The 72,089-nt window shown below is 38.5% G+C and overlaps 2 protein-coding genes across 3 annotated transcripts; one reads left to right on the plus strand and one right to left on the minus strand.

The window, feature by feature from the left end:
- Window positions 1–985: 985 nt before the first annotated feature.
- On the minus strand, window positions 986–2,110 carry LOC133876128 (uncharacterized). Its single transcript, XM_062314414.1, has 3 exons — window positions 1,866–2,110; window positions 1,124–1,817; window positions 986–1,033 (listed from the first exon to the last, which is right to left on the minus strand). The coding sequence occupies exons 1-3, from the start codon at window positions 2,108–2,110 to the stop codon at window positions 986–988; spliced, it is 987 nt and encodes a 328-aa protein (XP_062170398.1).
- A 7,373-nt stretch (window positions 2,111–9,483) lies between these two features.
- On the plus strand, window positions 9,484–49,416 carry LOC133874841 (uncharacterized). Of its 2 annotated transcripts, none has more exons than XM_062312723.1 (17): window positions 9,484–9,837; window positions 14,086–14,284; window positions 19,081–19,389; window positions 19,498–19,587; window positions 20,421–20,903; window positions 21,076–21,183; window positions 29,393–29,523; window positions 29,635–29,767; window positions 39,797–40,160; window positions 40,248–40,768; window positions 40,886–41,068; window positions 41,166–41,324; window positions 41,776–41,850; window positions 44,009–44,192; window positions 47,350–47,501; window positions 48,271–48,486; window positions 48,692–49,416. In XM_062312723.1, the coding sequence occupies exons 1-17, from the start codon at window positions 9,611–9,613 to the stop codon at window positions 49,337–49,339; spliced, it is 4,182 nt and encodes a 1,393-aa protein (XP_062168707.1). In that variant the 5' UTR covers window positions 9,484–9,610; the 3' UTR covers window positions 49,340–49,416. The 2 variants fall into 2 exon arrangements, with proteins under 2 accessions (XP_062168707.1, XP_062168708.1); XM_062312724.1 differs by having other exon boundaries at window positions 20,421–20,870.
- The last annotated feature ends 22,673 nt before the right edge of the window (window positions 49,417–72,089 follow it).

The raw sequence follows: 72,089 nt of genomic DNA on the forward strand, positions 1-72,089 counted from the left end.
GAACAATACTAAATTCGGTAATTGAAGAACTTAACTATATTAAACTTACATTTGAAGAAGTTTCAGCAATCTTCCTCTTCTTTGGGTTCCATCTCTTTCGGTTAGGGTTTAGGGGTAGATGGCAACCCTTGTAGTTGTGACCCTTACTCCCACAGTTGCCGCATGTGACCATATACCCACTACAGCTTATCTTGTATGGGTTAGTGGGCTCATCGGGTGCTCTTCTCCTAGCTTTTCTTGGACATCCAGGCTTAACTCTATCAACTTGAGGCAAAATTTCATCATAGGCACCAACATCTGGCCACTCTTCAGGCCCTGGCATAGCATGTACCTGTGGTTCATATGCCTGCATGTACTTATCCATCATGTAATAGCCATCTAAAAATTGCTCAGGCTTTTGTTTGTGCATGTAAATGGCAGCACAAGCATGTGCACAAGGGATACCATTGAGTTGCCATCTCCCACATGAGCATGTACCTTGAGCCAAATTCACTATTTGACGTGCGTCGAACATGTGGTCAACCTTGAACTCCAACTCATTCTGCCATCTACATATACAGTTCTTTGCTTCGTCCTTGGATCTTTCTAACTTCTTCTGTATTTTGGGACATATTTTGTGAGAAGCGGCTCGAACTCCATCTTTTTTTTGCTGGAATCTTGTCATCAATTGTCTCTAGATCATTTCCAGCATCGTCAAGAGCGGCTTGTCCCTAGACTCTTTGATCCATGAATTGAATGTCTCTGCAAGGTTGTTTAGAAGCATATCACTCTTCGAATGTGTAGAAAAGGCATGTCTAGACCATGATGCAGGGTCGACATCATTAAGATACTTATAGGTACCAGCATCCATACTTGCTATCACCTTCATGTGATGCTGAAATAGCAATGCATTTGATGCTCTTGCAGCTCCCCACAATTGATCCTTGAATGCTTTCCCTTTGTATCCCTTTGACTTGAAGTTTACATGTAGATGACGCATACAAAATCAATGCTCAGCATGTGGCAACAAATGGTCTACTGTGGGACCAAGCCCCTGCACATTTGCAACAAATTATATCAATAAAGATCAGAAAAAAGACAATAATAATAATAAAAAAAAGCGTAAACATGACTTCCACATTACCTTCTGTCGATCAGACATAACAGTCCACCCGCGACCTTCCCCACTTCCCACATAAACATCATCAATAAGAAGTCCTAAAAACCACTCCCAAGATGCCCTTGTCTCACCCTCTGCAACTACATATGCAATGGGGAACATATCATCATTCCCATCCTTCCCAATGGTACACAACAACTGGTCCCCTACTTCCCCTTTAAGGTGGCAAGCATCCAAGCATACAATTGGCCTACAACCATACTTGAAACCTTTATTGCATGCATCTAAGCATATATACAACCTCTGGAAGCAGGATCTCTCTATTTTCACATATGCACTACTGTTGGGATTTGACCTCAGTATGGCTTCACAATACTTCCTTGCATGGCGGTATTGCTCCGAATGACTACCATAGATTGCCTTAAGTGCAACCTTTTTTTCTCTCCAGCATCTGCCTACAGGAACATCAATATTGTGATCCCTTTTCACCCTTTGTTGCAATGCATATAGGGTCCATGTGGGATCATCCTTGAAATCAGGCATATACTTGGTGGCAAGAAACTGCACGTCAACCATCGTATTCTCATACTGATTCCCACATTGATGGTCTAGTCTGAATGTTTTTATCTGTATTGATTCTTTCTTTGCATCCAAAGATGCGTGAATCCTCAATTCACAACCTTCACCTTGCTCTTTACAAACTGCACTCACCCTCACCCTATCATTGTGTTTATATTTGAAATCAAACCCATTTTACACAACATACCATTTTAGTGCCTTTTTAAATACACATGTATCAGCAAACAGTAGCCCCTTCTCCAACACAATTGGCACCCTCATGTCATGGTTCTCATTAAACTCTCGATACCTCCTCCTTCTTCGTTCTGTCAACTCATCATCGGACCCATCCAAACTCATCAACTCTTCACTATCGTAGTACTCTTCACCATCTTCATGTCCAGTGCTTGCATGTGGTTCCTCACCCACAAACTTTCCCCACCAATTTTCCATGTATTCCTTGTTAACTGGAACATCACTTGTGAATAGATCGTTGTCATCATCAGTTATTTCAAAGTCACTCAACTACAATTCTTCTTCATCAACTAAGTCTGGCACATTAGGAACACTACATTCAACCCCATTTTTCCTTCTAGCAGACACTCGGGCACCCTTTCTACCAGTGGCACCACCCATTTTTTTCCTCCCACCCTTTGGTTTTTTTCCCTTTTTCTGTGAAACCCGTTCTTTCTTTTTTGAAGGCTTTGTTGTAGCATCACCATCGACATTCCCCTCAATATTTTCTGCATCAACCACATGTCCAGCATTCCCCAAACCAGCATCCCCCTCGGCATTCCCCAAACCAGCATCCCCCTCGACATTCCCTAAGCCAGCATCCCCCTCACCATTCCCCAAGCCAACATTCCCCTCATCATTGATGAGTGCCAAAAAATGTATATTTGGACCCCTTAATTTACATTAGTTAAACCTTTAGCTTTGTTATTTTCTGATGCTTTGGTTAGTTTTAGTGTTTTTATGTTTTGTAGGACAATAAGAGAGAAATGATATAATTCAAGCAAAATACAAGGAAATTCGGATGCAATAGACTATTAGATTTAGACCTATCATGACTTGACCAAACGATATCTGTTTTGAGAGTTTCTTAGGTCTAAATTGAAGTTCGAGATGTCAGCTTTCAAACCCAACAAGTTTCAGCCTGTTTGGAGATACATACAAAAAGATATTGCTGTTTTAATTTTAGTCATTGGATCATCCGAAAATCCGGAAGTTTGTCCATCTCTTTTTTTTTTTGGTCCCATTCCTTGTCTCCTCAAAGCTGGGCAGCAGCTCTTCCCAAAAACCTGCACAGTAGCTCTTCCCAAAAACCTGCACAGCAGCATTTCTCTTCTCCCCAAGCAGCAGCACATGTCATTTTCAAGGGCTGGACAGCAGCACCTTCACTTTCTCTATGTGCTGGACAGCAGCAACTCAAGGACCAAGACAGCATGGGCAGCAAGGTGCCTCACGTCCACACCAGCAGCAGCTCTTAAGCAGCGCAGCACCTACAGGATAGCTCCTCCAAGCAGCACTCCACGCCAGATAGCTCCTGCAAGGACAGCAGCAACTCCCAAGACAATGCAGCAATTTTCGCACCCAAAGCTGGACAGAACAGCAGACACATGGACAGCAGTTCATGCACATCCAGCAACTCCCAAAGACCAGCACCGAATTGTCCAAGGCAAGGACAGCACACCCAGTAGACACACACACGGACCAAAAGATTTTTCCTCTTCTTGGTTTCTTGTTAGACCGAACATATACAAGCTTTGAAAGATGTTTGTGCTGGATGAACTAAAGTGTGGAGAATCACGTGAAAGGGTAGCAGAAAAAGAGACAACCTGCAGGGCAGAAGCGTCATTTTCCTAGCAACACCAAAATAAAAGGGGTAGTTCTTTTTTTGTAAGGGGAGAACGAGGAGGAAGAGGGTGGAGTGGGGCACAGCCCTCACGCACTAAGTCTCTCTTCTAGAGGATTTTGTTCTTCCATTTTTTTTCCTTTTGTAAGTGTTTATTTTTATGCTTTTAATTCAAGGTTTTAGATTTTATTTTTATTATTATGTGTAGCTAAAATTTCATCTAAGGTTGAGGATGAAACCTTACCATTGAAGAGAAATTATGTTTTCATGCTTGTTTATGCTATTTGATTTTATGGGCTTTGGATTTCTAATTGTTTTACTTCTATTCGATTTTTGAGATGATTTTTGGTATCTTTTGTGATTTCCGGATACAAGTGATGATTTGAAGTTATCTCATTTAATTGATGGCTTGGGTTTTCATTTATCAAAACATTGGATATTCATTGTGTTTCGTTCTACGAATACATTTGATGATTTGGTTTAAACTAGATATCTTTTGTGATTTGTGCAAAGAACAGATTCATTGAATGATTTAATTAATTTTTGAAGCAAAGTAGAGCAAACCTAAGATTTGTCTGTGAGAAATTCAAATATGTGTGATGAGCATGAGAATAAGTTGCTATGATTTGGTGAGTGTAGATTCCAAAACCCTAGACCCCTTTATTTTCATTATTTTTGTTTATGCTTTCTTTTGTTAAAAATCACTAAATTTGGAACTAGGTTAAAATAGGATTAGTTTGAATAGAAATTAATTTTCACAACACAATTCCTCGTGGGATCGATCTCGCACTTGCATAACGCTATATTGCAAACGATTCGTGCACTTGCGAGAGTACTTTAAAATTTGCACAACAACCATCACCCTCTGGCGGTGGCAAAAACAATACTTTCCCAACAATATCTAGTTCATCAACCCTATATTCGACATATATGTGAACACTCATCAATCCATATACTTCTACAATGTTGAGAAAATCCACTACTTGTTCATCATTTGTCAATGGCTTCCCCAATTCCTTCACATCATTGTCATCCATCTTGAACCAGTATCTTAGGTCATTCACATACCTAAGATCCCTAACAACATCCTCAATTTCCCATGCCGAAAGGAAATCAATATCGTAGTTTTTGATTTCATCCTTCAGCCCCCCAACATATTGAAGGCCAGGATTGTGTTGCACTACTCTACCATGGTGAATGGTGATATCCAGTAACATATCTGCAGATGGAGTTGTGAATGAATGAGAGTTAAAGAATTTTTTGTTGTTGGAATTCTAATTGCTGAATATAAAATATGATGTTGAAAAAATATGCATGGTTTAGATGAAAAGTTTGCATGAAAGGTTTGGAGTACGTTGCCAATGTTTCAGAATAAAGTTTGTCCAACTGTTACTAACATGCATCAACAATAAAGTGAACAAACTATGTAAGAAAAGCTTTTAAGTTGACAAACCCAGGGACCACAAGGGACCACATGTTAACTGTACGTCTAATGGTAAGAATTTAAAGAAATGGTTTGAAAACAAGAAACTCAGGGACCACAATGTCAAACACATTACACATAGTCACTGCTTACTTTATTCTGAAACACATACTCGGGACGACGAAAATGACCCCACTGCCCCACATGTGAACTGCTTAATTTATTCACAACTACCCTTACTGACAAACACATAGCACTAATTTATGTTTCCCACCACCCGTTTTACAAGCCATCACAACATCAACATCTGACCCACATGTTGAAAAGTTTGCAACATCCAGACAAATATCTACATTGAAGTTGACAACTCAACAATAACAAATTCCAAACTAAAAGTTATATAAAATTATATCCACAACGGTGATAACAACATCATTTCTTAAAATCTGGACAAAATTACCCAAAACCCTAAATTGGGAAAACCCTAAAATCTAAAATTACGTAAAAGTCGAGATGTTACCTTCAACACAAGGATGCCGGAGACAATGACAATGACCACGAACGTAATGGATACGAAGAGATTTTCCACAGCAACGTCAGGGACCACGGACGGAGACGACGAGCACGGACTTTGTTTTTGGATGAGTAGAAGTGACAAGTCCTTACGTTTTCCACTGTCTTCACTCTTTCCTCTCTCGGTATTCATGAAAATTTTCAAAATGCCGTCCATACTCTTGCCGTATGTGTTGGGGATGACGTTTAAGGTCGAAAATCAAAACAGCATCGTTTTTACTATGACTTGTAAGCGCCTACGTGGACAAGTGCTGACTCACCCAGACGGAAGTTAGAAAAATGGATGGAAAAATGACGGAATGATCATTTTCAAATTCGCGAAAAAGTTAAGCACCAAATACTTACTTTCAAAAAGTGAGGGATCAAATTCAAATGGCGCTCTGACTCAGGGATTTATTAGACATTTACCCTAAGAATAATTAGAAAATTGTCCAGCAGTAGGACAATCTCTAACATGGTGATAAGGACTATAACAATATGAACATGGTCCATGGGGTGTTGGAATGCCTCCCCACATGAAATAAATTGACAAAAATAAAATAAAATAACAAAAGAAAAATAAATATAAAAAAATAAAAGTAAAGAAACCAAAATTAGAAATAAAATAAAAACAGAAACAAATTAAGTTAAATTCAATATTTAAAACTTAATAACATAACTGTTTGCAGTCCTCGGCAACGACGTAAAAAATTGATGTGGTCGTTTTGTGTACAAAAATATCAATAATAAAATTACCACTTGTAATTGTATGAAGCCTTGTGGATATGGCTATATTGAAAGTGTCGAACCTCAAGGACCGCGTAGGAATTGCTATCAAATTTTTCAAGATTAAATATAACTTAATTTAAAAGATGTTTGATTTTTGTTTTCTAAATATAAATACATAAAAGTAAAAGAAGTGATGAGAGAAAGAATATGAGGCTGATTTCACAATTCACCACATAACAATAGTCAATCATAAATTAACAAGGAAAATTAATACTATGCATGATATAGGGCTCGTTTCACTCGAGTAGTCAAGAAATTACATCTAAAGAATAAGTATAATCCATCTTTGTTTGGCACGGACCGTCCACCTAACTACTAAGATGCGGTACGACTCGTCTTCCCTATGTATGAATTTGCTACGTCTTTAATAGGATACATACAATAATGGAAAAGTATAATTCATCTTCGGTTGGTACAAACTGTCTATCTAAATTACACTAAATTAGGGTGTAGTACAATTCGTCTTTCCTAGGCATGACCTATCTAACCCTCTTGATCATATATCAATTAAAACTGTTGTATAACAATCATTCACATAATCACAGAAAATATGAAAGATTGAGTTCAATTAATATAAAAGACTTTCTAAGATAAGATAAGAAATTCATAATGATTGAATATAAACATTAAGATCAATTCTCACAGTTACACAACTATCATGCATATAGAAAATACCAAATTAAAATACAATTAAATCATTGTTACTTGGAAAGGGCTACATCAACACCTTAGTACGAATTTTACTGCTCATCGTGGTGCTGGGATGGCCTCCTGCCATGTTCTTCTCTTTTTCAACTTGTTAAGCCTCCAAGAAGAATTTTCTAAAGCTAAGCACACCTTCTCTTGTAGCTTAGGGATCTATTTATAGTTGCTAGGAGAGGCCTAGAAGCCCTAAAAATCCAAGAAAAATCAGAACTTAGTCTCTTAATTCAAGTAGAAGATTGAAAATTCAATCCAAGTAGAAAAATGATTCCAAATTCATCCAGATTTAAAGTTTTTTATTTCGGGACGATTTTGACATAGTAAACGTCCGAATTAGGAAAAAGCTATTTCTGACATACTTGTTCCATTTTTTATTAGCTTTCCAACGCCACTAATTCATTGCAATCAGATATCTAAACCAAAAGTTATAATCAAAACACTAAAACTTGTGCAGAATCCAAATTTGAATCGAATCCGATTTTGACTTTTATTAGAGAAATTCTGATTTAATCTTTCCCTTGATTTGATTAAACTTAACCACATCATATAAGTATTCTATTATGATTAATTTAGCTTACCAATATCTTCTAGGTTTTCTCAAAGTGTGCTTTAAGTTCAAAATCAATTGAATTAATTGCATATTTATTTAAAACCTGGAAACAATAAAACAATACAAAATCAAACAAATAACAATGCTAAGGAATTAATATATGCAAGTTAAGGAGCTTTAATGTGCAACACAAAATCAAACAAATAACAATGCTAAGGAATTAATATATGCAAGTTAATGGGCTTTAATGTGCAACACAAAATCAAACAAATAACAATGCTAAGGAATTAATATATGCAAGTTAATGGGCTTGAATGTGCAACATTTGACGCTTATCGGCTTCCATCCGGACGCCGCCTAGAAAAATCTGAATCAGTGGCGACTTAGGTCTTCTAAACCTATAAATAAAGGCCTTTAGACATATATTATTTACAAAATTTGGTATTGAATTCTCTATTGCTTAGAGATGGTGCTTATGAAGATATTGTGAAGATCTACTAGCTCTCTAGCTGTTAATAGTGTGTGGTTACTTTGTTCGTGTAAAGTCAATCTTAGGGACAAGCCCTAAGTTAAAGGAATCCATTGAAGATCCCTTCAAGTAGGAGACTTGGTTGTGAGGCGTTCACATTAGGTTACGTGTCAGAGTGCAAGATATGATCGCTACATAAGGGTATGTGATTGTTACTGTCTTATTACTAGCTTTGTATTCTAAATAGTGGAATTCCTAAGTTTGGCTGCCCTTGAGTGGTTTTTCTCTTTATTGAGTTTCTATTTCGTTAACAAAATATCTGTCTCATTTAAATTTTGCACTTTTGATATTGCACAGAGCATAAATTAGAAGTCTCTTTATTTGTTAGGGCTAATACTTTTTTCTAGCTCTAGGGGGTGGCCGTGAGCTACCTCAAATTAAATCTAATAATTTTTTTAAAAAAATGAGTTCATATTTTTATTACGAGAAAAGATAAAATAAAAAAAGTAAAATAAAATTATAATCAAATGAGATTATTCTCATTTTAAAAAATAAAATTTATTCTTTTAATTTTTTTAATTTTTTAATTGAAAAATGACACGTGGCAGGGGTATATTATATGCATATTTCTAAGGGCATTTTCGGGAGTTTGTGTCCTATTAAGTCACGTACACGGCACGTGGTGTGTTTTCCATCTAAAATGACTAATGGAGTGGCCATTTTCAAAAATATTGTTAGTTTGGGGTCAGAGTCTAAGCCTTAGTACTTCGAGGTCATCTATAGAATCAAGGGTAATTTAGGAGGTTAAATTTTAATTTGAGATAATTGCACCGTTAGTCCCTGTGGTATGCCATAATTATTTTTCACTCCATATGGTTTAAAAAGTTCATGGGAGGTCCCTGTGGTATGCAATAATTACGTTTTACTCACTAGGTTGATTTTCCGTCCATCATTTTGACGGAATCTGTTAACCCTACACGTCAGCGCTACGTGTTGCTAATAAGATGGCGACACGTGTCCATTTTAATAAAAAACTATAAATTTATTAAAAAAAAAACTTATTTTTTTAAAAACAAAAAAACAAAAAAAAAGGAAAAAGGCAAGCTAAGGGGTGTCTGGGCCACCCCTAGCCAATGAGGGTGGCCAGTAGATCTAGGGGTGGCCTGGGCACTCCTTGGCCTGCCCTTTTTTTTTTTTTTTTTTTTTTTTTTTTTTTTAAAAAATAAGTTTATTTATGTTTTAATAAATTTATATTTTTTTATTAAGATGGACATATGTCGCTATTTTATTGGCGACATTTGGCGCTGACGTGTAAGGCTAATAGATTCCGTCAAAATGGTGGATAGAAAATCGACCCAAGAAGTAAAACGTAATTATTGCATACCACAGAGATCTCCCATGAACTTTTTAAACCATAGGGAATAAAAAAAAATTATAACATACCACAAGGACCGACGGTAGAATTATCCTCTCTAATTTTTTCCTCGAATTTTTGTCGATAAACCCTAACATGAGTCCGTTTAATCGCCCGGGATCAGACCCCTCCCACTTCTTCTTCAATCTTCGCGGTCTCCCCTCTCAATCGCTCCTGTGTCTCTGATTGGAGCCTTCGAATGGACGAAACCGATAGGATTACTGGCGTCTTCATTGATGAAGAAGAAGAAGTTCAAGCACAAGAAGGAGAAGAGGGGAGCAGAAGCCGGGTGTTTGCACAGCTAAAACCCTACTGCGTAGAGCTTTTGGAGCTGGTTGAAAACCCTAAGAAGCACACCCCTGTGATCCCCGCTATGCTTCAGTTTCTTGGCAGCTCTCCGTCCTCAGCTCTCCAGCACTTCTTCGAGTATGCCATTTCTCACATACATATTTATGAATTAATATGAATTGGTTCATGCTAGTCATTGATTTAGGCTCTTTTCTACCTTGAAAATTTTGAATTTTTTTGGATGAATAAATCATAATTCTTGAGCTGTACTGTCCTTTTCTATTTTTTATTGTTTGTTTCTTGGAATACATATTTGTGAATTAATATGAATTGGTGCGTACTAGTCATTGATTTAGGCTCTTTTACACCTTGACAATTTTTTTTTTTTGGGTGAATAAATTGTAATTCTTGAGCTGTACTATCATTTTCTATTTTTTTGTTGTTTGTTTCTTGGAATGAAACTTTTTGGTCTATGAATAAAATTTTTGGAGACCCATTTTGGATAACAACAATTCTGTTTTGGTTTACTTCTTAGCTTTACTTTTGATTGGTTGAGGGATAAATTTTTTGGTACGAGTGTAGCAACATATTGGTGTGAGGTAACTGGTGGAAGAGCATGGGTGTTCTCAGGAACTAGAACCCATGAACACAAATTTAAGGAAGAGAGATCTTGTTTTGATACATATAGTACACACACACACACACACACACACACACACATATTTTTGGGTCATCTTCTTCTAGCTGGGAAGTCACCGAAATTTCCAAATAGATGCTGTTCTGAAATGGAAGTAGCAAGAATACTTGTTAAAAGGATCCATGTCCGTGTTGAAAACTGTGTTGGACATGAAACTACCCTAACATTTCTTCACTTGTGCTGGGTATGTCTGAGCCCAAAGGGTCTTGTATCTTACGACCTCACCTTCCATCCTTCCAAAATTATGAAATGAATTCTTCTAACATTACTTATGTGGATGAAATATAGCCACATGGGACACATGGTTATAAAACCTTTTTCTTTTTACTTACAAAGAGATTAAAGAAGACAATGATAATAATATTAGGGAACAAAAGGGTTGAATTTGAGTTGCTTGTTGGTGGATTGGTGGTAGAACTAGGAGTACTGCCTTTTTTTTTTTTTTTTTTTTTTTTTATTTTTTTTTATAAGTAAGGTTGCAATTTATTAGAAAAGCGTAAGGCGCCCATACGTACATAGACAGTATACAATAGAGTTCTTACAAACCCATAACCCCAAAAACAGCAAAAGAACCCGTCAAGCCCTTCCAGCCAGAACCCTCCTGTGTTTTGAGGCTATTTTGGGTTTGAAGGTCAACCTTTGGAAGTCAAAATTAGTTGTGGTGGGCCAAGTATCGAATCAGAAAGAGTTGGTTGACATTCTGAATTGTAGTATTTCTTCTCTGCGGTTAAAATATTTGGGTCTCTCCCTGGGTGCTCCTTTCAAGTGCAAAGGTATTTGGGATGGGGTAGTTGAGAAAATGAACAGAAGATTGGGTAGTTGGAAGAAGATCTATTTGTCTCGAGGTGGTCGTCTAACCCTTATCAAGAGCATGCTTTCCAGCTTACCTACGTACTTGTCCTTTTTCCACTTACTAGCCAGTATAGCCACAATATTGGAGCGTATTTAAAGGGACTTTCTTTGGGATGGTTTTGATGGCGAGCATAAGCTCCATCTAGTGAACTGGAAGACTGTTTGCTCCCCTGTTCCTAGAGAAGGGTTGGGTGTGAGAAACCTCATGCTATTTAATAAATTTTTATTGGGTAAATGGCGTTGGGGATTTGCTCAAGAATAGAATTCCTTATGGAGACAGGTAATTGTTAAGAAGTATGAGATCTAGAGAGGGGTCTGGTGTTGTGAGGAAACTCAAGTTCCATATGGGGTGAGTCTTTGGAGGAATATTAGAAATTGCATGGATGCTTTTCGAACTTGGTCTCCTACAGGGTAGGGGATGGGTCTTGCCTTCGTTTCTAGCAGGATGTTTGGTGTGGGAAGTGACTCTCCAAGACCATATACATCATGACAAAGAGGCTTTAGTGTCGGATTATATGGACTCTTCCGAGACTTATGTCCATTGGAACTTGAGTTTTCTTTGGGCGGTCCAAGATCGAGAGCTTGAGCCCCTTCTTGCATTCCTCGATGTTTTATACTCATTGAAAATCCATCCGAGAGAGACAAATAAAATGTTGTGGTCCCCAGCACGTAATCATAGGTTTGAAGTGAAGGGCTATTACGATACATTATAGTTTGGAGAGTCTTCCCTTTTTCCTTGGAAGACTGTTTGGAGGGTGACAACATTGGGTAAAATCCTCACGATTGATAAGTCTTACCCTTGTCAATTGGTGTTGTCTTTGCAAGAAGAGTTGGGAGACCCTAAACCACCTCCTCATCCATTGCGAGTTTACTAGCAGGATTTGACACTTGGTTTTCACTTTATTTGGAATCTTGTGGGTCATGCCTAGCAATATGCCCATGAGAGAGAGGCTTGGTGGAAATCTGTTGTGGATGCAAAATACGGTTCTACTTGAGCTGGTTGATGTTCTTTAGACCCCCCTGGGTCTCACAGAGTGGGGCTGTGGAAGAACATTAAGAAGGGGTGGAGTTTGCTTCGTAGCCATACCAGACTTATTTTGGGAAACGGGTCCAGGATCTGTTTTTGGGATGATGTGTGGTGTGGTGAGATGCCCCTCAAGGAAGCTTTCCCAGTTTTGTATGACATAGCTTGTGACAAGGATGCACATCTTGCAGACCACTTGGTTGTGGTGAGCGGGTCTTATCAGTGGGATGTTTAGCTTCTTTCGAGCGGCCCACGACTGGGAGGTGATTGTTTTGGCTTCCTTTTTCTCTTTGCTGTACTCCTCCAGAGTGGATCGTGAAGGGGAAGACCAGCTTTGGTGGTCTCCTTCTCACAAAGGGAAATTTGATGTTAGATCTTTCTATAAGGCTCTTGCTTGCAAAGAGGCTATTCATTTTCCATGGAAAAGTATTTGGCGGACCAAGGCTCCTTTGAAAGTGGCTTTCTTCGCTTGGACGGCAGCGCAAGGGAAGATCCTCACCTTGGACAATCTCAGAAAGAAGTGTGTCATTTTGATTGATAGATGTTGCATGTGCAAAATTAATGGGGAGTCTGTGGATCACCTTCTTCTCCATTGCGAGGTTGAACGCGCTCTATGGAATGCATTCTTTAGTCGCTTCAGTCTGTTTTGGGTTATGCCTCTTCGGGTGGTAGATTTATTTGCTTGCTGGTGATCGGGTGGTCGCTCTCGGAGTGCGGTCTTGTGGAAGATGGTTCCTTGTTGCCTTTTGTGGTGCTTGTGGAGGGAACGCAATGATAGACACTTCGAGGACAAAGAAAGAACCATTGAGGAACTCATTTCCTTTTTCTTTCATTCTTTATTCTCTTGGACGACTGCGTTCCTCGCACCTTTAGTGATTAGTTTTAATGATTTCCTTGTTTTGTTTTCTTCTTCTTCTTAGATGCCTTTCTTGTATACTTCCTGTGTACTTGATTGCGCTTTGCGTTTTTTAATGATATTTCTCTTAATTATCAAAAAAAAAAAAAAAATCCTAGAGCTACTTTTCGTATTATATGTTTTACTTATCAAAAAAAATATCCTAGAGCTATTTCAGTGTTGGAAGGCACAAGGGTAGAGACAATCCAAAGAGGCCACTTGGAAAGTCATCCCTACTTTACTAATATGGAGCATTTGGAGAGAAAGAAATCAACGTCTTTTTGAGAACTGTGAGTCTAATGTGCTACTATTAAAATCATCCTCCTTGAGAACCCTTTTAGATTGTGCTGTAACTTTTGTTTCTAGTTATTCTTCCTCCAATTTTGTAGATCTTGTTAACTTTTTAGATTTTTGACCCCAATAGGGTGGTTGCGCCTCTCTTGTCTCTCTTGTATGCTTTTTGTGTACGAGAGCTTTTCTTCTTATTCTAATAAATTATTATTCATCAAAAAAACAATATGGAGAACTGACACTCATTAAAAAAAAAAAAAACAATATGGAGAACTGGGGACAGATTTTTTGAAGGAAAGTAGAGAATAGAGACAGGGTGCAGAGTGGGAAAGAAATAGAGGACTATGACTTTTTTCTTAATGACATTTCTCAAACAACGTTTGAAGCTATGTACTCAATGATAATTATCATTGCTTATGCTTACCAAAATATTTTTTTGATTAAGATTGTATTTTCCAAGGTTTATGGTGGTAAAATTGGTATGTGTTTCAACTTATACTTCCTCTAGTGGAATTAACAAAAAGATCATAATGTTATTCCATCTCTGAATTTCCTTGAGTCTATCATCTATATTCTGTTCTTGATATCTTGATATTTGACACGTTGGTTTCTTCATCTGTGATTCAGCTACATCTTGTTCCCATTGCTGCTTCTATTGGATGCATCAATTGATTGCAGATCCCCACAGAAGGTTGATACTGAAGAAAAGTTTGTGATGCCTGATTTCCAAAAGATGCCTCGTAAAGTGAGTGATTACGTGGCAGAAGGTGTGCTTCAATGTCTGGAAGAACTTCTGAAGAAATGTCATTTTAGATCCGTGAATCAGGTGCTCTGGTTGTAAATGCTATTCAAGTTGTACTTGTTCCATTTCATGTAGAAGATCAATATCTATGGTATTCTGTTTTATCAAGGCAACTAATTAGGGTGATTTATGTTGCTCATTCCATTGGAAGAAATTTGTAATTCCTTTGAAACAAGGATAGTGCAGATACAAAAATATAAGACAAATTTGAGGTTTCCATTGTTAACCGCTACATAGGCTTCTCTATATTTTTCTAATTTATTTTGACCTTTTCAATACATTTAGCTTGTCGCTCGATGCTTAACCTTAGGCCTCACTAATACGTACTATTTTTTTTCTTCATCTTCTCTTTTTAGATAGTTTTGACTGCTCTATGAACACGTGATGTGAGGCTTGGTTTATGTTCTAGCCTACGGTTTTAGCTTCTCAACACTTTTTGAATTTTTATATATTTTTTTTGATAAGTAAATCAATCTCATTAGCAAGCGCATAGGGGTGCAATTCATGTACACAAGAGTATACATGATAGATCCCCTAAAAGGGAGAAAAAGAAGAACAAAAGTCCAAAAATTCTGTAAAACTAGAAAAATGAGGACTATTATACACTGCCATCCATGCATAGGGACTTGAACACAACTGAACTTAGTTTTGCCACCGAAATCTTGTAATCTCCAAAACTTCTTGCATTCCGCTCTCTCCAAATGCACCATATTATGCATAGAGGAACTATCCTCCAAACTTCTAATATGTTATTCCTTCCTACCTGTCCTCTCCAACTATCCAATAACTGTATTACCTTTCTCAGCATAATCCACTCTACACCAAAAGGACGGAATAGCGCAACCCAAAACTCTCTTGCCACATCACAATCAAGAAGAAGAAGAAGATTTATGGACTCCCTACTCGTACACATACAACACTAGTCTACCACTATGACTCTCCTCTTCCTAAAGTTATCCAGAGTTAAGATCCTCCTTAGAGTTTCTGTCGACACAAAAAATGCTACTCTTGAAGGAGCCTTCTCCAAATACTCTTCCAAGGAAATAAGGAGCCTACAAGAATAGAAAACGCATGATAAAAGGATTTTACTTCCAACTTTCGCCTTTTAGAGGGAATCCAACATGTTTAATCATCTCCTTGTCTCCGCCTGATAGAGTACAAAAGACCAGAGAAAGAAGTTTCCAAATCCACCTCCCAATGTCTTTCTTTCTTTCCAAATCCACCTCCCAATCTTGCGTTGGTCTGGTAAAAAATATATTCCATTGAAGATTTCCATTAGAGAACTGCACATTCCACCCACGCCTCCTGACATTGCGCAATACTAAATAATTCTAGAAACATAACCTTCAAGGGTTGGTACCCACACCACAAATCATGTCAAAACTTGATCTTTGATCCATTGCCCACTTCATATTTAACAAATCTAGAAAAGACTTCCCACCCCTCCTAATATGTTTCCACATTGCCACTCAAAGGTCCCCACTACCTCCTTAGGGTACCAACCTCCCCTCATGCTATCATACTTAGTTTCCACCACCGACCTCTACAAAGCCTCCCTCTTCGTAACGTAACACCACAACCATTTCCCCAAAAGTGCTCAGTTAAACCAAACCAGATTTCTTGACTCCCAAACGCCCGCAAGACATTGAAGTACAAATCTTTGACCAACCAAATAAACAAAAGTTAAATTTGTCACCAATTCCACCCTACAAAATATCCCTTTGAAGTTTCTCAATCCAGTTAACCACAATTAACTTCTAGTGGGTTTCAATCTTGCAGATGTTCAATCGTGCTCTTCTAGGAAAATGGTTATGGCGCTATGTGCATGAGAGAGGCTTGGTAGAGAGTTGTGGTGGACTCCAAAATATTTGACAATTTGTGGGGTGGGTGGTGTTTTAATGAGCCCAATGGGGGGCGTATGGGGTGGGGTTTGAGAAGAATGTTAGGAGGGGTTGGGGGAATTTTTCAAGTCATAATAGATTTGAGGTAGGAGATGGCTCCAAGGTTAGATTCTGGCATGACCTATGGTGTGGGGATAAGGCCCTAAAGGAAGCCTTTCCATATTTATATGGTATTGCTTGCGCGAAAGATACCTCTGTGGCGGCCTAGTTGGAGCTTTCTTGTGGCTCCAATTAGTGGAACGTTAGGTTTGTTAGAGCGGCTTATGATTGGGAGGTGGATATCTTTGCCTTGTTCTTCAGCTTCTTGTATTCGGTTAGCAGGAGACGGGAAGGGGAAGGCAAGTTTTGGTGGACCCTCTCCAAAAAAGGGTTGTTCAATGTTAGATCTTTCTACAGTGGCCTGGTTCATAATGACGACACTATTCCCATGGAAGAGTATTTGGTGGCCTAAGACTTCTTTGAGGGTGACTTTGCTTAGTCGGCGGCCATAGGAAAGATTCTTACTGTGGATAGTTTTAGGAAGTGACGTGTCATTGTGATTGACAGGTGCTGTATTTGTAAGAGGAATGGGGAGTCCGTGGACAATCTTCTTCTCCACTGTGAGGTTGCTTGTTGGTGGACTTTTGGTAGCATTTGGAGTGTTGTTATGTGGAAGATGGTGCCTCCTTGCCTCTTGTGGTGCCTTTGGAGGAAAATGAACGATAGAAATTTTGAGGACCGCGAGAGGACGTTGGAGGAGCTTGAGTCATTTTTTTTTTGATAAGTAATAAATTTTATATAAAAAAAGGGTAAGGCGCTCTTACGTAGACATGAAGTATACACAAGAACAATCAAAACTACCCACAAGAAGAAACACAAATAAACCCTCAACCCTAAAACCCAGAACTCACATGGAGCATACACGCTACAGCACGTGAGCCTTGCTTTTCGCTTGCCGAGAAGACACGCTTGCATCGCTATAGTTAATAGAGCTATTTAGATTCAACACCTCCTTCCTACCTTTGTGTTCTTTGGAAGCACAAGCTTTACAATCCGAAGAAGGTCCTCTTTAATGGCATCTTGAAACTCCAAGGAGGGAACCTCGACCTTCTCACCATTTGACACACCATCATTGTCATCGGTGGGAATGCTTGAGGAGCTACAACTCAAATAGGTGGGAGAAACAACCGTCACTACAGGCAAGTGAGGACCATCCACAAAACCTTCTGATCACTGACTTGCTCTGAAGAAACCTTCGATAGCTATTGGGGGTGAGGGACTGTTGGAGAACATCCTCGAGACCTAGAGGGCCTTGGCTTTAGAAAACCTTGCCGGAGAAAACCCACATCAACACTCATTGTGGTATGGGTCTTCTTAACAGACTGTGACCTGTGAATCTCGTCCAACGGAGGGACTAGACCATCGTCATCAGGACTTGTCGGAGAGGACTGAATACCTGACAAAACTTGGGGCTTCTTCACAAACTGCGGCCTATGCACCACATCCATTCGAGAATCCTTCTTGTCACCCAAAGAAACTCCCCCTGTATGAAAAGCACCAAAAGCAACAGACCCAATCACGAAACTTACCATAGCTGGAGAAGACCACTCCAACTTGATTGAATCTTGCGCAAGCAACACGACGGAACTGGGTTGAGGTTCCAAAAAATAAAGGAGCTTCAGTCATTTTTCTTCTATACCCTTGCTGTGAAGGGCTTTTTGGAATTATTGGCTCAAGTTGATGAGGAGCAGCATCAAGAGGTTTTAGTCTCCACTCCTAAGTTTAAAGTGAGTAGAGATGTGGAAAACTTAGAGTGCTTGATTAATTTGATGCTAGGGGTTTTGGTTCTAGCTGGGGCAAAGGCAAGAGTGCCCTTGTTGTGATGTAATGGTCTCTGGGTTTTGTGGGTTGGTTCCTGTTGGGGTGTTTGGGTTTCCTTCTGTTTTAAGGTTTTGATGGTATTTTATTTTATTTTTCTTTCTTTTTCCTATTTTAGTGTTTCCTTTGTATACTTCCTATATGCTTAGGGGCGTCTTTACGCTTTTTATAAAATTTCTCTACTTACCTATCAAAAAATAAGATTTCCTATTTTTTTTTTTCTCCTTCCTTCAAGCTAGCTAGGTGTTTTGTCTTGTATACTTTTTGTGTACCTAAGGTGCCTTATGCTTATAATGATATTTCGATTACTTATTAAAAAAAGAAAAAACTATAGTGCTTCATAATTTGATAATTGTGCCCTTTTTTATTTATTTATTTATTTTTCTAGCACAGGTATTGTGGCGGTTAGAGCTTTTGGACATTATAGATACATTATATTCACGACATAATATATGAGCCCTATAGATTGCTCTTTCGAATTATTAATGCTTAAGCAGTCCTTTACTTCTTGATCAACCAAAGCTACATTTGTGTTGTATCTGGTAGGAGGAATGGAAAGCATGAGGGTAAAGTGTAAATATATAATTTTACAACTGTATCCTGATTTAAATGGTTTTAATCAGGACAAAATAAATTTCAGACTTGTCTTATAAACCCTTCTCTTCCTCCCCTAATCAGCCAAGCATTGGTTGGATTGGTTTTGTGGGGCCAGAGGGATTTCCCCTCCTCCCTTCCCTCTTCATCTTTTCAACCTAAGAAAGGCATTTACCCTTTCCCCTCCAGGCTCTGTGCCTTCCCTCTTGATCCGCCTAAACAAACAGAGGGTTAATGTCTGATCATTTGGATGTCTATCCATTTTTAAAGGACAGTGACAATGGCCTCAGAAGGCATGAAATATTACTTGCGACAATTGGTCATTGCCTTTTAAGCTATGCCCGTAGGAGAAACTATATAAAAAGCTGTGATGCAATTTTATTTGCAATTCTGTCCCCTAATTGTGCAGTTTTGTGTGAATGTTAGTTCTGTTTTGCTTTTGAAAAGTTTGATAATGTGCTTTTGCAGATGGTTGTGGTGCTAAAAAAATTGACTTACGGTGCTTTGCTTCCTCTCTCTGAGGCTTCAGAAGAGTTTCGTGAAGGAGTAATCAAGTGTTTTAGGGCTTTGCTTTTGAGTTTACTCCCATGCTCTGATAAGTCTTGCTCATGTAAACAAATTCTTGGTTTGCCTACACTTTTAGAAAGTGGATCTGTGGAAACTTCACTTTGTACATCTACAAAAAATTATTCCGAATCAGAAGAATGTTTGCTTGCATTTCTTCAGTCTCAAACTGCGTCTACTGCTGTTGGACACTGGCTATCACTTCTTCTCCAAGTACATCGATTTTTCTTTTTTCTTTTTTTTTGTTCCCAATAGTCGATTCACTTTGGAATACTTCATTTTGTCTTAGGTTTTCTAATTTCAACATGTTTTTATGCAAAGGCTGCAGATACTGAGGCTGCACGAGGACATCGGGGCAGCGCAAAACTTCGCATTGAAGCCTTTACAACCCTACGTGTGCTTGTTGCTAAGGTTATTTTGTCACTTTCGGTTCCTAATTCTTATGGGTTTTAAATTATGGTTTACAGTTGTGCTCTTCTTCCTTAATCAAATTGCACATAGCCTTGATGAGTTTGAACTGTTAATGCTAACAGAAAGAGAGTATAAGGTTGTTTCAAAATATAATTCTTGGATTGTGATTTATGTGAACCTTTAATGGGATTCACGTGCTTTAAAAGGGTAGATGGACGCTAAGATCTCAAATTCTTTCCAAGACCACTTTAATGACACTTTCAATCGTATTTTATTTGTTTTCCTTTCTTAATCAATTTCTATAAATTGAATATATTTTGTGGTAACCAACATGCGCACTGCCTTGGATTGCGATATTGATTATTTTGTTCATGTAAAGTTTGGAATCTATTTCCCTGAAGTCAACTTTAAATTACTTGGATTTATCATTTTCTCATTAAATTACGTGAATAATTTAAGTAGGATAGCAGAAAAGCGCTTCCCAAAAATGTTGCGAAGAGCCATTTCCATTAAGAAGAAGACCATTGTTTGGTCCTCCAAGACTAAATTATTGTTCAAAAGGATCAAAGCGCACATCTTTGGATTTTATTGGTTTGTTATTCTAATTACTGTTGTTATTAGTCATAATTTTACTCAGTCTTTTCGTTTCTGCTCTCTGGCCATATTTACTTATTTAAAGGAACAAGTTTTAGTGGAAAAGATTGTTATTTACATGCACGTCAGCTTGTCTGCCTTGGGCTGAGAGATTCCTGTGTCCAGTTTTCTTGTGAATTTGTGCTTGTTCATGTATGAAAATCAGGGTGAGTTTTAATCCATTGGTGTTCTTGCTGTAGGTGGGTAGTGCAGATGCATTGGCATTCTTTTTACCTGGTGTTGTTAGTAAATTTGCCAAAGTTCTGCATGCCTCAAAAACAATGATAAGTGGAGCTGGTGGAAGTGCTGAAGCTATTAATCAAGCAATTAGAGGTTTTGCTGAGTATCTTATGATAGTCCTTCAGGATGATGCTAATATATCTAGCCTTGATGTGTCAATAGATTTTGTTACGGACTTTAATTCGAGTAAGCATAAATCTACACAATCCTTTCTGGAGGAACTCCGCAGTTTGCCGGATAAAGCTCAAGAGAAAATTAAAATAGTAGCAGAAGATTCAAGTGCCGAAGCACTAAAATTAGGTGCCCCCAAAGCTGGAGTCAAAGAGGAGAGAAGCACTATTTTTGGAGAGGGGATTGGATCTTTGCACGTGAATCGTACAAAAGATTGGATTGAGGAAACTTCAGCACATGTAAACAAACTTTTAGCTGCAACTTTTCCACATGTATGTTCTTATCTTTGATTTGATTGTATTTATTCCTTAAGGCTACGCTACAGCCTTTTGTTTTTCTCTGAGCATGGCTATGTTGCAGCCATCACAAATTATTGGGGTTTTTTATATGCTAACTACTCTTAATTTATTTATTTGTTGACCAAATGTTTTAAATGTTTGTCAGATTTGTGTTCATCCAGCAAAAAAGGTGAGACAAGGACTCCTGGCTGCCATACAAGGGCTGTTATCGAAGTGTATTCACACGCTGAAGGAGAGCAGACTGATGCTTCTGGTGAGCTGAGATATTTTTTATTTATTTTTTTTAATAACCGGGGGTGAGCTGAGAATTAAAATAAGAATTTTCTAATGGTTTGGGTTTCATTACATCTTCGCTGATGTTGATGCATCCTCATTGCATAAATTTAAATAAATTCGGGATGCTAGTTCCTGAATTTGGTTGTAAAATGTTGTTATATGTATATAGAGAAACTTTGAATGAGAATGCCAAAACTTTAATGTGAGAAAAAAGCAAAAGGAAAAAAGGTTCGCACATTAAAGGAAATTCCTTTGAATGAGAACGCAGAGGACTTCAAAGGAAATTATTTGGATCAAAGTAGAACAATAGACATTTATGACATCTTGAGGTGTTCAGATTCTTAGTGTCTGGTTTAATTCTTGCCTCATGCCTAACACCAGTCTGTATAAAATCGAAATAGTTTTGATTAAGTCATTTTGTAATGTCTTGTGACCATGAAATAACCCACTAATACTCAGAAATAGATTCTTATGTGTTATGTATTCTTTTCAAAATAAGGTTCATTTATTAACATATGATAATGGGCTTTTTGCCACAGAGAAAGATATTTTAAAAACACAATGTATTGCAGAAGTTGTGGATTATTCAAAATGATTACTTGGGTCTAAGCTTGGCTCTTTGTTGATATTTGAGTTTGCCTTATAAATCTAGGCATGCTGTTTTGAGATGGAGGGAGTAGGCCCTAGTTTGATAATTATTAGATTTGCGTTTCTAATTTTTGGGTTTGTTTAACTTTAACCCCTCAAATATTCTGGGCTACGCACATCTATTGAAGATTCATTGTCAGAAACATCAGAATCATTATGGGCAATTTTTGGAGATTACTAAATATGGCACGTAGCTATATAATCATACCGGAAGGACAAGAAAGCTGTGGATGGGGGAGTTGTATTTCACAATTGAGGAAGTTGGTGAAACATTATGCACCGGCAGGAATTGCAGGCCACCAAAACAGGCATCTTCAAGGGCAGGTGCGGGCGGTGGAGGCCCAACGAACTTTTGCGGCTGTGGTTGCAGGGCAGAGGGTAGAAAAGGAAAGTGAAACTCTGCGCAAGGGTAGTGTGGGGAGGATTGCCATCCAGCCTGGGAGCGTTTCGAACGAGTTTGGAAAGGAGAGACATGCGCCCGGAAATCATGCTTCTCGTTCATGGCCTGAGACATTGAAGATTGCTGATGAAGCAGCTTTAAATGTGCAAGTGTTACATTCCTTGTTTTTAATGCTTAGGAAGAATTATTCGGAATAGCTTGGAGTTTCCTTATCTCCCAAGAACTCCATTATTCTCTCTCTCTGCCCTTGGAGCGGCGCGTGAGAGCGCGTTACGCTAGGGGTCTGCCCTGTTTCGCCTATCAGACTTCCGGTTGCTGTGTGGGGATTGTCTCTTGAGCGTCAGGTGTTTTGTGGGTAAAAGTCTCTTGCAAGTTTTGGCAACGCAACCTCACAGCTTGGACTTAAAGAGAGGTTCTGCATCCATAAGAGATCTTTTTCTAGGAAGCTTGCGTTTCTCTGGACTTCCGCCATGTGAGGCGTGGCGGTGGGCTGTTGTGAACCCCCTCGGGGGTTGTCGTGTGAGGTAGGGCATGGAGAACCGGTTCTTTGTGGAGGCTAAATCCTTCATCTTCTCAGTGGCGGAAGGGTCTTTTGAGTTGAGGGTGGCGGAGAAGAGGAAAGGATTCTCAGGGTGGATTAGGATGGGCTTGGGATGCGTTGCTTGGTTACTGTCGATGGTGGAAGAGGTGTTGCAAAATCCGGGCTTCGAAAATTTTGTTAAATCTTTCAGAGAGAGCTCGAAGGTGACCATCGTTCGGAGAGGTGGGAATAGCTCCGGCCGGTTCTTGGAGGTGGCGGTGTATGCTGTGGGGGGTCGGAGAGGGATGATTGTATTTCCTGAAGGCCGTGACGGGCGGGGTTAGGGGCGAGTTTCTGGGGAGTTGAGCAAAGTGTTGGCTTTCTTTGGTACCTCGGTGGTGTCGTCTTCTTCTAGTGGCGCCCCGGTAGGGAAGAGTGTGGGCAAGGCCACGGGTGTTTTGTCGTTCGCAGAGGTGGTGGGCTCGCCGGTTGTTGGCGAGCCTTTGGTTCAGAAGTCGGCGGTGGTCTGGTGCGAGGCGGAGAAGATCTTTTCTTTGGATCGGGAGCGGGAGCCCTTCCGGCAGGCGGTGGATTGTTACGATTTGGAAAGTTCCTCCTACGGTCCTCTGGGTAAAGGCCTTGCGGTCGACTGCTACACTCTGGAGTGTTCCTCTCCCAGTCCTCTAGGTAAGGACCTTCTTACGTGTTCCAAGAAGCGGGATGCAGTCGATGCTGCTGAGGCTGCAGGTGACGTTGCAGTGCAGGAGTTGGGGATATTCAGGAAGCTTCTTGATATTTTTGAAAAGTGGCTTCTTTGGGCTTGTGTGCACAGGTCTCATTTGGGCTGGGTTTCTTCTGATGGGCCGAAGCGGAGCATGGGCAGGACTAAGTGTTGTCTTGGGTTGGGCAGAATGCATTTTAGGGCTAGGACAAGAAGGGTGGGCTGTAGGTCTTTTTCTAATAAGACCAGGAAGTCTGGTCTTACAAGAGTGGATTACTTTAAGAAGGCTAAGAAGCTCCTGCAAAGTCTATGGCTGCTCAAGATGAGGGCTATCAGCCTATCCTTCGGCGTGGCTTCCTTCTCCCAAGCGGCGCGGCTCTTCCTCCGTCAGAAGTGGGAGTGGTTCCACTCTCTTCGGTCCAGTCTGTGCTTGGGTGCCCGCCTTTATTGTCTTCCTCAGAGGTGGGCAATTCTTCACGGGGAAGTGGTTTTGAGGCGATTGGTGATCCTTCTGGGGCAGTGATTGATCTCAGCTTCTGTGTTAATACTTTAGGGGTCTCCCACGAGGGGAATGTGAAGGGCTTTTTAGATTTCATGACTCGTATTGATGCGGAGCATCGTCTTGAGGCTTCAGTTTCCTTTTCTAAGTTTAAAGGGAGTCGTGAAGTGAAGAACTTAGAGTGCTCGATTAATTATGATGCTAGAGGTTTAGGTTCTAGTAGGGGCAAGGCTAAGCGGCCTAATGTGATGTATTAGTCTCGGGGTTTTGTGGGCTGGTTTTGTAGGGGTTTTCTGGATTTCCTTCTGTTTGAGTTTTTCGGGTGTTTTTCCCCTTCCCCTCTCTTTCCTTTTTTGGTGTCCTTTTGTATACTTCCTGTATGCTTAGGGGCGCCTTTACGCTTTTTATAAAATTCTCTACTTACTTATATAAAAAAAAATGCTCAGGAAGGATGTGGACAAGTGTATGGAGTGTCTCAGACTGGGCCGGAATGATTGTTAATTGGAACCGAAAGAGGGGACTAAAAAAAGTGGGCCTTGTGGGGTTAAAGGTAGAGGCCCGTGTGTGGAAGCTTTTGGCTCACAGTCCAAATTGGGACAGGAAGAGGTGGCCCATTGTCAAAAGGCAGGATTATTTGGCCTGGTCTATCATCATCGCAACCACAATCTATGGTGTTTTGGAGAGTGAAGCAAGGGATGGACACGTCTGAAAGGGGACCGAGTCGGGACTGGAAGAAGGTTGCGGTTCACTCTATAGGGGGATGAGGCAAGTGTTCCTATACCTGAGGGTGCGTTGCTTGATGGAGGAGAAGAAACGAAGGTCTCGTTGTTAGTCAAAAGACAGCCGGAGGAGGTGATGGTTGGAACACAAGGGTCAGAGTCAGATTGTTTTCGCTAGTCTAGGTTTGGTTCAGATGAAGGCGACGAGGCATTCGGTATGGTTGAGATTGGTTTCTGTTGTTGTAGAGGGTCCTGCACAAGTACTGTCAGAAGTTGGTGGAGGACTACCGCTAGCTCCACTGATCTTCAGTTGTTCGCCGTTGACTGTTGTGATGGATAATTCTGGGTCTGGATTAGAGTTTGTTGATCAGAGGCAAGAAGGCAAGCTTGAGATGGTGACTTGTTTGATAGAAGAGGTCAAGGTGGGAGGATACGCAATAGAAGCCTTTTCAGTGGGGAAGCTAGTGGAGAGTTTCTTCCGGGAGAGCGAAAGGGGTAGAATGGAGATTGGGTCTACATCTAAGGGTGCGGTGGGAGAGGAGGAGGGAGCTATGCGTCAGTTTTCTTTGGATATGCAGGACTACCTACCTGGACCTCTTGTTACAGTATGAAGAAGAGGATATAAAGGGAGAATTGGAGAGGTGTGAACCGTTGGTACTCACACCAATGGCAGTGGATGGAGGAGACATGCATCATCCTAGGGTGTCACATAGGTGGGTGGTGGAAAGAGTTTAGAGTTTTTATCAAGTTGTAGGGTTGTCTTGTGAAGGTTATGAGGATAAATTGTTGGCATTGTTTGAGGAGATTGAAGCTGCCCGAGACCTATCAATGGTAGAATCTAAGATAGGCTGGCTAGGTCCATTAATTATGAGAAGAAGGGGGTACAATCTGTTAGAGTCCGACACAGGGGAAGGTGCTCATCTCGTTTTTTATGAAGCTTAAAATCTTAGGCCTCGTTTGGTTTGTGGAATGACTATTCCATTGAAAAATAGAATAGTTATTACTAGGAATAAAAGAGAGTGGAATTGAATGGTTATTCCTAATTTTTAGTTTGGTAACAACTCCTATATTTTAATTGGAATCCAATCAAAATTACTAAAAAATTTGAAAACTAGTGGGCGGCCGCATCCACCCCCGGAGTGGTCTCCGGGGGTGGTGGCACCACCCTCGGCGCCATATGTGGTTGGTTTATTTTTTTATTTTATTTTTTTTTGGAAAAAAAGAAATTAAAAGACAATAAGAGTGGTTTTTCTGAAAAATGTAGTCGATTTCCATTGGAATAACCATTCCTCTCATTTTTAAGAGGAATAGGTATTCCTCTTCGTAAGAGAATAGTTATTCCAACGGGAATAACTATTCCCAGGAATAGACCCCTACCAAACATAGGAATGAATAGTCATTCAATTTAAGGGGTCTATTCTGTGAACCAAACGAGGCCTTAATGTGGAACTTCAGAGGGCTTAATGAGATTAAGAAAAGGCTGGAGATTAGAGGGCTACTAAGGGACTAGAAGGCGGATGTCGTATGCTCGGTGGAGACAAAGATGGCAGTTATCTCAAGGGAGGTGGTGCGGAGTTTATGGGGCTGTCATTATGTAGATTGGTGTTATATGGGAGCCGGTGGAGCGTCGGGTGGAATTTTGTTAATGTGGGATAGACGGGTGGTGGAGAAAGTAGAGGAGTGTGTGGGAAGATATACAGTCGGTTGTTCTCTGCGCAATACTGGTGATAATGCTGTATGGGCATTGGGGGGGTGGGTTATGGCCTGAATGATGATAGGGATAGGAGGGAACTGTGGGATGAGTTAGATGGGTTGATGAGTTGGTGGGAGTTGCCATGGTGTATTGGGGGTGATTTTAATGTGGTGCGATTTCCGAGTGAGAGGTCAGGTGTTGCCGGCTTTTCTGCAGCAATGGAAGAGTTTTCAAACTTCATATTCATGCAGAATTTGGTGACTGTACCACTTGAAGGTGGCCAGTTTACTTAGTCAAATAATCAGGAAGAATAAACATGATCTAGAATTGATAGATTCTTAATTTCTCCGGAGTGGGAAGAACGATTTCCTGAAGTGACACAGAGGAGATTGCCAAGACTTCTATTTGATCACTTTCCTTTGCTGTTGGACTGTGGGGCGCCAAGAGGAGGGAGCATGTATTTTAAATTTGAAAACATGTGGTTAAAATCGGATGGTTTTGTTGATCAGGTTAAATCTTGGTGGATGTCATATGAGTTTTCTGGATTACCAAGTTACGTTTTGGCTAATAAGTTTAAGGCTTTGAAGACGAATTTGAAGAAATGGAATGAGTAAGTGTTTGCTGATGTAAGGAAGAAAAAGAAGGAATTATTGTAGGGTATTCGAGAGCTGGACTTAGTTGAAGAGTGTCGTTGTTTAGAGGAGGGCGAAAGGGTTCGAAAGATAGATATGTCAAGAGAGCTGGAGAAAACTCTTCTTTTTGAGGAAATGAATTGGAGACAGAAATCACGAGCTTTGTGGCTAAAAGAGGGGGATAAGAACACAATTTTATTTATTTATTTATTATTTTCATAGGGTGGCCAACTCGCATTGTAAATTCAATCATGTGGACTCTTTGAATATAAATGGTGCAACGTCCAAGAATCCGGTGGAGATCCAGGAGCATATAGTCCAGTATTGCAACAAACTGTATTCTGAGCAATGTTCTTGGAGGCCAAGGGTGGATGATCTATCTTCCCTATCCATTGATGCGGATGAAAGTATTTGGTTAGAAAGAGAGTTTGAGGAGAAGAAGGTGTGGGATGTGGTCAGGGATTTGAATGGAGGTAAGGCCCACGTATTATTTGTCGTTGTTCCCTATTCTAGTGTGAGTGGCTAATAGACTTGATAAACTTCGTAAGGATTTTCTATGGGGTGGCATTGGAGATGAGGCAAAATTTCACTTAGTGAATTGGAATAGGATCTGTACTCCATTGCAAGCAAGTGGGTTGAGAATTCACAATTTCATCCAATTTGATCGAGCTCTTTTGGGGAAATGGTTGTGGAGGTATGGTAGGGAGAGAGAGGCATTATGGCGATTGGTGATTGACATCAAATTTGAGAGTCTAAAGGGTGGTTGGTGTTCAAAAGAGGTGTTGGGTACTTTTGGAGGGGGTGTGTGGAAACATATTAGGAGGGGTTGGGATAAGGTTAGCAACTTTGTTCGTTTTAAGATTGGGGATGGGTCACATGTAAGTTTCTGGCATGATTGGTGGTGTGAGGATAGATCTTTGAAGCAATGTTTTACAATTTTGTTTAGCATTGTAGGAGTAAAGATGCAATGGTGGCAGATAACTTGGTTGTTCAAAATGGAGTTATTCAGTGAACTGTTATTTTTACGCGTCCAGTCCTTGATTGGGAGATGGAGATGATACTTTCTTTCTTTGCTCGGCTTTATTCTATTTTGGTTCGACATGGAGAGGATGACAAGTTATTTTTGAACCTCTCCAAAAGGGGTTTATTTGAAGTGAAGTCTTATTATGAAGTGTTAAATAGGAAAGATGACCCTTCATTTCCGTGGAAGAGTATTTGGCGTGTTAAGGCTCCGGCAAGGGTGGCTTTCTTTGTATGGACAGCAGTTTTAGGTAAAATTTTGATGCAAGACAATCTGTGAAAGAGGAATGTCGTGGTGATTGAGTGGTGCTATATGTGTAAAAAGAGTGGGGAGTCAATTGAACATTTGTTATTGCATTGTGAAGTTGCTCGTGATCTATGGAGTTACATTCTTAATTTATTTGGGATTGAGTGAGTTATGCCACGAATGGTGCTGGAGTTGTTGACTAGTTGGGGTGCGTTGTTTGGGTATGGTCCAACTAAGGAAGTTTGGCGCAAGTTTCGTTGTGTTTAACGTGGTGTATTTGGAGGGAGCGGAATGCGTGACACTTTGAAGATGCATAGACATCGATGGTGGAGTTAAGGAAGTGTTTGCTTAACACGTTATATATTTGGATATCATCTCATCATAGCGTGAATGTTTTTACTTATGCAGACTTTTTAAATTTATTTTCTATTCGTTCCTATTATGGGCACTCTTGTATACTTCATGTGTATCAGGGTTGCACCCGTTTGCGCTTTATTAATGAATTGACATTACTTATAAAAAGGAAAATGGTTTTGGCTCGAATGACATCTCCTTTTCCCAATAGCTAAGAGTGGACTGGTTGGTGAGGTTTTGAGTTCAATGTCATATGGGAGCATATGAGTTGTGTTTACCTATGAAAAAAAACTGACTTAATTTTCTCAAAATGTACATATTATCAAGGAATATAGTAAGAAAATTGTCTTTGCAGCTCCTAATGGTTTTAGACTGCTCTTCACTCTTCGTCTATTAAACAAGTTGCTTGAACAGGTGTACCACAATAGGCTTGTTGATTACAACTTCCATTTTCATTTGCTAGATCATTTCTGTAACGGGTGCCTCATGCATATTTTTAATAATCATGTAACTTAGCTTATTTTACAGTGGTCTCTAAACTGTTTCAGATTGATGCTGTTCTGTTGGTGTCTATATTTGTATTGTCCCCATCTGAAACTAGAAGCTTAGTTATTTGTAGCTGCTTCGTATTTTAGTATATTAATCAAAATTTTGTTGATGAAAAGCTATTGCATTATTATCCTGTTAACTGCCAAATTGAGTTTAATATATTGAGTTGTTGCAACTCATGCAGGAGTGCTTGTGTGTTTTGGTTGGTGATGATTCTGATGAGGTGTCTATGGCTGCACAACAGTTCCTCAATTATTTATTCTCATTAAGTGGGAAAAATTATTTAGAACGTGATGTTGTTGAGATCTTTAGAAGGTTTGTGCTATATCTGAAACTGCTCAAGTGTAGGGCTTTAATTGAACTTACCATTTGAAAGGAATCGTACTAAAGCTAAAAATAAATAAATATATTTTTTTGCAAAACCAGGCTCATTGAAAAGCTCCCAAAAATGGTGCTTGGGAGAGAGGAATCACTTGCAATTTCACATGCTCAGCAGTTACTCGTAGTAATATATTTCTCTGGTCCTCAGCTTGTGGTGGATCACCTCCTTCGTTCTCCTGTATGTGGTTACTTTCAATGTGATTTTCACATGCTTTTATCTTGAGATTATTTTAGTAATAGTCATGAATTATAGATTTGTGTAAATAATTTTTTTTTGATAAATATGATATTCAACTTATGATTTGTGAAAAATTCCAAAACTTGAGAATGCAAAACCTGTGTCCACATGTCAGAAAATCATTTTCATGTTTTTACTCATAAAAAAGGAATAAATGCAAAAGTGGTCCCTGTTGAGGTTTTGACAAATTGCTTACTGGGTTTTAAAAAGTAATTAAACACTCCTTGGGGTAAGCCAAAAAAAAAAAAAACAAAAAAAACTAAGTCCTTTTCCTGTTTTGCAACCTTCCAAGCCTTTCCAGAGATACTACAGAAAGGCTAGAGATCTCAGGGTAGGCCATTCTGTGAAATGGAACGAGGTGTTGCTAGCTGACTCTTTGGAAGCTTCGAAGACGTCTGTATGGAAGGGTTCAGTTACAGAGCCTCCAGTGAAGAAATCTGCGGGTTCAGAGAAGAAAAGCTTCCTTCGGAAGGGGTTTCTCAACCCTCCGTCTCGGGTGGTCAAGGATGTTGGAGTGGGAAGTCTTCCCTCCCCTCCAAGCTGTCCTCCACCCGTAGAGGGCAATGGATTTTCTCCTTCTCGGAATTGGCCTGTTGGGTTTGATCTAAATGGGGAGCTTGCTGTTTGGGAGAAGGACGATGATTTTTGGGAGGGGCTACCATTGGACTGGGAGATGGATGGTGTTCAAGATGAGGAGTCTTTGGCTATTTTGGATGCCTTGGAAGAAGATATCCATCGGGACAAAATGATTGCTCGCCAAAAGACAAAAGGCAAGAGGGAGCTTCTGAATTTGAAGAGCTCTATCAATTATGGCGATGCTAACACTTCCTCCAAGCGTGGGAAAGGAAAAGCTCTCATGATGTAGGGAGTTTTAGTTTGGGGGCTTTCGGGGTAGGTTTGGGTGCTTGGTAGGGGTTGTTTTTGTATTTGGGGAGCTTCTTTTGTTTGTTGGGTGATTGTTGGGTGTGTGGGTTGCTTCTTTTGTTTCTTGGGTGTATGTTGGGGGCTTACCTTTGGGTTTTTGGGGCCTCTCTTTGTATTTGGGTTTTCCTTTGTTTTTGTGGGCTAGCTGAGCTGTTCCTCTGTATACTTCCTGTGTACTTAGGGCGCTTTACGCTTTTTTAATAAAATCTTCTTACTTATCAAAAAAATAAAAGTTGACAGGATCCGTGAATGTGCTGCATAAGCAACAATCATAGTGTGACAAGTGTTACTTGCAATATAAAAAATAATAATAAAAAAAAAAAACACACACACACACACACACAGGGTGGTCAGGCCACCTCCTTTTGGCCAACCACCCCCATGGCCATAGAGGATGGTTTGACTATCCCCAAATGACAAAAAAAAAAAGAAAAAAAGAAGAAAAAAAAGAAAAAGAAAAAGAAAAAAGAAAAAAGAAAAATGTTGAGGGGGTGACTGAACCACCCCATGGCTCCTTGGAGGTGGTTTGAAGTTTATATATATATATATAGTTTTTTAGTTTTTTTTTTTTTATTGTAAGTGACACGTGCCGCACTGCGATTGGTTCTGATGGGGTACATTAACGGATTATGGTAACTTTTCTAACAGCAGAGACCTATTTGTTTTTTATGCTTACCCCAGGGAGTGTTTAATTACTTTTTGAAACCCATGGAGCTATTTGTCAAAATCCCAAACCACATGGACCGATTTTGCATTTATCGCCATAAAAAGGTGCAAAGTTGTGGATGCTGTACATTTTCATCAAGAATGTTATTGATAATTATTGTGTTCATAATTAGTTTATTTTCTTTGGTTCTTATGCATACAACCCTAAGATACATATATACATATGTTTGGCATTATCAATTCATTAAGACTCCAATATAACTATGTCTTTGTGACTATGGTTTTGGGACTTGCCATGTTTGACTCTCTATGCCCGTGTCAAAATATCACACTTGCGTTTGTGTCCACTATCTATGTGATAAGGCATTTTCTAGGTTCAGCCTGACTCTAATTTTAACTATGTTTAATCCATATTTGGAGGACCAACATGAAGAATTTCAACATGTATAAAATGTATATTTGGGGAGCAATATTAATAGATTATATATGTTTCATCCCTGAAAAATAACACAAATTTCAAATTTGTCTGTAGAAAATTTCGTGTCAAGTTGATATCTGTGTTCTCCAAACAAGTCTTTTTTATGTTTATACCATCTACTAGAGCAATGGAATTGGCTGATGGGACTAAATTTTAAAACTGAAAAAGCCTAGTCAGGAAAATAAATCACATTTTGTGAATAAAAAACAGAAAAAAGCAAAAAAAAAAAAAAAAAAAAAAAAAAAGAAAAGGAAAAAAAAGAAAAAGAAAAAAGCACATGTTCTGAGAGTTATTTTTCTGATTCTTATCAAAAAAAAAAAAGAAGTTATTTTTCTGATTGGACGTTAGTTTTTAAATTTTGCCACTTCATAAAAAATACCACTTCTGATTTTCATCCTTCCAATAGACCAAAATAAAGCGTTTTAAAAAATTACAGGACCAATTTGAAACATTAAATTTTCAAGGTTCGAGTTTGAATTTGAGTATTTTTTTCAAATATGATATACTTTAATCTTATGCAGATTAGTTTTCAAGAAGAAGCTCTGGTGAAAATTCTTGAAGATGTCTAAGCTTCACAAATTAATATTGTTTATTTGTTGTTACTAATAAACTTAAGCATGGGGAGTCATTTTCATTTCACTGTCCGTGAACCGATTATGATTTTTTGTATAATATGTCTTACACAAGGTCATTTCATGCTTTTGCTTTTCTAGCACGGGTAATTTTACAAGGTGTTTTTGATAAATCAATTATATTCAATGAAAAATAAAAAGAGACAGATAACTAGTAAACGGGCTGTGTACTAGAGTATTTCCTGATCAAAGTGTAAAGAATCCAAACGACTGATAATCCAAAGTTTTAGGTGATATCTAATCAAAAGTGCAAAACGTCTGACAAACTTCATGGACTATTGCCATCAATAGACATCCCATGAAAGAGCAATCTTGGAAACAAAAGCTTGAGTCTATCAATAGGAATCTCAACCCCTTCAAAAGTCCACCTATTTCTCTCACACCATACAGTCTGCATTGGCCACAACAACACTGCATTCTATACTAGATTGTAAGCCGTCCTGACTTTTGTCTCCGACACCATACTAAATCTACAGGGGTGATTTGACAAATACTCTAGGTAACATGGGGTAAAGCATGAATATAATAAAGTTTGGGGGGTTATTAAGATATGTAGCATGACTATCGGTGGGTTTGGGAGCAGAACACAATTTATGTTATTAGCTAACTTCCTTATTCACCATTGGGCCTTTGTTTTTGGAGTTTGCATTTGTATGTATTTCTGATTCGAAAAGCTCAATGGTCTTGCTCACCAGTTCCATATACTGGTTTCTATTTTCTTCTATTTGCCGATAAACTTCGACACTTCGAAAATTGAATGCTTCCTTGGTTGCAAATAAGCGCCCAACTTTTAAAGAGTATTAAATGCATTGACAGCTCGTATATTAACATTGTTTTTCCACATAATCCTTCTACTTTGATGGTCAACAAGCAAGAAAGGACATAATTTATTTTCAAAGGAAGGGGCAAGACAGGAAAGCACCAAGTTTGATGTTTTGACAGTTTTATTTAACACTCTCGAACTTGAGCCACTTTCTCAGAGATTTTATATTTAAGCCTATTTTGGATGCATCGACTTCTATATTTTTCATTTAAGATCCTATTCTGGTTTACATAGTTAAGATGGAGAGGTGGTGCTGGGTGGAGGCGAAGTCGTTTGTGTTTACGGTGGTAGAAGGAGCCTCGGTGGTGAGAGTGGAAGAGAGGAGGAACTTTTCAGGACTGGTTTTGCTTGGTGCTCAAAGTATTGGGTGGCTAGTTTTGATGATGGAGAGTTTGTTGTGGTTTCCGGGGGATAAGGATTTTGTTAGGTCTTTTAGGGAGGGGTCAAAGGTTCTCATTGTTAGACGAGCTGGTAATGTAGCTGGTAGATTCCTAGAAGTGGCTGTTTATGCTGTGGGGGGTCGGAGAGGGTTTATTTGCATCCCTGAAGGATATGAGGGGCGGGGTTGGAGCAAATTTGTTCTTGAGCTGGGTAAGGTCAAAGATTTTCTCAATGTTTCGGATGGGCATGGCACGGTTCATTTGGCTTCAGTTCCAGAGAGGATTCGTGGAGCAGGTGTGGATGTCAATGAAGTTGCTGTCCCCTTTATCCCGGTTGGTTCTCCCAGCAAAAATGGAGTTTCTTCCTTCGTGGAAATTCTGCGTAGAGGTGCCAATTGTCCGGGGGTGGAAAAGAAACTGCCTCATCCAGTGGCTCCGGTAGGTGAGAAGCGCCGTGATCACTCGGTTGAGGAGAAGGAGCTGTCCCGAACAGAGAAGCCATTGGAGAAGGATTTTTGTGACCGTTGTGGCGCAGAGAACGTGAAGGATGGGATGGGTGGCAGTTTGTTGCCTATGAAGTCTGCTGCTCGAGGCAAGGGTGGTAGCTTCTGTGGTGATTCTGTGGTTTATCAGCTGACAGGAGAAGAGCACACGTTTCCCTCCCTTTTGTTGTGGAAAAGCCAGCTGGAGAAGCTGAAGGCTGATGTGGATCAAGCTCTTAGCAGGATTTGTGAAGGGCTTTTCTCGTTTGGGCCTGGGTCTAAGTCCAAGTGTATTGGGCGGAAGAAAAAAATTAAGAATAGGAAGAGAAGACTGCGTTGGGCTCTGAAAGCCCCGAAACCCAGTTCTTTTGACCCGTTAGTGGAATCAGTAGGGCGTCCTGAGGTGGGTCCGTCGTCGACGTTGGACTGTGACGGGTCTGAGATTCCTCCGACAGTCTCTGAGCCTCCAGGTGGGTCGTGTCCCATGTTAACTGCCGGTCTCTCTGTTTCGGAGAATCAGTTTTCCAGTCCCGTGCAGGGCCCTCGGCCTGTTTCTGTCGCAGCGGCTAGGGAGGATGGAGCGGGTCCGTCGGTGAGGATGGGTTCTTCTCCGGTGACTCCAGAGGGTTCCGGTGGGTCGTTTTCTTCTAATGCTGTCCACGATGTCTATCAACCGGAACCTTTTTCTGGGGCTGTTCTTGGTCTGAAGGGTCCGGAGGCCGATCTTGCTGTGGTCGACTCTCCACTAAAGGCAGAAGATGCGCTGGTGGTCGGGCTGTTTCGGACCCATCGGACACCTTGGTTATTTCGGATCTTTCTCCCTCTCCTTCTTTGGTTTCTGGCCCTCTCGGTTTGAGGTCTAAGAATGGGCTGGTTTCTGTTTTGATCTCTGAGGGGGATGGTGTTTCTTCTGTGGGCATTCCAAGAGAGCAGGAGGGCTCAAAGGAGTTGTCCTTTTTCAGTTTGCATTCTGATTTCAGGTCTGTAAATATGGAGGGTGGTGTAGGGGATGAGGTGGAGGGTTTGGGCCCATTATCGGTTTTGCCGTTGGCAGTGGAGTTGGACAAGGATTCTGCTTCGAATGTGTCTCCTAGATGGGTGATGGAGAGGGTGAAGGGTTACTACAAACTAGTAGGAGTGTCTTGTGACCAATTTGAAGATAAATTGTTGGCTTTGTTTGAACAAATTGAAGCCAAGCGGGACCAATCTTTGGTTGATTCTTTGGCTTTGGTTACCTCTGTATCAGGAGTAAAAGGCCAGAGGGAGATTAAGTTGTTCCATTAACTATGAAAAGAAGGGAGAGCAATCTTAAAGAAGGAGAGGAAAGGGCAAGGGTGTGTCTGGTGTTAATGAAGCTTAAAATTCTTTCTTGGAATGTAAGGGGGATAAATGAGCTTGATAAAAGATTGCGTATTAAAGGGCTCATTAGAGAATGGAAGGTTGATTTGGTGTGTTTGATGGAAACAAAAATGGAAGTCATTACTAGTGAGGTGGTTCGAAGTTTATGGGGTTGCCATCATGTGGATTGGTGTTATATGGGGGCTAGTGGTGGGATTTTGATTATGTGGGATAGGAGGGTTGTGGAGAAGGTGGATGAATGCATGGGACGGTATACTTTAGCTGTTTCATTGCGTAACGCTGAAGATAATTTCTTATGGGCTTTTGGGGGTGTGTATGGGCCTAATGATGATGGGGAAAGGAGGGTATTGTGGAATGAGATGGCTGGCTTGATGAGTTGGTGGGATAGACCGTGGTGCTTTGGGGGTGATTTCAATGTGGTGCGGTTTCCGAGTGAGCGATCGGGAGTTGGTGGTTTTTCTTCTGCTATGGAAGATTTCTCGGAGTTCATACATGGGCAGAGTTTGGTGGATATTCCTCTCCAAGGAGGGCAGTTCACATGGTCCAATAATCAGGTATGATCTAAAATTGATAGGTTTTTGTTATCTCCGGAGTGAGAAGAATATTACCCTGATGTGTCACAAAGTCGTTTGCCTAGACTTTTATCAGACCATTTTCCTTTGATGTTGGATTGTGGATCGCGTAGAGAGGGGAAAAAATACTTCAAATTTGAAAACACGTGGCTCAAATCTGTTGGCTTTGTAGAACAAGTGCAACGTTGGTGGGAGTCTTATGATTTTCAAGGCCTGCCGAGTTTTGTGCTGGCTAGCAAGTTGAAAGCTTTAAAAGTGGACTTGAAGATTTGGAATATGGAGGTTTTCGGTGATGTAGGGAAGAAGAAGAAGGAATTATTAGAAGGTATTAAAGATCTAGAGTGTTTTGAAGAAGCTCGGGGGTTAGTGGAGGAGCGGGTTCAGAAGTCAAACATGATCAGGGAGCTGGAAAAAACTCTCCTGTTTGAGGAGGTTAATTGGAGGCAAAAATTTCGGGCTCTGTGGTTGAAGGAAGGGGATAATAACACTAAATTCTTTCATAGGGTGGCCAATTCGTATCGGAGGTACAATCATGTGGGAGTTTTGAGGATCAATGGGGCTTTGTCTTCTGATCCGGTGGTAATTAAGGATCATATTGTAAATTATTATGACTCCTTGTATACCGAGCAGAGTTCGTGGCGGCCAAGGGTGGATGGTATTTCTTTCTCCTCCATTGATGCGGATGAGTGTCTTTGGTTAAAATGAGGTTTTGAGGAGCAGGAGGTGTGGGAGGTGGTGCGGGAGATGAACGGGGATAAGGCACCGGGTCCAGATGGTTTTTCTATGGCTTTCTTTCAGAAATGTTGGGGGGTTCTCAAAAAAGATATTATGGCGGTATTTTTAGAATTTCATAATAGTTGCCAGTTTGAGAGGAGTTTGAATGCAACTTTTGTTTCCCTTATTCCTAAGAAGGCTGATGCTTTGGAGGTTAAGGACTTTAGGCCTATCGGTTTGGTGGGAGGGGTCTATAAAATTATTTCTAAGGTCCTTGCTAATAGGCTCAAATTAGTGTTGGGAAAAATTATTTCAAACTCTCAGAATACTTTTGTTGGTGGTAGGCAGATTTTGGATTCGGTTCTTATAGCCAATGAATGTCTGGATAGCCAAAGGCGGTCAGGGGAGGCCGGATTATTGTGCAAACTGGATTTGGAGAAAGCTTATGATCACGTGAATTGGGATTCCTCCTTTACATGCTTCAGAGATGTGGGTTTGGGGAGAGGTGGAGGAAATGGATTAAATTTTGCGTTTATACGGTAAAATTTTCCATTTTGGTAAATGGCGTCCCTTCTGGTTTCTTTCAGAACTCGTGGGGGATTAGGCAAGGTGATCCTCTTTCTCTTATGTTGTTTGTGGTGGTTATGGAAGCGCTTAGCAGGATGTTGAATGCGTCTTTGCTCCAAGGCTTGCTTTCAGGCTTCTCAGTGGGCTTCATGGGTAATGAAGCTTTAGTGGTGAATCATTTACTGTTTGCGGATGATACCTTAATTTTTTGTGGAGCTCAAGCCGAGCATGTCCGAAATTTGAGGTGTACCTTCTTATGTTTCGAAGCGGTGTCAGGGTTGAGGATCAATTTAAGCAAATCCGAATTGGTCCCTATTGGCGAGGTGGAAGATGTAGAGTCTTTGGCTCATATTCTGGGGTGTAGAATTGGGTCTCTGCCGATGACTTATTTGGGTATGCCGTTGGGGGCGTCGTTCAAATCTATTTCTATTTGGAATGGGGTTATTGAGAAGGTGGAATGAAGGTTGGCTAGTTGGAAGAAACTATATTTGTCCAAGGGTGGTAGGGTAACTTTGATTCACAGTACTCTTTCTAGCATTCCTACTTATTATTTATCTCTGTTCCCTATTCCTGTGAGTGTAGCAAAGAAACTGGAGCGGCTTCAAAGGGAGTTTCTGTGGAGTGGTTTGGGTGATGAGACTAAATTTCATTTAGTCAATTGGCATCGAGTCTGTACTCCAATTAAGGTTGATGGTCTGGGTGTTCATAATGTTATTAATTTTAATCAAGCCTTATTGGGGAAGTGGATTTGGAGGTTCTCTCAAGAGCGTGATACTTTGTGGAGATCGGTGATTGAGGTGAAGTACGGGAGTGTGAGGGGAGGTTGGTGTTCTTTACCGGTTACGGGGCCTTATGGTGTCAGTGTTTGGAAGTTTATTCGAAGGGGGTGGGATAGTGTTGCCAAGTTTTTGCGTTTTGAGGTGGGAGATGGGGCTCATATTCGCTTTTGGCATGATCTTTGGTGTGGGGACAAGCCTCTCAAGCTCTGTTTTCCAGCTTTGTACTCTGTTGCGCGTTCTCCTGATGCTTGGGTGGTGGATAATTTGTCTGTGGTTGGAGGCGTGGTTCATTGGAATGTTCTCTTTACGCGCTATGCTCAGGATTGGGAGGTGGAGATGGTGATGTCCTTCTTCGATCAGTTATACTCTACTCGGGTTCGACATGGGGAGGTTGATAGGGTGGTGTGGAATCCTTCCAAGAGGAGGAATTTTGAAGTGAAGACTTTCTACAAAGCTTTAGTTTGTCACGAGGCGGTCTCTTTTCCTTGGAAGGGTATATGGCGTGTTAAAGCTCCGAAGCGGGTGGCGTTCTTTGTTTGGACAGCGGCTTTAGGAAAGATCTTAACTCATGACAATTTACGTAGGCGTGGTATTGTGGTGGTTGAGTGGTGTGTTATGTGTAAAAAGCATGGGGAGTTCGTTGATCACCTTCTTCTTCATTGTGATGTGGCTTGGGTTGTTTGGAGTTTTTTTTATAGCTTGTTTGGGGTGGAGTGGGTTATGCCTAGTAGTGTTGTGGATTTATTGAGGGGTTGGGGCACTTTGCTGGCTCGTGGTCCTGTTTTTCGTATATGGAAGTAAGTTCCTTTATGTGTTTTGTGGGGCTTGTGGCGTTAGAGAAATTCTAGGCTTTTTGAGGATGTGGAGTCTTCAGTTGGGGCTATTTGTAGAAATGTGCTTAATTTGTTATATCTTTGGGTGTCGGCGCATAGCCCGGGTAGTTTGTTGTACGCTGACATTTTACTTTCGTGTTCTTTCATTTCCTCTGTTTAGGGGCATTTTTGTATACTTCCTGTGTACTAGGGTTGTGCTCCTCTGCGCTTTTTATTGAATTCTTACTTATCAAAAAAAAATATAACACTCATTTTAGGATAAATTAGGCAAGAGAGATATTATTAAGGGATGGAGAAAGTATATTGAGATATCATAATTAGCAGTGTTTGACTTTAGACTAAAGTCAAAATCACTGTCCACTGTCCTTTTCCCTATTATTTTTTTTTCTTTCAATAATTTTTCCCATTTGGTCAATGAGTTCTAGCTCAAATGGTACCTTTTCCCCTTGTAAGAGGAAGGTGGAGGTGAAGTCATTGGTTGAAGACCCACCGGCCCCTGTATAACTTACCAAAAAAACAAAAGGAATAAAAAAAATCTATTTTTGTGAACAATAATATGCTATCAGCTAAAATTGATATTTTTAGACTCTAGTCATCTACTCCCACCCCTCTGTTCATATTATGCATTTTACTATATAGTTGTAATCTCAATACTTAAATACATTGGGATTCCTTTTAGGTGCTATATGTTTTTTTTTTGGGTCCTTTGCAAGAGTCTTTTTTATTTGTGCAATAAATTAATTTTTGTCTGGAAATCTAGGTTGCAGCTGCTAGATTTTTGGATGTTTTTGCTGTCTGTCTGAGCCAGAATTCCTTGTTTGCTGGTTCTCTTGACAAGCTTCTTTCAACTAGGCAATCCTCAGTTGGATACCTTCCTTCTGTTTCTGAGTTGAAAGCTGGAACTGACTTTACCAGTAATTACCTGACTCTGGTGAGTGAGGCTCCATCTGAAAATTCAATGCTCATGGTTAATCGGGAGAAAGCTGTAGATTACCCGCTGGAAAACTTACAGAAAAATTTTGAGCTTCCACGGATGCCCCCTTGGTTTGTTTATGTTGGCAGTCCGAAGCTATACCAGGCTCTTTCAGGAATTCTTAGGCTTGTAGGTTTATCTTCAATAGCAGGTTATTTCAACTCTCAGAATTCAAGTTCTTTGTTTAGTATTATGTATTTTCTGCTTTTAAATTACACTTCATTCTGCTTGTTGCTAGACTTAAGGAGTGAAGGGCATTTGTCGATTATTGCTGATATTCCGCTGGTTTACCTGCGTAAATTGATTTCTGAGATTCGTGTGAAGGAGTACAATAATGAGAGCTGGCAGTCTTGGTATAATAGGACTGGTTCAGGACAAGTACTGCGCCAGGCAAGCACTGCTGTCTGTATACTAAATGAGATGATATTTGGTCTATCAGATCAAGCAGTTGACATCTTCACAAGGATGTTTCAGAAGTCAGGGGCAAAAAGGGAAGAGGCTCAGGAGTTGGATGCAGGACTTGCTAATGGTCAACATTACAAAGTTGAATGTTCTTTGCCTAATGAGACTGTCTGGAGGTCTTCTCAGGATAAAGGTGTAAGGAGTCAATTGATTGATTGTGTTGGTAGAATCTTACATGAGTACCTATCTCCTGAAGTGTGGGATCTTCCAGTAGAACATAAATCTTCTCTTATACATCCTGATGATGAAGCTGAAGATATAAGTTTACACTTCTTCCGTGACACTGCTATGCTACACCAGGAAATTTACATTTCCCTCCTCCTGACATATATAGTTTAATGAATCTTGCGCCAATTTAGCAGGTTCTGCTTTGTGGATATACATGGTACTGATTGTAGCTTTGTTTTCCTCAAACAGGTTATAATTGACGGAATTGGCATATTTAATATATGCCTTGGAAGAGATTTTGCTTTTAATGGATTTCTTCATTCATCTCTGTATTTGTTGCTTGAGAATCTTGTTTCTTCAAATTTCGAGGTTAGGAGTGCTGCTGATGTTATCTTACATGTCCTTTCTGCTACATCTGGCTATGAGACGGTAAGAGTGTGAAAATGTCTCTACTTCTTTTCTTTTTTTTTTTTGGATTTTTAAGAATTCTCTAATGCATGACTGTTATCAAATAAATTTGTTGTAGGTTGGTCACTTAGTTTTGGGAAATGCAGATTATGTGATTGATTCAGTATGTCGGCAATTACGCCATTTGGATCTTAATCCTCATGTGCCAAATGTGCTTGCTGCTATGCTTTCTTATATTGGAGTAGCTCGCAAAATATTGCCTCTATTGGAGGAACCGGTATGACTAGTTATCCTTGAATTTGATAGATATTTAGGGCAATTAACTTGCTCATCTTTCTGATTCATCATGAAGATGGCATGTGCCCTTACTAGTCCTGGATTTGTTTTTTTGTTTTGTTTTTTTTTTTTTCAGTTAGCATGTTCTCAGAGGTTTAATAATGTCTTGTCTTCTAAATATAATTTGGAGGTCTTCTCTATTAGCTCTTATGATTTGATTTCAAGAAATTGTTATTCTCCTAGGCTTTTGATTTGCATTGAAATAGCAAGTTCTGCTTTTAGCTAGTGCATATACTGGGTTTGTCTCTGTAATTTATTTTCTCCCCAGATATGTGTTTTCATTTCTTATGTTTTGTTCCTAGTGTTGTTATATTTAGTAAAGAACTGGCTCTAATGTCACTTGCAACTTTTGGGAAATAATGCATTTGGTCTGATGTTGTAAAATTGAACAGATACGCTCCGTTTCATTGGAACTTGAGATTCTTAGCAGGAGTCAACACCCTGATTTGACGGTTCCCTTTTTAAAGGTCAAATTTCTTATAACGCATATTTTCTCTGTTTGCATCAGTACTTGCCTGCTTTGTGTTCTTGGCTCTTTTTGGTTGCTATTTGAAGTCTATATTAAAGAGTTCTAGAGTTTCTTGTCTCCTTTGTACTGCCTTTGAACTTGAACATTATCATCCCTTTGTGTGGTCTAAATTTGTCATTCACTCATTCGTTAACTGGCAGACTTATTGAGAGCTAGAGCAGGAATAAGTGGGTGAGAGCTGCGATCCTTAACTACCTTATCTTCTATTTAGCTGCTGAGAGAACTGGAGAAAAATAAATAGAAATTTGATTGTCTTATGTTGTCATCAAGATAACATGACATGGCCAAATGTTTAAGAAAGGCTCAGTTAAGTCTTGATTTGTTGACTCCAGATAGTGAAACAGTTTATGCTTTTCAATGCTGCTACTTTTTTGTCGCTGTTAACCAAAGCACCAGGGTTTTATAATGCCTATTCTGTTATGTGTTTATCTATACATGTATCATATGTGCACAAATATAACTCAATAGACCACTTAAGCTATGGTTGCCACTAAACAAAGGACAATAATTTAAAACGTGAAGCTTGTAACAGGTTTGAGTTGGAATGGAAGCTGTAATTATATTTCATCTGTTTTCGGGCCAGTTCTTAGAAACCAAATGACCAAGTCCAACAATGATGGTGCTTAAATTTCCAGTAACCTGAAATGCCATGTTTTGACCCAGGGCAAATCATAGCTCAATAGATATTTGAGAACAATAAAGATTAGATTAGTGCGCGCGGAGAGTGAGTCGTTTCTATGTGTGCAACTTGTGGCAGTGAGTAATATGGGAAGATTTGTTTCCAATCAACCAATTTGGGACTCTAAAAACAAACAACCAATTTCCAACCTGTATTTGGGGAATTCAGTTTCTAAGTGTCGTATGTATATTTAGCCATACTGTTGTCATCTTCACCACCACCATTATTATTAGTTTGATTTGATTAAATATGCTTTACACGTCTATTGAATTATATGGGGTAAAGATTAAGCCATGACACTTGATGCATGTTTGGATGCACTTCTTTAATATAAATTTAGGAATTGAAAAGATAAGTTGCATTTTCACACACAAGACTATGAACTCAGTTGAGGTGTCCCTGAAATGTCAATTGCAATGTGTTGCTACTGTTAACATTTCTTCAATTTGTGTTGTATTTAATCATTTGATTAACCCATTTGCTAATTTCCCCATTAAAAATTGAAGTAAATTGCACATGAAAGCATTTGGAATTTAAGGTTGACTTATATTGAGAAAATTTTAACTGTTGTCCAGGGGGGACATTGCTACTAATCTAATAGTTTAGGAGGTTGATTGCCTTCATTTAAAGTTTAGGGTTGCTGCTGCTAATGCCCTATATGTTAGGGTGGAAAGTGCAATTGATCAAAAAGAAATATAAGCGTCAAGGTAAAATAAGATAGGTCAAAAATAGATTTTGTAAGATAATTAGAGAAGATATTTCAAAGAGAATAAACAAAGAAGAGAACTTTCATGTAGGCTTTTTATACATGGACCAGTTCACTTCATGTTCAGATAATTAAAATTGATTAGATATAAAATAGGTCAGAGAGTAAATAACATAGCCTCAGTTCTTCATCATCATTGTTCTTATATTATTATGAGTATCACCATTTTTGTTATCATCACATAAGTTTTTAACTTTTCTAGATTAAGTTCTAGAAGGAATATCGTAAAGGCTTTTGAGTTTTATGTATGAATTTTTGGAAAGAATGAAGCTTCTAGAAAATAAAGTCAGATTTTTGTTGTCGTCTAGAAAATGAATATTCTTATAATCTAATGTTATTTCTCATTTCTTGTACTAAGGAAACTAAATAAATTCCATTCAAATGCATAGCCATAGGCAAAACTTTGTGTTTCATTTGCATCCTTGTAAAAAATGGACTTGTCACACGTTTTAGTAAGTCAAGTGTAGATCATCTCATGATAGAAATGTCATTGGAGTTATTTATTTTTCGTTTAAATGCTAATCTCCAGTAGCTATCTTCATAGGCATTTTAGATTAATTTGTTGTGTTTGCCTTTAAATTTAATACTCCATCTGTTTTATCTTCTTTGGCTGGAATGCCTATATCGTAAGCAATATTTAATTTCTTTTAGGCTGTAGCAGAAATTGCCAAGGCATCAAAGCATGAGGCGTGCATGTTGCCCTCTCAGGCTGAGTCTTATTTTATACATGTGAAGTCTATAATCTTCAATGTGGAGAAGAATACAGGAAGAGAATCCAAACAATGCTCAAAATCATCTTTTGATGACAATATTGATATGTCTCACACGGAATTAGGTGGTTTCTTTTCTCCTTTTTATGTTTGGTCACAGCAGTACTTCTTAGCTATTTTTTTTTTTGATAGGTAAACAAATTGCATTAAAAAAACGTAAAGGCATCCCTAAGCATACATGAAGTATACAAAAAGGACACCAAAACAAAAGAAAAACAAAAAAGCAAAAGAAGAGCACCAGAAAAACCCAAAAACAGAGGAAAAGTTACATTAAAACCCCAACTTCTTGCCTCTAACCCGACTGGAACCCACATCCCTAGCATCGAAATTAATCGAGCATTTTAAATTCTTGACCTCTCTTTTTTCTATTTAACTTCTTGTCCTTCTTAGGAGGGGAATCAGAGTCATTGCGCTGATTCTCAGTCCAAGTCAAGAAGTCCAAAAAACCCTTCTCATCAGTTCCCAAGAAAGAAACCCCCATCGTGCGAAAACACGAACTGGCATGCTGCACAACCCTGGGGTAAACCACATCTCTTTCCTCCTGACCAGCCCCCTTTGAAGATTCTCCCACCTCAAAAACTTCAGACGACACAAACTGGGTACACCCATACATAGGGGAGAACGGCCTTGGCCACGGAGGAAACACAACCCACTGAAAAAGAGGAGCCGAGACCCCATGAGAACCTCCAAACTTCCCAAGATGAGGACCCCCACCAATAATCCTTACCCAGGCAGGGGCATCCGAATGCACCACTGCCTGCCGAAGGAGAGAATCTGTATTGTTTCCACCTCCACTGTATTGTTTTTCCACCAGGGATTGTGATATCTTTCTATGGGATTCTGTGCTTCTATTACCTCCTATTTGCAGTGCACAATTTTATGGAATGTAGGAAGCGGTTATTATTGATTTGTAGAAAATGAGGGAATTAGTGTGTATTTTGTTAGGGATTTCCTGGAAAAAATCATTGCATCTTCCTCCAATTCCTTAAGATAGACATCTAGTAGTCCATCAGAATAGAAGTTACTAGCCAGTCAGGGATGGCCATGCAGAGATGAACTAGTATTTTAGGTTTACCCATTTGTTGGCAGATGTCGACAGACTTCTGCTATCTCAACTACTTTGAGTATTGCGTATCACTTATTTCAGGAGTCACTACTCCTTGTTAACTTAGGGCTATCACTAATTGCATCTCTTTCTCAGGAAGAAAAACATATTAATCAACAGGGAAGCAACAACAATCAATAAAAGAAAAAAAAAGAAAAAAAGAAAAAGAAAAAGAGAGAGGAGTATTTCTCAAAACATATTCATTAAAAAAAAAAAGTGTATTTCTCAAAACACTTCAGGGACACTTATGGTGTCTTTCCAATTTACAGCATTAGGAAAGAACAAGAAAGGCTCAAATTGTTAATGGTCATTAATTCGATAAACACAGCATCTTCTATATTTTGTGTCATCATCTACCCTGTTGATAATTTATTTATTTTTTTTCTTTTTCTCATGTAGATCTTCCATTTTTCCACTTTTCTCATTGTGAAATTTCTTCTTTTATCTGGGAGAGTGAAAGGTTACTCTCTTTTTTTATTTATTTATTTATTTATTTATTTTTAAATAATGACTAATGTAGTCCCTCAACTTCAAGCCAACCATGGTTTTCCTTCGAGCCCCTTTTGATTAACTCCTTTTATAGAGCTTAATGGGACTTCCATGTCAGAGACATTTGTCCTGCATGGTTAAGTGGACAAGTTTTCACAAAGAGAGAACTCGGGTTATTACATAATGAGATTAATGGCCAAGTCTGCTATATTATTGGGGCTTACGTGTTATGAAATCTATAGAGCCAACAGAAGTGAGCCTTCTATCTCCATGTGAATAAGATAGTGGACTTATTTAGGGTTTTTCTCTAAGTCCTGTTACAGCTTATTTGTGGCCTGAAAATGGTTTCTAGACAATAGTTGACCATTGGCCACCAGTTTGGCCACTGCTTGGCAAGGGTTTGGTTATATACATGTTCCTTGGTGCTTTTTAGCTCATTTGAGCCATTGGGTTTGCAATGTTGGTTTTTTCTCAGTATTTTGCTACATGGTTGGGTAGATGGATGCCTAAACAATCTCTCTCTCTCTCTCTCTCTATAATATATATATATATATATATATATATATATATATATATATATATATATATATATATATACATGTTTTCAATTTGTTGTACTCCTTCAGATTGAGATGGGGTGGTGATGGGGTGGTGAAGACAAGCTTTATTGAGTTACCATCCCAGAAAGGATTGTTTGATGTTAGATCATACTACAGTGTCCTTGTTCCCCATGATAGCAATCTTTTCCTTTAGAAAGAGTATTTGGCGGAATAAGGCTCCCTTGAGAGTGATGTTATTGTGTGTTGATTGATGTTGTATGCATAAAAGTGGGGAATTAATAGACCATTTTTTACTCCACCGTGAGATTTCTAGTGCTCCATGTAATTCTATTTTTAGTCTTGTAGGGTTGGCTTGAGTTATGTGAGTTATGCCTAGTCGAGTGGTTGACCTTTTCACTTGCTGGAAAGGGCAATTTGGTAGGCTTCAGAATGTTGCAATGTGGAGGATGGTTCTGTGGTGTCTTTGGAGGAAAAGAAATGATCAGAATTCTGAAGAATGTAGCAATTTTTTTTTTTTTTTCATTAAAGCTCATCCTATTCTACATAGACATTGCTGCCTTAGCCCTTTCCTGTCATCTGTATGATGGGACTCGTCATTTGGTGAATTTGGGACTTACCCTCTCTTTATTTGTCTGATTTGAGGGGGGGCAGGCTCTTAGTGGAGCGGAGGAGACGGTTAAGATAACAAACATGAAACGCGGAGCCTGAGTGGCCGGCAAGCGAGTGGTTAGTGGCCAATAGCGCCCTAGTTGATGGTATTGGAATTAAAAGTTTTTTTTTTCTGTATGACACTTTACCACTGCAGAGCTGCCTTTGACTTCAAATATTTATAGTTTTCATGTTTTTCTTTATTTTTTTTCTTCTTCCAGTTAGGAGTATCTCTTATATATTTCTTGTGTACTAGGGTTGCATCTTTTGCACTTTTTAATAAATCTGCGATTACTTTATATATATATAACATATACACACACACGTTACATAATCAACCCCTTCACACTGGCTTCTAAAATCTTGGTAGCTGAAAAATGAAGGCTACTGGCTCATATTTTAGTGTTTTCGTGAATATAGAGCAATGTGAGAGCATTTCATTCAAGTTGAACGACTCCAAAAGATATAGAAGAACAGTTGGATCTATTGCAGGTTCATGTATAACAGCTGCAATCCCTCTACTAGCTTCTATGAAGCAAGCAGCATGCTTGATTGCGCTTGATATAGTTGAGGTGAATACTTTATTTTGTTTAAACTTGTTTCCATGTGTTTGGTGATGTATGTTATGTTATTGAAGTATTAAAATGTAACATGTTATCATATTAAATAATTGTTATTTACTCTTAGCACTCTTATCGAATGTTAGTTTTGAGCTATCTGAATTTACTAAAATTATTAATTGTCACAACTTTATCAGACACTATTCATTTTTGCGGTACTATAAGCAGAAGGAAATTTGAAATCTTTACATATTTGAAATTTTTGGTTATGCTAGATGTAAGATCAAATGCTTGCCTTGCCCTTTTCAGGATAATTACGAAACTCACTCAGGAAAGACATCTAATCTTAGTTTGATCAACTTAGTGCTGTTATAATCCAACACTTACAGATGTTTGGATCTCACAGATTTCAAGAGAAAGCTCATAGAAAGAGTTATAAATGTGAAGTGGAAGATCATAGTGATTAAAAATGGGAATCATGCATGTTTTTTAATGGAATAAAACAAAATTCAATCAAAGTAAAATAATAGAGCTCTGCAGTGTTCCATTGGAACCCAAAAATGATTCCATGCCATAGTTTTGGTGATGGTTTTCATTTCTCTCAATCAATCATTGGATCTGGATTTATATCTTCATATATTAAGTAAAGCACAGTGAAATTAAATAAGTTCCATGGTGTGTTGGAAAAATGCACATAGAATTTTGTTCTTATATTGAATCTTATGATAGATGAGGACTCCTGGCTTTGCTTATTTATGATGAACACTTTCCTTTTCTGAAGGATGGCATTGCTGCACTGGCAAAGGTGGAAGAAGCCTATAAGCATGAGAAGGAAACTAAAGAAGCAGTTGAAGAGGTGATACAGCGGTGCTCATTGTATCGGATTCATGATACGTTGGATGCTGCTGATGAAGGGACTGATGAGAACAGGTTGCTTCCGGCAATGAATAAAATATGGCCCTTCTTGGTTGTCTGTATTCGAAATAGAAACCCGGTGGTGCGTGGTCATTCACTTTTTCTCGCTTATCACTTTAAACTAACATAATAATGGTATTTTACTGAGTAGGATTTCGCCAAGGACTTGGATATGTATTAATAATTCTGCATTCATTATAGTAACCATGGAATTTACTGAATTAATCATGAGAATGGTTCCATTTTATGCTACCGTTCTTCTAAGATTATGACTCTTTATGTTCCAGGCTGTGAGGAGATGTTTAGGTGTGGTAAGCAATGTAGTACAAATCTGTGGTGGAGATTTCTTTTCACGCCGCTTCCATACTGATGGGCCCCACATCTGGAAACTTCTAACCACATCCCCGTTTCAGAGAAAGCCCAATCTTAAAGAAAGAACTCCATTACACCTGCCCTACAGAAGCACTTGTATTTCGCCAGAGGACTCAGCGGCTGAAGGCACCAATTTGAAAGTCCAAGTTGCAGTGCTCAACATGATTAGTGAATTGTCAAAAAACAAAAGAAGTGCTTCTGCAATGGAAGTAGTTCTGAAGAAGGTCAGCGGTATTGTAGTGGGGATAGCTTGTAGCGGCGTTCTGGGGCTTCGGGATGCATCTGTGAGTGCCCTTGTTGGACTTGCATCTATTGATCCTGACCTTATATGGGTTCTCTTAGCTGATGTTTACTACTCCATGAATAAGAAAGATCTGCCTTCTCCACCCATCCCAGATTTACCAGAGATTTCTCAAATTCTGCCTCCACCCTCATCTCATCAAGGATTCCTTTATGTGCAGTATGGAGGGCAGACTTATGGTTTTGACATTGACCTTTCGTCTGTGGAAACTGTTTTTAAGAAACTGCAATCCCAAGTTTTTACTGACCAAATGTACAGCTAGGGGACTCATTACTGTGTATAGTTTTTGCATCTCAACCTAGTTTTGCATCTTATTTTTATTATTTATTTATTTATTCATTTTAGTCTTGAAAATGAAAAATTGTAATATGGAAGTAAGTAATCAGTGGACGAAAGTAGAAAGGGGTAAAATTTTATAATTTCTTGCATCCCAAAACTGCCGTTGCTGAACTGGAATTCCACTTCAAATCCTTAGCTCTTGGGTCCAGGGTCCATGAACAGACTTTGAGATTGGAAGTTTAGTAAATGTGGGGTTTGACATTGAGAGCGGCTAATGTTTGGAATTGGATTTTCCCAACGGGGCAAAAATGCCTAGGAGGTAATATCACAGCACAGAGTATGATGAGAGTTAAATCGTTTGATGACACCTGTAGTAATTTTCTCAAGTCCAAGGAATAAGCAAATAGCCAAACACTTGGACAAGGTTTTGCAATTTTGTATCTCTCCTTGCTCCTTTTCTTAGATGGCCGTCAATGGAGGAGAGCTCAAATTTATTCTCTAACTAATATAAGAATGCATATACATGACTCATGAGAAAGAACCTAGACCCCTTATACATAGTAGATACACAAGGAAGTTCTTATTTTTAGGCTGATGTATTATTAAACAACTCTATAGTGCTTATCTTATCAGCTATGAATTATATAAAATAATTATTTTTGGTAAACCTAACAGTTGTTATTATGATCACCATGTTAGGGATATTTTTGAAAAAGATGACTCATTGAAATACTCAAATAATCATATCATATATATATATATAAAAGTCGAGTTTTTCCTTAGAATAGCATAGAATAGTGACACGTGGCATAAACCCATACTTTTTATTGACTAAACCGGTCATTTAAATACTGAACCGGTCTTTTAAATAAAATTGAACCGGTCTATTTAATCTCTCCCTCTCTCTCTATTAATGATACAAGTAGCCTCTCTCTCTCTCTCTCTCTCTCTCTCTCTCTCAATTAATGATATAAGTATGACTCTTTGGTATTTTTATATTTTTGGTTGAAATCTAAATATAACCGGTCTATTTAATCTCTCCCTTTCTCTCTCTCTCTATTAATGATACAAGTAGCCTCTCTCTCTCAATTAATGATTTAAGTATGACTCTTTGGTATTTTTATATTTTTGGTTGAAATCTAAATATAACCGGTCTATTTAATCTTTCTCTCTCTCTCTCTCTATTAATGATACAAGTAGCTTCTCTCTCTTAATTAATGATTTAAGTATGACTCTTTAGTATTTTTATATTTTTGGTTGAAATCTAAATATGTTTCCATTTTGTTTGTGAAATTTATGATTGAACAATTCTTCATTTGAATGTTTATGAGATTTTTTTTGTTCATTTAATTTATATGAATTAAACAAAAAATAAGGGTCTTACGTATTAATTTATTTAAATGTTTTATGAGATATTTGTTTTTCTTTTATGTGATTTTTACGATTTTCACTTATTTTTTGTAAGTGTTATTCTACTTTTGAAAGTCAAAAAATGCAAAATTTTATTTGATTATTGTGCACAAAAGGAATATAAATGCTTTTAAAACACTAAAGAGTTAATTAAGCATTAAATTTGATTTTTTTTTTTTTTAATGTTCAAAATTATATGGATTTGAAATTTGTGATTGAACAATTCTTCATTTGAATGTTTATGAGATTTTTTTTTTTTGTTCATTTGCTTTTTCGAATGTTCAGAATTATATAGGATTGGAATATAATAGGTATCACACCAACATTAAAAAGAATTCCTACTAATTTTCTATTTTATATTTTGATAATCAAAATCATGGTTTTCGTCTTGCTATTTTTCTTTTTCATACTTATTTTCATTCTAAACTACACCTATGTGAACAAATATTTTAACATGTTTTAATTTATATGAATTAAACTAAAAATAAGGGCCTTATATATTAATTCATTTAAATGTTTTATGAGATGATTGTTTTTCTTTTATGTGATTTTTACGATTTTCACTTATTTTTTATAAGTGTTATTTTGCTTTTGAAAGTCAAAAAATGCAAAATTTTATTTGATTATTGTACACAAAAGGAATATAAATGCTTTTAAAACACTAAAGAGTTAATTAAGCATTAAATTTGAAATGTTTTTTTTCTCTTTTTTTAATGTTCAAAATTATATGGATTTTATTTTTATTGAAACATATCATATTATATCATATATATTTAAAAGCCGAGTTCCAACTTAGAGTTGGCCTAGAATTAGGACATAAATCCATACTTTTTAAATATTGAACCGGCCATTTGAGTCAAAAAATGGTAATTTAAGTAAAACTAAACCAGTCTGTGTATTTCAAGTAAATAAATGGTGCATTTAATATGACTAATTAACTATCTTATATTGAATAAAAAATGAATAGAAACGTCAAATTTTTTTTGTCGTTAAATCCTCACTAATTTCTACCTCTTTCTCTTCCTTTAAGTAAAACTGGAAAAAAAAAATAAAATTGAACTGCTCCATATATTTCAAGTGAAATAAATGGTGCGTTTAATATTCCTAATCAAATCTCTTCCATTGAATAGAAAATGAATAGAAACAATTAATTTTGTTGTCATTAAATTCTCACTAATTTCTACCTCTCTCTCTCTTCCTTCAAGTAAAATCTTTTACTCCAATACTGCTTTCCCTCCCACTAAATGTCCGTTACAAACTAAACCTCAAAGAGTCAAATGTCAGTTTTTTTTTTTCTTTGGGAAATGTCAAAAGTCACTCCAATATTTCTCGCTTTCTCAAATAAATATATGGAGAAGTAATGGTTTGTGGCTATGCAAAACTGCAATGTTGTTTACATTACCGGAGAGTGGTGCTCAAAGCAAAGCGAGCGAAGTTTTTGCTATTGTTGGAACCTTTTTGTTTGTAATACTGCTATAGCCTTTTTTTTTAGTTTGCCTTTCAAGTTTGTCGGGGCTGTGTTCAATAAAATTGTAAATAATATGTTTGTATTTGTTTTATGTGCTTCTGTTTTTTTTATTTGATTTTCAATTCTTATTTTTGCATTGATAATTTATATTATTATTTTTTTTTTGTTGGAAAAGTAGTTTCTTTTACGCTACATATAAGAATGATGGTCGAATTAAAAAATATCTATCTAAACGTAGTTTCTTCCTATACCTACAAATTTCTTTGGAACTGGAAAAAGTATATAAAAAAATAGTTATTTTCTATTATATTAGTGGTTATCATTTTACATTTTTTTTTTTTGTCCCTATTTCCTAATTTATATTATTTTTTTTGTTCAAATTGCTTTTTCTTTTTTTTTTTTTCTTTTTTTTTTCTTTTTTTTTCATTTTCTAAATTTTACATTGAATTCAAGGAAACCATGGAGAGAGAGTTTACATTAATTGTTGTTTTGAGTACGAGGTATGACGATTTTTTAATTTACATTGTTCATTGATTTTTTTTTTCCATGTATAATGCACATTGTTAACGTGCTTAATTGATAGACAATATTTATTTTCAAGGTTTCATATGAACCAGAAAAATATATGGAAAAGAAAACTTTAATTTATTCTATTATTATTTTTCATTTTTCATTTTTTTTGTCTATATTTTCTATGGTTCTCTTATTCATTTCCTCTCTTCTTCTTCTTCTTCTTCTTCTTTTTATTTTTTTTTATTTTTATTTTATTTTTATTTTTATTTTTATTTTTATTTTTTTATGTAATTAATATATTATTTTTCATTCAAATTGCTTATTTTATCTTTTGTAAATTTTACATTAAATTCAAGAAAATGATGGTGAGAAAGAGTTTCCTATGGTTGTTTTTTGTACGGGGTATGATGATTTTTTAGCGTATTATGTTTATTGAGTAGTTTTTTATTACTTTGTGTAATACAAAAAAGATAACACTATTATATGAACAGAAATTTCCTACAAACCGATTTGTAGGAAATTTCTTACGATCCACATATAAGATTGACATATGTCATTTGACATTTGAGAAACATATGTTACTTAAATAGCATGTACGAAAAAAAAAAAGCATCAATAAAAAAACATGTGCTTCTCACATGTTTAAAGGATACGTGTCTTTTTAAAATGTGAGTCGTAGAAAATTTCTTATAAGAAATTTTTGTCCCTATTATATTATATTAGTGTTTTTTATTTTTCATTTTTTTATCTATATTTTCTATACTTCTCTTCTTCTATTTTTTTTTATTATTATTATGAAACTAAATTATATAGAAGAATCCTGCGCATAGCACGGGTTACGAGCTAGTTCTTATACATACCAAGACCATTGACTCATTAATTCACTTATGTAATTGTGGGATAACAATTGCATAGTTGTTGTGGTAGAACTTGCAAGTATGGAAGATTGTGGGGATCTCATAGGAGTGCTTAGATGTCTTTTTTTTTTTTTTTGAGGTATTCAGAGACCCCAGGCTTGTGAAGTTATGATTTGAGTTAAATCGATATTTATAGAATTCGTTTTTATGCCACTTGTGGCATATTGTAGTGTTGACATATAAAGGGTAAGATTTAAGTTTGTAATGACTTTACCTCATGTAATAGAAGTTCTGATATATTTTATTGTTGAGTTTATGAGATCAATTGAAAGGTAAAGCTTTATTACTGATTTTTTTTTTCCACTACTCGGTAAATTTAAAAAAAAAAAAAAAAAATTTAAAAAGAAAAGAAAAAAAGAAAAAAAAGAAGAAGAAGAAATCCACTTATGACTTGTTATAAAAATGATTTGATTTCAGACATGATATTAATGATTTTTGGGGAAATTATACTTTACCCCTTGATATATCCACCATATGGAGATCTAACGCCCAATGTTTAAAAATTGGTAGATGACCCCCTTAATGCTAACAACATGCGTCAACGTGGACCTTCTGTCCACTTAGTCCGTCCTTTTGGAAGGAAATGACGTCACCTGCAATGCCCGTGACATTTTAAGGCCCAACTCTTCAAAATTGTCCTTGTTCAAAATGATGAGTTTCAGACAAATTTGTCACTCCCTACCAGACAACGCCTCATGTCCCTATTTGGGCTTCTTCGCCGGCGAAGTCCACGGCCCAATCAGGCCAAGCCAGCTGGAAGGAGCTGGTTCAAGGAGTACGTTGAACCAGGTGCGTACTTTTCGCAGTTCTGGCAGGTTCTTCTCCAGAAGCAGTCGCCAAAGCAATATCACTGGAGCCGGAGAATTGGACCTCAAAGCCAAGTCATGCCGTTCCGATTTCCATGTGGGATCAGAGTTTGATTTGTGAAAGAGGAAAGGTTTTGGATAGATGTCGATACAGTAATCGCTGATCTTAGTAGATTGCATCATGTCCCAAAAGATTTGCAGTGACAATATTCAAGCCTCACTAAAAGAAAATGATGGAGCTCTGGTTTATCAAGAGAGAGAAAAAAAAAGAAAAACGAAAAAGGAACTGCATTTATGGCGTCCAAGAACCAAAAATTGTCATCCCTTGATTTGCCAGGCCTGAAAACAATGAAGTCACCGATCAGACCCTCTTGGAATTGCAACCCTTCCGCATACTTGGCATCCAGCACTGGGAAAATCTCATCTTCATCTTCTTCATCAAAGAGTAATGAGAAGTAAAAATCATCCACAAACATAAGATTATAGGCCGATTCTTGTGCCATTTTACAAGTTCTGCATTGTAATGTCCCGAATATTGTCAACCATTTTAAGAATAAAATTTAATGAATAAATGACTAAAATTGATTAGATGACTGGAAAATACAATAGGACGCGCAGTCCAAAGAAATAAATTATATAAGTGAAAAGTGTGAGAAAATGAATTAGAAAGGAGATGGAAAGTTGAAAAGAAAAGAAATAAGTGAAATTAATGTGGCGTGTCCAGACGGCACAAGAGGCTTGTCTGGACGATACCTTATCAGCACGAGGCAGATGCCTAATTTCACACGTGTCTGGACACCTGACTTAATACGTTCGGACGGCTTGCAACGGGTGGCGTATGCCCACTCAAACAGTGCGCATCCGGATGGTGGTTAATGCCCGTCTGGATGACCTTCTTAAATGGCGCGCGTTCGGATGGTTTATGATGCCCGTTCAGAGAGGTCCATTTTAAAGAGGGCAGAACACCCTTTTCTTCTCGGCAGCTCTGTTTTCTTCCTAATTTCTCTCGGTTTTTCCATCTAAAAACCATGATATCTTGAAATCTAGCCGTCCAATCTTAGATCCGACTTCGATAACGTAATCCTCGAAGCCCGATCTACATTTTGACCGAACGTTTTGAGGTAAATCGCTAAACTCGCAATTTTTTGAGATTTTTAATAAATATTTTAGAAATGAGTTTAACTTGGTATTTTCTCTAGATTTTGTATGGTTTGGAGTTGCTAGGAGCCTCCCGAGCATTTGGTCTTGGCGTGGCGAATTTTTGGTAAGTTTTCATAGATCTTAGTTTTTGGGTATTTTGTTAAAGTGCTATTTTATTGTGACTAACCCTAAGTAATGCTTATGGGTTAGCAATATTGTGGTTATTAAAGTGATTAGAAATTATGGTGTGTGCATAGGTGCTATTTTAAAAACGAAATTGACTTCTAAAAATAAAGTGTGTGCATAGATGTCAACAAAAATTAAAGCACAGCGGAAAGTAAATGACACACAGATTTTTGTTGACGAAGTGAAAACTCAGTTAAGAGAAAAACCACTCCGGGGCAGCCAAACCCATGAATTCCACTATTCAGAAGACATAGCTAGATACAAGACAGTAACACTCACATGTACCGATGCAGTGGTCGTACCTTGATCTCTGACGTGTAACCTAACACGAACGCTTCCCAACTAGGTTCTCCTACCTGAAGGGGTCTTCAATGGAACTCCTTACCTTAGAGCCGACCTCTAAGATAGACTTCAGTTTATAGCACAGTACACTTGTAAAACGGCTTCAGAGAGATTGATGACTTCTCTAAGCTCTAATGGAATTCACACCGAATTCTTGCAGTTCTCAGTGCCCAGGGGCCTCTATTTATAGGCTGGAGGCTCAAATGAGCATTAGGCAAAATATACCTAGGCACCGTCCGGACGGTGGACATGGGCCGTCCGGACGGACAACTGTGCGACAAGATTTTCTAAAAAATTCGCGGGGAAATCTTTCCTGTTTAAGGACATCGTCCGGACGGTCGCACGTCCGCTGCAAGTAATTTCCTTATAAGGCTCTCGAGCGTCCGGACCATGGGGGATGAGCATCCGGACGGCTATTTTTCAACACGCAATTTCCATATCGGTAATGCGCGTGTCCGGACCATGATAGGCAGTCGTCTGGACGGTTGAAGTCGAATCGGTAATTTCCTTCTTTGATGCACGCGCGTCCGGACCATAGCTGTCAGACGTCCGGACAGTCATATTTGAATTGCGATTCTTGCCTTAAGGAGACGCGCGTCCGGACGGGATACCACATCGTCCGGACGGTTGATTGATCTTCCCTTTCTTGGAACTTGGAAAGAAATCAGAAGCTGATCGAGTACTGGGAGGCGTCCGAACGTGATGCTAAAACGTCCGGACGGATGCAAGCTGGCATAGAAACTTCTTGATACAGTATGGGGTCTGGACGGAATGAACACTTCGTCCGGACGGATGATGCTGGTCTGTCTAGCATCCGGACGGGATGACACGTCGTCCGGACGGATGGAACGTCGTCCGGACGGATGGAACAGTGGACAGATGGGTGTTCGGACGGGATGGCTCGATCGTCCGGACGACTGACAGGGAACTTGAAGTCTTCTGACTTGCAGACTCTGAATAGTGGAATCCCTGTTTATAGCATCTTTACATTTAAGTGATTTTGTCCAAACACAGAATGATGCCAAAATACTAACAAACTCCCCCTTTGGCTATTCTGGGACAAAAATCACTTGACCGGTTTGGAAATATATTCCCAGTCCAATAAATAAAAATTACTCCCCCTTTTTGTCACAAAGGGACAAAGGGAAAACAGAGTAATAAAAACCAACTGTCATAAAAATTACTCCCCCTAACGGTCTCAGAAGGACCCGGGTAAACATAGTAATATTATCCACAGACAAAAACGTTCTAAATATCCAAAACAATAGGAAAGTAGAGAAACGTCTGCAAATGGCCCAAAAAGAGGAATAAAAATCCTCCAAATACCAAATCCTGCTGATCCACTGAAATCAAGTAACGGAGAGCAAACCGTATAAAAAGCTGGATTTGTACTACTTCGGCTTCTAGCTCAGGAAGTCGGGAACCATGGACTGAAAGATCTTCAATCTCTTGATTTTGCAAAGCCTGAACCTGGTTATCCGTAGATTGACATCCTCTAAGCAACTGGTCTGCATGATAACTAAGGAGATTCACCACTGAACCTTTGACTGATGCAGATATGAGGGAATGCTACGGAAAGCTCTGCATGAGCTAGTGGGAAAAGCTCATCTTAATCCTGAGACCTTTGGATTTTGAACATCCCACTTCAACAACAGTCAGTTTTCCAAAGGATCCATCTGTCAAACATTGTGCTGGGAGCCGCTGGATATCATATTCCTAAATCAAAACCAACCAGAAATTTCTCCAGAAATACCATTAGATCCTGTTAGTTCCAAAAATAATGTGGTATTTAACACGGCTGTCAAATGGATGCCAAAAAGAAATATAAGCAATGCAGCTACTCATAAGGCATAAATATCATGATCAACCCAACACACAAACAGAGAAGGATTTTCATGCACACTATCTCAAGAAAATATCCAAACAAGTATTCCAATATTCTAAAAGCATAAAGACTTAAAAGAATAACGGAAGACACAATGAAGATCATGGGATGAAAAGAAATGTGCAAAGAATGCCAAAATCTCGGGAGAAATCCACAAGAAAAACACATAACATGCCATGATAAATCAATAAAAATGAAAAGATGTGTGTATGGCAGAAAAAGAATCGCAAGTCTTAAACCTGTAGAGATCCTATCCAGATGTGTCACATAACCATCCGGATGACAACTACTAGATCAGCATATGGCAAGACGGCGCTCATCCGGATGTAAGAGTAGGTCCATCTAGACGCTTCACACTGAAAATCTGAAACTTGAGAAAAATTTGCAGAAAAATATTTTTCCCAAAAGTTAGCTTCAGAACACGCATGTATAATCAACTGATAAAACAGTCAAATAGCATTGCAAAAATATGCAAAGATATAAATGAGAGTTAAGTATTCAATAAGCACAAATTTCCCTGCAGATAGAAATTTTAAATAGATTACTCAACTTATGCAATGCGTGTGTGTGTGTGAAGACTCTTTTCCCACAAGGTTTGAAAAATCATGACGAGCAACCAGATTTCGTAAAGAAGAGAGAGAATCCGTGACAGATTAGCCAAAAGGCAAACATTACTCTTACTAGGGCCTAGCAATCCTCATATGATACACTCCCCCTGAGATACAACACCGAATTGTTTTACTTGTACCATGAAGGACAAAATAAATTTTTACTTGCTCATAGAGGGCAAGGCATATTGCAAATTCAGTACAGAAGCAGTGAATAGACAATTTTAAAGCACAAAATTCATATGAATAATTGCTCAATTCTTATGGTGCTGCAAGTTAGAGGAAATGCAAGAGTTTTTAGATCCTAGGTTCAACTAGCCTGTGGTCAATTTGACCATCTTATCACAAACCTCTTCTCTTATTCAGAATTTCTAGAAGCAATCAGTCAGAGAAGGAAAAGATGTACCTTAGGGGAGTCTTAGATAGTGCACATTTTCATCACATGAGGAAAGTAACTATCTATCATTAAGATGCAACATGAAAACTTAGCAGATATCATGCATAAACTCTCAATCATATATAAGCATAGTTAATCAATGCATAATGAATTGAGATATTAGGCAAAAACACATGCAATATCTGAAAAGCAATCAAGAGAAAAATAAAATTCCGCATCTTCTCCCCAAATTTTTTTGTTGAAAACAAATAAACAGAAAAACAACAAAGACTTGCTTATGGAAAATGAAATGACATCTAATCCCAGCATGTAAGGTAAAACCAAACCTGTCCTCATGAAGAGAGGTTTAGAAATACCAAGACAGAAAAACAGCCTCCCGACGTGCTTTAACTGTCATCCCTAAAAATATCTGCAGATGTTTCTCAAGACAACAAGGGAAAATATGGGGATAAAATAAATAGTTCCTTAAACAGAATGCAAGGCATGAATAAGATATGACAAGATAGACAATGCAATGCAAACATACTTGACATGCACTAGGATTTAGGAACCAAAATCCTAGGCATGGGAGACCTCACCTACTAGGTGAGTCCACTCCCCCTTAAGGGGTGGATTGTCTCATCCTTTCTTACCCATACCTTCTTTACCTGTGAGGCAGGGGTGTGAGCCATGTCCCAATTGATCCATCTGACTAGAACATTCTTCATCATGTTGACAAGCCCTTCATTGGTCTGATTCTTCTTAGGCTTGTGAGGGTTCACTTTGAAGCATTTGGCTTTGATGTGGCCATACTTACCACAGTGATAGCATGAGGGAGAATCCCTTTGAGGATAATGCCATTTTTGCCGAAAAACATGATTAGGCTTAGAAGGTTTAGAGCTAGACTTACCTGTCTTTTGCTCTGTTTTCCTGATCCGAGGCTGCTGATGTCGAATCTGAGGACAGTATGGCCTGATGTGTCCAGAGACACCACAATGATAGCAGGTAGGCTGACTTTGTTTGCTGAAATACTTCTTGAAGGGCTCTGCAAATTTAAGATTAGCATTTTCACAAACAATAAAGTCCTTACCTCTTTTAGATATATGCCTCCTATGGGGCGGGACATATTTATCTGAAGAGGTTTTCTCAATAACACCCTGTTTGGAATCCTCCTGCTTCTTCCAAGGTCTGTGGGATTTTAACAGATAACACTTTGGTCTGATATGACCAACCTTCCCACAATGATGACACATAGGAACAAACTTACTTTGTGTTCCCGAAACCTTGGAGTTAGGTTTCACACAATTATTCAAGCAAGAATTTTCTAAACAAGCTGCATCTACCATCACAGGCTTAATATCAACATGATTTAATTCAAAGTAAGAAATATGTGAAGTAGAAGCACTCAAATCATCAACAATTAAACTAGGCTTGTTCGAAATATCTGAATGAATACACAACATGCTTTTCAAATTATCACTTGAGAATTTTTTCAAGAGATCATCAGATTCTTTTAGTTTATTCTCAAGTGTATCAATAATGTTAAACAACATGGTATTTTCAAATCTCAAAGAGTCAATCAAAGCATGTGATTCAGACAATTGCATAATTAATGACTCTTTTTCTTGCTTCACCTTTTTAAGCTCTTTATGTGAAATTTTAGAATGTTGAGCATTCTTCAATTTATTAAAAATCTTAAAGAGCTTAATATCAGAATCCTCATTAGATAACTGAGAAGAATTCTCGATAAAAGGTGTAATAAAAAATAGAAGTCACAAGAGATGAGGATCACACTCAGGAAATAAATCCTAAACAGAGTGTACCTGCTCTGATACCAATTGAAAAACGAAATTGACTTCTAAAAATAAAGTGTGTGCATAGGTTTCAACAAAAATTAAAGCACAGCGGAAAGTAAATGACACACAGATTTTTGTTGACGAAGTGGAAACTCAGTTAAGAGAAAAACCACTCTAGGGCAGCCAAACCTAGGAATTCCACTATTCAGAAGACATAGCTAGATACAAGACAGTAACACTCACATGTACCGATGCAGTGGTTGTACCTTGATCTCTGACGTGTAACTCAACACGAACACTTCCCAACCAGGTTCTCCTACCTGAAGGGGTCTTCAATGGAACTCCTTACCTTAGAGCTGACCTCTAAGATAGACTTCGGTTTATAGCACAGGACACTTGTAAAACGGCTTCAGAGGGATTGATGACTTCTCTGAGCTCTAATGGAATTCACACCGAATTCTTGCAGTTCTTAGTGCCCAGGGGCCTCTATTTATAGGTTGGGGGCTCCAATAAACGTCAGGCAAAATATACCTGGGCACCGTCTGGACGGTGGACATGGGCCGTTCGGACGGACAACTGTGCGACAAGATTTTCCAAAAAATTCACGGGGAAATCTTTCCTGTTTAAGGACATCTTCCGGACGGGATGGCACATCGTTCGGACGGTCGTACGTCTGCTGCAAGTAATTTCCTTATAAGGCTCTCGAGCGTCCAGACCGTGGGGGATGAGCGTCCGGACGGCTATTCTTCAACACGCATTTTCCATATCGGTAATGCGCGCGTTCGGAACATGATAGGCAGTCGTCCGGACGGTTGAAGTCGAATCGGCAATTTCCTTCTTTGATGCACGCGCGCTCGGACCATAGCTGTCAGACGTCCGGACGGTCATATTTGAATTGCAATTCTTGCCTTAAGGAGATGCGCGTCCAGACGGGATACCACATCGTTCGGACGGTTGATTGATCTTCCCTTTCTTGGAACTTGGAAAGAAATCAGAAGTTGATCGAGTACTGGGAGGCGTTCGGACGTGATGTTAAAACGTCCGAACGGATGCAAGCTGGCACAGAAACTTCTCGATACAGTATAGGGTACGGACGGAATGAACACTTCGTCTGGATGGATGATGCTGGTCTGTCTAGCGTCCGGACGGGATGACACGTCGTCCGGACGGATTGAACAGTGCACAGATGGGCATCCGGACGGGATGGCTCGATCGTCCGGACGGCTGACAGGGAACTTGAATTCTTCTGACTTGTAGACTCTGAATAGTGGAATCCCTGTTTATAGCATCTTTACACTTAAGTGATTTTGTCCAAACACAGAATGAGACCAAAATACTAACAAATATAGAAAGCATGCTTGTGTCTGTATAAAGCGGTTTAGAGTCTAAATTTCGATGACAAAATTTTTATAAAAAGGGCGGGATGTAATGTCCGGGACATTATTTAATAATTAAAGTATAAAATTTGAGTAAATAATTGATTAAAGTTAATTTAGTGTCCTTAAAAATGCAAGGGAATATTTTTAGATAAAAAAAGAAAAGAAAAGAAAAGAAATTAGAATAGAAAATAGAAATAGAAAATCAAGAAAAAGGAAAAGAAGAATCACATAAAATAAAGGAAAAACAAAAGAAAAAGAAAAGTCAAATGTCTCATTAGAAAAAGAAAAGAAGATATAAAAATCAAATAGAAAGAAGAGAAACAGGTGCAGCGTGAGGCGTGAAGTAGAAAAAAAAAGAAAAAGAAAAAAAGGTCAAAAAGTTCAAAAAAAAAAATAATAATTGGATGTGAGGTGTGATACGCCCCATATCAGAAAAGAAACAGTGAAGGGCGGACACAAAAGAAAGAAAAGGTGGGAGGCACACAGTGCGTCTATTTTAAAGGCACAGTGCGTCATTTTCACGCTAGTTCCAGAAATTCAAGCTTCTTCTCACTTTTCTCTCAGGGTTTTCATGGAAAACCCTAGATCTATGAAATCCTAAGATCCATACCTCAAATCTAATTTTCTAAACGTGGTCAACGCGTGAGGATCTATGTTTTGACTGATCTTTTTGAGGTAAATCCTTAAACTCGTGTTTTCGAGAATTTTGGTTAAATCTTATAAAATATGAGTTTAATCTAATTATTCTTCAGGTTTTATGCTATTTGGAGCTTGCAAAAACCCCCCAAACTCCAGGTATTGTTTGGGTGAATTTTTGGGTAAGTTTCTTCAAATCGTAATTTATGGGTATTTAGTTTAAATGGTATTTTGTGAATTTAACCCTAAGATTTTTTTATGGGTTAATGTTATTATGATTATGTTAATGTTCTATGTTAATGGATTAGTTTTTATTGTGATTAGGTTAGTAAATATAATTCATGGATTAGTGCTTATTATTATGGGTATTTGTTTAGGTTGTGATTTTTAATGTTTAACCCTAAGCAAATATTTTGGGTTAGTGTTTAAGGTTTATGGGTATGTGTTTGGAACCCTAGAAAATTCTATGAGTTTTTCAATGGGTTAGCTCGTTAGTAATTCAAGAGATAAAATATATTAGTTAGTGTTAGAGAAATGTTTAGTAATTGCAATGTGTTATTTTTACAGTGGCACATTGTGAGAAGTTGTATAGGAAGCTTAGTTGAGTTTGTTATCCACGTAGCCAAGGTGAGTATTCTACTCACTGAGAAAAATGATACTATTTTTATGTATTTTATAGAAATGCAAATAATATGTTATTTTCATACCGAACTGACATTATGTCTAATATGTGTTTTGGATATTTTAAGTAGTTTCAATTATAATAAGATATATCAATGATCTTTATGAAATATGATTTGAATATTGTTTTAATGTGTTCTATTGCGTTCTATTGCTTGTTATTGTTGGGATTTAAATTATGCAAATTATGATTTAGCAAAATAACATGTTGATTGGTTACTGTTTTATAAAGAAAGCATGTGCTAAAGACATAGTTCTTGAAAAGCAAATGTGTATGGTTTTGAGCATAAAGCGTTGGGTTGGAAAAGACCTTAGGGTCGGTATCCTCTTTGGCATAGTGTGTGAAAGACCAATGGGCTTGTATCCCCTATGGCATATGATTAAAGACCAATGGGCTAGCATCCCCTATGGCACGAGATTAAAGACCAATGGGCTTGCATCCCCTATGGCACCGGATTAAAGAAGACCAATGGGCTTGCATCCCCTATAGCACAATATTAAAGACCAATGGGCTCGCATCCCCTATGGCATAAGATTAAAGACTAATAGGCTTGTATCCCCTATGGTTAGGTTAAAGACTAATGGGAATGCATCCCCTATAGCACAAGTTTAAAGACTAATGAGCTTGTATCCTCTATGGCATAAGATTAAAGACCTTAGGGTTGGTATCCCCTTTGGAACTACATTGTTTTGTATTGGGCTGGGTTGGTAATTGAGCATGCATAGCGTTGTTTATGATATGTCGATATAGTATGAATTGTTGATTGAGATATAGTTAAGAATTGATGATTGAGATATAATATGAATTTGTATGTGGGCATGTTGGAATAAGATCAATATTGTTATGTTGTGTTTGTGCTTACTCTATCTGCTATGATGTGACTTCAAGAGACAGGTTTTCATAATCAAAACAATAACTGTTATTGTAAACAAGGGATTAAGTAAAATGTCGTTTTATGAGAAAATTTAGTGAGTCTTATACCACTGAGACCTCAGTAAATTATTACTAAGGTGGTGAAATCATACGTTCACCTATATGGATGTGGTTAACCCCGCAACCATGCATATACTAATGTTTTGGCTGCAGGTTCAACAGATATAGAGGATGACCCCGTAGCACGGTACTCGGGTACTGCGACTGAGGCATATCGCTGGTGTTGTAGCTGTGTGGACTAGGGCGTCCCATTTTGGTAGTCTTTTGTTTATGGCTCGTGTCCTACGTGACACATGTATTTTTAGAGCCAGTCTTTTTGGTATGAAATTAGATTAATATGTTATGGAAACCCTAAATAGCTAGACTTGTAAATGGCTCTTATCGTTGATTAACAGTTATGTTTATATAGATGTATTTCTGCTATGATATGTGTTCTGCTGCATATTGATTATTGTATTACGCTGTTAGATGTAACTCTAATTTATCAGGTATATGTTATGGGGCGTGTACCATATGTTGGCTGAGCGACTAGTAGTTGTGCCACTGTGATGACTCATTTGTTTGTTTTCCAAAAAAAAAAAAAAAAAAAAAGGTCGTCACAAAAAAGCAGTATACACAGTTAAACAGCAGTTATCGGAATTATGGGGGACCTAAGCCCCAGTAAACCCAGTTTCATGCATATCATATATTGCATTGTTTTATGAGTGAGATGTTTTAATGCTATGATTAGTTTTACTATACGTATTGGTATGCATAAGCGTCTTAAATGAAAAGAGCTTATGTATATTTCTATCGGATGGTTACATGTGTTTAAGAAACATTGAACTTGAATGTACAAGGATTCATGATTGCCCAAGTGCGAGTAATGGAATGTCTATGAGTAAGAAGGTTGACTGTTATTGTTCTTCAGGAAAGACGTGTTAGCATAATTGAGTTTAACTCTAGCGCTCACATGATCTACTGACGTTCAAGGCATGAAGCTGAATTACGATTAGAGATGGCGTTGTGAGTATTATGTTGAAGGATGATATCCTAATATGAAAGTGTAAGATGCCATGTTTTATTGCTTAAGATTTATGTGTAGACATGATATCTGTAATGGAATGATCGTGTGCATATAGGTCTGAGCTACCATTGAAAAGTATTATTATAGAGGGGTCTATATGTAAAAACTTCCAAGGAGGGATGGCTGGAACTTCTACATATGTTCACAGCTATATAGTATGTTTTAAATGTTTTCTGAATAGTTAGTGTTTACTGTATTAGTTATTGGAAAATTGTGGCTGATATAGTGCTCGCATGACTAAAATAAAATAAAGGTTGGTTCTTTGTGAAAATCAGTTAGTTTAATATCACTGAGGTCTTAGTATGTTTTATACTGAGACGGTGGACTCATTCTTTCACCTATGCGGATGTGGATACCACCACAATCGGGTAGATGATATTCCAATGATTGCAGGTGCTCCTGAGGGGGATGATGATCTGGTAGCTTTCTATTTGGGTTACTACGATTGAAGCCCATAGCGACAGTCGTAGTGGAATGGACTATGGTGTCCTTATTTTGAGTATTTTTGTATATGACTTGTGACATATGTGTCACATATTCTTTTGTTTAAGCTATTCTTTTGTAATAGTTATATGTTGTTAAGCCTTAAACAGATAGACTTGTGTTATGACTCACTTTTGTATGGATAACAAGTTTATTTATAGTTATGCTTTTCCGCTATGTTTGATGGTATCATGATAAATTCCGCTATAGATATAACTTTGTATATCAGGTGCATGTTATGGGGCATGTGCCATATTGATAAGTGTCGAATGTTGTACATTTAAACTCTTTAACTTATATATGTTAATTCCTTAGCATTGTTATTTGTTTGATTTTGTGTTGTTTATTGTTTTCAAGTTGTAAATAAAGATGCAATTAATTCTATTGATTTTGGGCTTAAAGCACACTTTGAGAAGACCTAGAAGATATGTTTCAGCTAAACCAATCATAATAGAATACCTATATGATGTGGTTAAGTTTAATCAAATCAAGAGAAGGATTAAATCGGAATTTCTCCAATAAGAGTCAAAATCGGATTAGATTCAAATTTGGATTCTGCACATGTCTCAGTGTTTGAATCATAACTTTTGCGTCAGATATCGGATTGCAATACATTTTTTTTCAAGTATCAATTTCACTAGGACGTTTTTGTGGGAGTTTGTTGCGTTTTGTGAATGGTCATAACACCCAAGATCGGATGGTCCACCGACTTCCGCGTGGCATACATTTCTGTGTGTTTCTCAGAAACTCTATGAGCTGAAAACCTTGGTGTCTCCTCTGCCTCCCTCGATGACTCATTAACATGCAGTCATGGGGTGCCCTGGGTGAACTACAAGTGGCAACCAATTGAGTTGCCACACAAAATAATGAAAACTAGGTGTCTGTGTTATTTTTGCAATGCTTCCAAAGCTCACATAGATTACAGACTTTAATGGCACTGATTGGGTTTGTTAGAGGTTACAGAGTGTCTGTGTCTGTGTCTCCTTCTTTGTTTTCCAAACAGAGAGCTACCTAGCTGGCTAGCTTTGAACTGCATTTATGGCATCCAAGAACCAAATGGAGAACCCGATGGACGGTATAGAGAAGACAAACAGGGTTGTTGTCGATTCAGATGAGAGGTGTCCAGTGGAGGAGTTGATGACTCTCTAGGCATGGTTTCTGGGGTTGACCTCGTGCATCCTGAAAAATAAAAGACTTCTAATTTACGGTATGTGTGTGAACAATGTGTAACAAAATATCATTAGTACGGAATTTAAATGAGACAAATATTTTGTTAACGAAGTGGAAACTCAATTAAGAGAACCACTCTGGAGCAGCCAAACCCAAGAAATCCATTATTCAGAAGACAAAGCTAGTATAAAGACAGTAACACTCACATACCCTTATGCAGTGATCGTATCTTGCACTTTGACACGTAACCCAACATGAACGCCTCCCAACCAAGTCACCTACTTGAAGGGGTCTTCAATAAATTCCTTTACCTTAGGGCTCCTCCCTAAGATAGACTTCACATGACCACAGCAACAACACACTGGCAATAGCTAGAGAGCTAGTAGATCTTTACAATATCTCACAAAACACCCTCTCTAAGCTATAGAGAATTCAATACTGAATTCAGTAAAGAATACATGCTTAGAGGCCTCTATTTATAGACTAAGAAGACCTAGAACAAGTTTGTCTTTGATTTCTCTAAGCAGCATTCTGACTGAAGCATAGAGCGTCCGGACGAGCAACTATGCAATCGCCTTTCCATAACGCGCTTCACACATTTCCATATTAAGGCCGCGTCCTGACGATGTTGCCCTAGAGTCTGTACAGTTGCAATTTGTTTGCACATAATTGCCTTATCAAGGACCGCGTCCGGACGGTGTTGCCCTGGAGTCTGGATGGATGCAGATTGTATGCACCCAATTTCCTTATCAAGGATCTCATCCGGACGGTGTTGCCCTGTCGTCCAGACGGGTGCAAGCTGTCTTCCCAATCCGTGTCTGCAAAAGAAAACTGGAATCTTCTTGAACTCTGAAGAGCGCCCGGACGTGTTGCCAAGACGTTCGGACGGATGCAACCTGGAACTGTTCAGAAGCTTCTTGACACTGATGGGCTTCCGGACGCATGACAGGGCCTTCCGTACGGAAACAAAGCATTCGACTTTTTCTAAGTTGGAATATGCACAGAATCTTCATGGAACATTGAAATAGCCTTCTTGAAGCTTGTGACACTGAAACTTGTCATAATAAGGCTCTTTCCATATTTAGAGTAATAAACTCTAAATACTTTGTTGATTTTGAAATATACGGCATTCTTGTTTAAACAACAACATTACATGATAGTGATTTTGTCAACAGAATGCAGCCAACAAAACTAACAAACTCCCCCTTTGGCCATTCTGGGACAAAAATCACTTGATCGGTTTAAAAATACAACCCGATCCAAAAAATAAAAATACTCCCCCTTTTTTGTCTCAAAAGGACAAAGGGTAAACAGAGTATAGAAAAATTACAGTTAAAAAATACTCCCCCTTGATGTCTCAACAGGATAAGGGTAAACATAGTATATAAAATCCTAAAGTAGGAAAATTACTAATATTCAACATAACAAGAATAAAAGTAAAATTGTCTCAAAATAAGAATTAACAAAACACAAGAAATAAATTGAGTAAACAACACTCAATCCTCATCATCATGAGATGGATGATGGTGCTTGAGACACTCATGGATGTCATGTTGACACTACTCAACTCTGACACTGATAGAGCTGACCTCCCATTGAATAGACCTCATAGCACTCATGAGCTGGGCAAAGTGATCATCATATGATGGAGGAGGTGGAGAAGTCTGTGAAAAGTAGGCTCCTGTAGGTAGCTCAAATTGAACTGGAGGAGGCTGAGGAGCTTCATCTTGAGCTTCATCTTGACCTTCATGCCACAGCTGGGCATTTGACTTAATGGGTGTCTGACTCCTAAGAGGATCCTGTACTCACATCCTAGGCTCAGCAGAGATGTCTGTCACAAACTGAAGACAGATCTTCGTGATCAAGCACGCAAAAGGAAGACCCGTAGAATGATCATCTCACATCTCAAGCATAATGTTGAGGATATGCTTGCACAAGCAAAAGGGCATCCTCATAACCAGATCATATAGGAAATGAGCCCTCTTCAATACAAGCTCACTCCTACGAGCTTTGGGCTAGAGATTGTGCAAAACAATCTTCTCGAGCAGCAGGTGCGGGGGAGAGAAGGCATTGATCTTGATATGAGCATGTGCTCGCTTATTGCCCTTTGAATGAGCGCGAAAGAAATCCCTAAGCTGCTCCAAGCTGGGAGACTCCAAAATCTCTAAAAATGGATTGGCTGAAATGGGAAGCATTGGAACACCGATGAAGGAACTGATAGCCTGAGGATCAATCTGAATGGTGTGCCCTTGAACGGTAGTCTGGAGTATGATCCCACTGTCATCATCCTAAACTACCTCCTAGTTGCCCATGGAAATCACGTACAAGCCTGGGATACACCGGACATGCACAATTGTAGAGGTATCCCCAGTGATTTGTCTGGATTATTTCAGCAATGAAATCTAGAGGAGCCACCATAATATCTGCTCTGAGTACGTTCCTCTCTGGGATCGCTTGCTTGTTTTCAACTTTAGCACTGGTGGTAGCCATTCCTTCTTTTGTCCTCTGTCTTACCCTGCGTTGAGAGCTGCATGAAGACATATTTCTGAAAAGAATACAAAGAAATATATGCCCCCCAAAAAAATGCCACAAACAATTTAAAACTTGTTCGTTAATAAAATTCGACATTATAACGACAATAACAAGGACTTCCCAAAAATTACACATGGAAAAATAGTAATCCAAAAACATATATAATGTGAAACCAATCCTAGCAACAGAAAAATATAAGCAATTTTATGCATTATTTAACTCAACAAAAATATTCCACAATAAATCCTAATATCTTAATAGTTTATAAAACTGAAAAAGAACAAGAGAAATAATAAAGTACCTGGAATGAAGAGAAAATGCACAAAATGACAAAAGAGGACGAAAACTCGTGAGAAGGCAACAGAAAATCGCACAAAATCGCAAAAGGACAAGAGAAAATGACAAGAATGGATGCTGTGTGACGCAGGGGAGAAAAGAAAATGATCTTAAACCTGTAGGGTACCCGTCCAAACGCATAACTTACCTGTCCGGAAGGCTATTGCCGTGTTAGCACTCGGCAATACTGCACACGTCTAGACGTGTCACTTAACTGTCTGGACGTCTGAGCTGCACGCGTCCGGACACGAGTAGGTCTGTCTGGACGCTTCACACTGAAAAACTGAAAACTAGAGGAAAATTTGTAGAAAAAAATATTTTTCCTAAAGTTAGCTTCATAACACGCATGTATAATCAACTGATAAAGTAGTCAAATAGCATTTCAAAAATATGCAAAGATATAATTGAGAGTTAAGTATTTAATAAGCACATATTTCCCTATAGATAAAAAATTTAAATAGATTACTCAACTTATACAATGCGTGTGTGTGTGAAAGCTTTCTCAATAAGGTATAAAGTTCATTGATATGATTTAAAGTGTTAGTTTTTGTGTTGGCTGCATTCTGTTGGACAAAATCACTTCTATGTAATATTGCTGCTTTCACAGGGATGATGTTTTATTCAGAGTCTACACTTCAGTTATGAGCTTTAAGAGGACTCTGTGCAGAATTCAAATTAGTTAGTTTAGTTCCCTTGCATTTGTCCAGACAACGTGGTATTCTGTCTGGACTCTCATCTGTCAAAGCATCATCCGTCCGGACGACGAGAACTTTTCGTCCGGACGCCTATCAATGTCTAGAAACTTCGAACTATTCCAGCTTGCATCCGTCCGGACGCAATGGCAAATCATCAGGCCGCTATTCAGAGTTTGAGAAGAATCTAGCGTTCAAGTGCATCCATCCAGATGACGTGACAATACCGTCCGGACGCCATTCAGTGTTCGACAAGTAATAGGGTTTCTGTCTCAGACACAGATATAGGAAGACAGCTACAATCGTTCGGACGATGTGGTATTCCCGTCCGGATGCTATCCTTAATAAGGCAAGTTGTGCAGAAGAAGTTCAACCGTCAAGACATTAGACTCCATGGTCCGGACGCTCAGACCTTATTATGGAAATTGCGTGCAGCAGAAGTGCAACCGTCCGGACGCTAGGGCAATACTGTCCGGACACCCTCTGGTATTTTGATCATAACTTTCTACTCAAATATCAGATTGGGACGAAATTGGTGTCATTGGAAAGCTAACAAAAAATGCTGTAACTTGATTGGCCAAATGGCCAATAGAAACATCCAGACGGCCAATAAAAAGTCCAAACGGCCCACTTCCTGACGAAAAGATAGTAGCGTCAAAATTCGAGAAGTTTTTGGAATTGCTTTTCAGACATGGAAATAGTTGACCATCCAGACGCCCAAGTCTGCCCTCCGGACACGCGTGCCTGAGACTCTAATTTTGACTAGAATTAGGACTTCGAAAGCCTAGAAATAAGAGACTCTAGGCATGCATTATGTACAGAATTCGGTAGTGAATTCCTTATAGCTTAGAGAGGGTGTTTAGGGAGATATTGAAGATCTGCTAGCTCTCTAGCTTTTGCCAGTGTGTGATTTGATCAGCTGTGAAGTCTATCTTAGGGATTGGCCCTAAGGTAAATGATTCCATTGAAGACCCCTTCAGGTAGGAGACCTGGTTGGGAGGAGTTCGTGTTGGGTTACACGTTAGAGTTCAAGGTACGACCACTGCATCAGGAGTATGTGAGTGCTACTACTTTGTAACTATCTTTGTCTTCTGAATAATGGATATCCTGCGTTTGGCTACCCCAGAGTGATTTTTCTCTTAATTGAGTTTCCACTTCGTCAACAAAATATTTGTCTCCTTTAATTTCCGCATTTAATATTTGGTTGCACACTGTTAATTAGAAGTCCAATAATTTTCAATTGGTAATAGAGCAAGTGCACTCCGTTCAAAGGATTTAATTCCTGAGTGTGATCCTTATCTTCTGTGACTTCTATTTTTTGTTTACACCTTTTATCATGAATTCTTCTCAGTTATCTAAGGAGGATTCTGATGTTAA

The sequence above is a fragment of the Alnus glutinosa genome, chromosome 8 (assembly GCF_958979055.1).
Source record: "Alnus glutinosa chromosome 8, dhAlnGlut1.1, whole genome shotgun sequence".
NCBI classification, from domain to species: domain Eukaryota; kingdom Viridiplantae; phylum Streptophyta; class Magnoliopsida; order Fagales; family Betulaceae; genus Alnus; species Alnus glutinosa.

Coding starts and splice junctions, on each gene's coding strand:
- LOC133876128 (XM_062314414.1), bottom strand. CDS start 2,110: ATGGAAAATTGGTGGGGAAAGTTTGTGGGTGAGGAACCACATGCAAGC. Junction 1,818..1,865: donor TTTAAAAAGGCACTAAAATG/GTATGTTGTGTA, acceptor ACACAATGATAG/GGTGAGGGTGAGTGCAGTTT. Junction 1,034..1,123: donor TTATGTCTGATCGACAGAAG/GTAATGTGGAAG, acceptor GCAAATGTGCAG/GGGCTTGGTCCCACAGTAGA.
- LOC133874841 (XM_062312723.1), top strand. CDS start 9,611: ATGGACGAAACCGATAGGATTACTGGCGTCTTCATTGATGAAGAAGAA. Junction 29,524..29,634: donor GTTGTTGAGATCTTTAGAAG/GTTTGTGCTATA, acceptor TTGCAAAACCAG/GCTCATTGAAAAGCTCCCAA. Junction 44,193..47,349: donor TATGTCTCACACGGAATTAG/GTGGTTTCTTTT, acceptor TCGTGAATATAG/AGCAATGTGAGAGCATTTCA.